At 53.8% G+C, this 65,481-nt stretch overlaps 2 protein-coding genes across 8 annotated transcripts; one reads left to right on the top strand and one right to left on the bottom strand.

The window, feature by feature from the left end:
* Positions 1–24,116: 24,116 nt before the first annotated feature.
* Positions 24,117–47,847, bottom strand: MAP7D1 (MAP7 domain containing 1). 7 transcript variants are annotated; one of them, XM_058678886.1, is made up of 18 exons: positions 47,665–47,847; positions 46,005–46,202; positions 33,227–33,583; positions 33,012–33,080; positions 32,305–32,468; positions 30,896–31,010; positions 29,428–29,538; positions 28,094–28,479; positions 27,858–28,000; positions 26,668–26,996; positions 26,256–26,445; positions 26,028–26,166; positions 25,828–25,932; positions 25,471–25,524; positions 25,249–25,291; positions 25,074–25,164; positions 24,769–24,962; positions 24,117–24,666 (listed from the first exon to the last, which is right to left on the bottom strand). In XM_058678886.1, exons 2-18 carry the CDS (start codon positions 46,048–46,050, stop codon positions 24,656–24,658), a joined length of 2,547 nt encoding a protein of 848 aa, XP_058534869.1. In that variant the 5' UTR covers positions 46,051–46,202; positions 47,665–47,847; the 3' UTR covers positions 24,117–24,655. The 7 variants fall into 7 exon arrangements, with proteins under 7 accessions (XP_058534869.1, XP_058534875.1, XP_036350250.2 ...); XM_058678892.1 differs by lacking the exon at positions 47,665–47,847 and adding an exon at positions 46,354–46,444; XM_036494357.2 differs by lacking the exon at positions 47,665–47,847 and having other exon boundaries at positions 28,094–28,260; positions 28,357–28,479; positions 46,005–46,337.
* A 4,667-nt stretch (positions 47,848–52,514) lies between these two features.
* TRAPPC3 (trafficking protein particle complex subunit 3) lies at positions 52,515–63,463 on the top strand. Its single transcript, XM_004591581.3, has 5 exons — positions 52,515–52,690; positions 60,731–60,828; positions 61,066–61,165; positions 61,895–62,077; positions 62,736–63,463. The coding sequence occupies exons 1-5, from the start codon at positions 52,649–52,651 to the stop codon at positions 62,853–62,855; spliced, it is 543 nt and encodes a 180-aa protein (XP_004591638.1). The 5' UTR covers positions 52,515–52,648; the 3' UTR covers positions 62,856–63,463.
* The last annotated feature ends 2,018 nt before the right edge of the window (positions 63,464–65,481 follow it).

Below are 65,481 nucleotides of genomic sequence, written 5' to 3'. Positions count from 1 at the left end.
TGGGAGACCCAGAAGAAGCTCCTATTTCCTGGCTTCAGACAGGCTCAGCTCCGGCCATTGTGGATGCTTGGGGAGTGAATCATTGTATGGAAGATCTTCCTCTCTGTTTCTCCTCCTCTCTCTGCATATCTGACATTCCAATAAAAAATGAATCCTTAAAAAATAATTTAATTGAAAAATGAATAAAATATACAAGGAATCCTGGCTTTGTCCTTCTACTTCATCCACAAGTTTGAATGAGCCAAGGAGTTCAATATAGTATGTTCCAACATACCTATTGAACCTGCTACCAGCTGCCTCAGGAATATTCATGTCTTCAGACTGCAAAGTGCTTGGAACAGAGAGCCTGGAGTGGAATAAGAGATATAAGATATTGGGGCAGGCTTCACCCCAACAGCACTGGAGACACCCTGAAAGTGAAGGTTAAAGTAGAAAGACTGAGAAGACTAGACTCTTCAGGACTTGTGCAGATCACAAGGAGGGTTTAGGGTTGTAGCACAGTGGCTTAAACTGCTGCTTGGGACACCCACATCCCATATCCAAGTTCCAGTTCAAGTCTCAGCTACTCTGCTTCCTATGCAGCTCCCTGCTAATGTGCCTGAAAAGGCAGAGGACAATGTCCCAGATGCTTGGGCTCACATCACCCATGTAGGAAACCAGCATGGAGTACCTAGCTCAAGGCTTCTGTAGGCATTTGGAGAGTGAGCCAACAGGCGGAAAATCAATCAATCAATCTCTCTCTCAATTCCCCTCTATCTCTGCGTGTGCGATTCTACCTTTCAAATAAGCATTTAAAAAATCCACTATGAGATTAGTAAAAAAGTTGCAAAGTGTTGATTCTGATAAGATCTCTTCCCCGGCCTCCCCGCCTCCCACCTGTCTCCACTGAGCCCTGCTCTAGAAGAGAGTGCTGTTCCCTAGTGCAACTCCAGTGCCATCAGATCAAATCTCAGATCCTCAGTGTGAAGGCCCCTGACTATATTTCTACTTTCACCTTGACTTTCACTTTTTTAAAAAAAAAGTTTTATTTATTTTTATCGGAAAGGCAGATATACAGAGTTTTAGAAGAAGAGACAGAGAGAAAGATCTTCCATCCGCTGGTTGACTCCCACAAGTGGCTGCAATGGCCAGAATTGAGCCTATCTAAAGCTAGGAACCAGGAGCCTCTTCTGGATCTCCCACGTGGGTGCAGTGTCCCAAGGCTTTGGACTGTCTTCAACTGCTTTCCCAGGCCACAGTCAGGGAACTAGAATGGAAGATAAGTAGCTGGGACACGAACCAGTGTTCATGTGGGATTCTGGCACATGCAAGGTGAGGACTTTAGCAACTAGGCAATGGTGCCAGACCCCACTTTCTAAAGCTCTTCAGTGGTGTCAGAATGAAGGACAAGGGGCTGGCACTGTGGCACAGTGCATAAAGATGCCATCTGTGGTGCCAGTATCCCATATGGGCACCAGCTTGATACCCGACTGCCCCACTTCTGATCCAGCTCCCTGCTAATATGCCTGGGAAGGTAGCAGAAGACAGACCAAGTGCTTGGACACTTGCACTCACCTGGAAGCTCCAGAAGAAACAGGAGGCTCCTGGCTCTGGACCCGCCAAGCTCTGCCTATTACTGCCATCTGAGTAGTGAGCCAGCAGATGGAAGATCTCCTGCTCTCACTTGTGACTCCTACACACCCAGTGCTCCTGTCACGTGTGCTCCTCCGGACCACACACTGGGTTTCCTGCCTCCTGTGTGCGTTCACACCCTTCCTCCCCAGAATCCCCATTTATCAAAAGCCTATCTCATCAATTCAAGAACTCACACTCAGCAATACCCCACCGCTTACTCTGAATTTGTCAGGTGCCACCTCACAGTGTGTGATCTTTGCCTGTCTCATCTATCTGTGAACCTGGGAGCAAACAGAGGCATAGAGTACTGCCCAGGCTGTTCAGTATCTGTCTACTCCTCCCACCAGGGAACAGCACTCTGACAACTCCTGGAGAGATTCTATCTCCTCCGATTCTATCTCCTCCACTCTGGCTCCCAGGGGAGCAGGTGACCCTGGCTGATCAGCACGTTGCAGTCCCTTGGCCATAGTAATTGGCATGTAGCCCTACCAGGCTTGTTGAGGGAATGAGCATCAGTCAGAGACCTTGGCAGGAGCACTGAGAAAAGGGTCCTCTTATTCTGCCGGGTTTGCTAAATAGGAAAAGCATAAGCCTGGTCTCGGTGTTGGTCATTGTTGCCACTGTCTGTTGCTGTGAATCTTCCTGAGAGATGGGGTAGAGTCCAATGATGTCATCTCTCCTTTTTTTTAAAGACTTATTCTATTTTTATTGGAAAGGCAGATTTACAGAGAGAAAGATTTTCCACCTCCTGGTTCACTCCCCAAGTGGTCGCAATGGCTGAAGCTAAGCTGATCTGAAGCCAGGAGCCAGGGGCTTTCTCCAGGTCTCCCATGCAGGTACAGGGTTCAAGGCTTTGAGTCTTTCTCCACTGCTTCCCCAGGCCACAAGCAGGGAGAAGGATGGGAAGTGGAGTAGCCGGGACACGGACTGCTGCCCATATCCGATCCCTGTGGTTGCAAGGCAAGGATTTAGCCACTGAGCTATTGCATGGGTCCCAGCATCTTTCTCTTTTTTTAAGATTTGTATTTATTTTTATTTGAATGGCAGCTTTTTACAGAGATAAAGAGAGAGATTTCTTGCATCCACTGGTTCACTCCCCAAATAGCCACAATAACCTTATCTGAGATGATTCAAAGTCGATAAACCAGGAGCTTCTTCCAAGTCTTCCATGAAGGTGCAGGATCCCAAGGCCTCGAGACATTCTCTAATGCTTTCTTAGGTCATGAGCAAGGAGCTGGATGGGAAGTGGAGCAAAACAGTATCCATATTGGGTCCCTGTACTTGCAAGGAAGGATTAGTTAATTGAGCTATTGTGCTGGACCTAGCCTCTTTCCTTCTTAAAAAAAGATTTATTGGGCCCAGCGGCGTGGCCTAGCGGCTAAAGTCCTTGCCTTGAACGTCCCAGGATCCCATATGGGCACCGGTTCTAATCCCGGCAGCTCCACTTCCCATCCAGCTCCCTGCTTGTGGCCTGGGAAAGCAGTCGAGGATGGCCCAATGCTTTGGGACACTGCACCGCGTGGGAGACCCGGAAGAGGTTCCAGGTTCCTGGCATCGGATCGGCGCGCACCGGCCTGTTGCGGCTCACTTGGGGAGTGAATCATCGGATGGAAGATCTTCCTCTCTGTCTCTCCTCCTCTCTGTATATCCGGCTTTTCAATAATAATAAAATCTTTAAAAAAGAGAGATTTATTTGAAAGGCCTCCTTGATTGCTGATGCCTTTGCAATGGACAGCATGCCCAAATGCATATGGGGACATGACAGCCAACCCATTTAGGCCTTCAGAGGACACTGAGTGCCATGTAAGAAGATAGAGACAGAACAGGTTGAACAACTCTCCTCGCCAGGATTTGGTAGCAAGCGTCTGGGTCAGTGGATGCACTGAGACTGAGGTGTACTCTGTCAGCCAATGGACCTTGGAAAAATTTTCTCAACCTTGGAACAGTGAAATCAATAGCGTCTCAGAACTATCAAAACAGTCAATACCTTTGGAACATTCTTCTCCACATTAGGGTTTCTAAGATGGTTTCAAGTGGACATCCCCTATCCCCAGGTACTGATGTGGTTTGGCAGTTGGGAGCAACCACCTTCTCCTCCCTCCCTCTGCTCCCCTTGCCTCCTGTCATATAAGAGAAAAGAGAAGAAAAGGAAAATTGGAAGCACTAGTCCCACCCAGCTTCCCCCATACCTAGGTCCTTCCCGCTCCCCATTCATTGGTCCTCATGGGCACACATTCTTGTCAACGATGTGAATAAAACATTCTTGTCAACTATATGAATAAAATAAAAAATAAAATTAAGGATCTGTTTATTTATTTGAAAGGCAGAGTAACAAGAGTTATTCCATCTATTGGTTCACTTCCCAAATGGTCACACAACCAGGTCAAGGCCAGGAGCCAGGAACTCCATCATGTGTCCTGTACGGGTGTTCCGGGAACAATCATCTGGACCATCATGTGGTGCTATTAGAGCAGCCAGGACTTGACACTGCACTTGATATGGGATTCTGGTGTCGCAAGTGTTGGTTTAACTCACTGTGCCACAAAGCTGCCCCACCTTTTTAAAAATATATGTACATATATATTTTATGGGTCCAGTGTGATGGCTCAGTGGCTAAAGTCCTTGCCTTATGTGCCCCAGGATCCCAAATGGGTGCCAGTTTGTATCCTGGCTGCTCCACTTCCCATTCAGCTCCCTGCTTGTGGCCTTGGGAAGGCAGTCCAGGATAGTCCAAAGCCATGGGACCCTGTACCTGTGTGAGTGACCCAGAAGATGCTCCTGGCTTCTCTTTGGATCAGCTCAGTTCCCGCCATTGTGGCTACTTGGGGCGGGGGACTTAAACCAACAGATGGAAGATCTTTTTTTCTGTATCTTTTTCTCTCTGTAAATATGTCTTTCTGGTAAAAGTAAATAAATAAATTATATATATATATATATATATATATATATATATATATATATATATCCTTAGGGTCTGGTCAGCAATAGCTATCCAAAGGTACAGTTTTGCCGGCTCCTCAGTTAATTCAGGGTGAAGAATATTTTTTTAATGGAAAGGGTCATTTGGATATTTATACTATCATTCATTTGTAGGCCATACAAAATGATCAACTTCAACATTAGCCTGCTGTGGATGGATTGAATTTTGAGTCCTACCTGTAGTTGCCTTAGCTAGACCAAATGCTTTAGGGGGCCTTACACACTCTGGGCTGGATATTGCCCACTGCTGAGGTGTTCATGGGGGCGGTGGTGAGGCTGTGGTTGTGCCACCTGCTGTACAGGTGCGGGACTGTTCACTGGGTGGCTTAGGTGGAGACACAACAGGAAGTCTCAGGCTTTGGTGTCAGATCTGGGCTCTCATTTCAGCCTTTACGACTTGCTTAGCTATGTGCTTTCAAGCAAGAAATGTATCCTCTCTGAATCTCAGTATTGTCATCTATGAACTGGGACTTCTACTTCCCAAGGTTCAGATATGGACTCGACTTTAGGAGAGCAGGTGTTGCAATGCCAGCCCTTGGGATGCCTGCTTCTCCTATCAGGTATCTGCTGGCAGTTCTGGCTGCTGTGTTTCAGATCTAGCTCCCTGGCAGTGTGCCCAAGAGGCAGTAGATGATGTCTCAAGTGCCTGGGTTCTTACCACTCATGAAGGAGATCTGGGTGGAGTTCCTGACTCCTGGCTTCAGCCTGGCCTGGCTGTGGCTACTGTGGGCATTTAGAGACTGAACCAACAATCGTAAGATCTCTCTCTCTCTCCCTGTCTTTCTCTCTGTCATCCTGCCTGGCAAATAAAGTGATGCTGGAACTGTGATTGCAGCTGGAGGGCTATGTTATTGTAGGATACAGGGGAAAATGGAGGAGAGAGAAGCAAGAGCGAGGAAAGAGAGGAATTGGGGAAATGGGGGGAATGTAGGGAACCCTATACTTACAAAACAGTATAATGGCAAACAGATTAATTAATTAATAAAAACGTTTGTGTGCACATATGTATGTATGCATACATATGCATGAGTGGTGTACAGATTTCACATATATATGTATATTATGTTTACATATGCACCTGTTTATGTGTGTGCACGTATATATTATTGTGCATGTATAGTGCATGTATGTACACACTTGTGTGTTCGTATGTGCATATGTGTATATGCATGTGTGCATGTGTGTGTGAAGATACTTTATCCTAAACAGTAGGGAGCCATCAGGGCAGTTACAAGTGCATGGCAGCACATGCCCAGAACCTGGTACTCACCTGACTCATAGTCCCTGAGTTACACTACCTCCAGGTAAGCCAGGAAAGGAAGTTCATTTGTTCATTCGTTCATTTGTTCATTTGTTCATTCATTCATTCTTTCTTTCTTTCTTAAACATTGATTTATTTTTATTGGAAAGGCAGTAAGATTTACAGAGAAAAGGAGAGACAGAAAGATCTTCCATCCACTGGTCTGCTCCTCAAGTGGCTGCAATGGTTAGAGCTGAGCCAATCTGAAGTCAGGAGCTAGGAGCCAGGAGCTTCTTCCAGGTACCTCACGCAGGTGCAGGGTCCGGGTTTTGGGTCATTCTCCACTGCTTTCCCAGGCCACAAACAGGGAGCTGGATGGGAAGTGGAGCTGCCAGGACACAAAGCAGTGTCATATGTGATCCTGGCACTTGCAAGGTGAGGATTTAGCTATTGAGCCATTGTGCCGCCCCCACCCCCAGGATATCTTGCTTGAAATCTTGCCAGAATCTCTCCGTTTCTAGCCTAAACTCTTGCTCTATTTAGTTCAGAGCCTCCACTGATTGCTATTTGCCTTGTGGTCTCCGTGCTGTGGGCATGTTTTCTCCTTCCTGCCTGGGAGTGGGAACAAAGATTGCCAAAGGCTTTGGGGTTGCCAGGCACCACGAGAAACTCCCAGCCAGGGATTTTGTTTACCTAGGCTGGGCTCCTGGAGACAAGGGGCTGGGTTGCTCCCAAGCGGGCACACAGCTCCCAGCTTGTAGGGCAGAAGTGGGCCCATCAGAGAAGCAAGCCTAAGGATGTGAGCAGGGGCCAGGTGTCTTTACTGCTACTTCGGCTTTCCTGGCAGAGAAGCAGCTGGGCATCATGCCCGCCCACCCCTCCTGGGACCTTGGCTGAGCCTGCTGAGCTGCTCTTTGCCGGGAGGAGATGGGAGTGGGCCTTAGGTAACACAAAGACCTCTGGGGCCAAGCCAAGCAGATCCCACCGGCACAGAGTCCATGGAAAAGCAGAGAAGCCCTGCCCCCACACCCAAAGTGCTGTACTGTATCCTCTCCTTCTCTCCCCTTCCTGCACCCTGGAATTACACACTGTGCTTCAGCTGGGTGAGGGTGTCATAAAAAAAACAAAAACAAAAAAAACTCAACTATGAGCTTCTAATTTAAGCACATTCAAAAGTGGCAACATCCATGACAGAGCTGTTACTTCCTTGGCACCATGTTTATTGCCTTTCTAGGACCTTGTATCACTTGCTATGCATTTGATTACTTGTAGTTTCTGTGTTTTACACTGAACAATATGCTCCACAGAGAGAGAGAGAGAGAGAGAGAGAGAGAAGCTGTGTCTGTCTGATTCATTATTGTGCCCTAGAGATGGTAGCCAATGCCAAAAAGATGTAATAAATGTTTATTGTGTTTCTGTTAAAAAAAAAAAGTGGCAACACTCAAAATGCATCACTTCCTAATTGTTTTACAGTCACTGTTGCCACTGTGATCCTTCACATCTGGGTGGTGGGGAACCCCCCGAAAGGTTGTGCTAGTACTCTCCCCTCCCAGCCCCACTTCCAGGGTTGTTGTTCCCATAGCTTGACATGGGCCATAGTGGAAGTATTTTCAGCGTGGAAATTGGCAATTGCCACAAATCAAGTCCCTCCAACCAAATCATTTGTCAACAATTAGCGGTGGGTAGAAATGCCCCAGATAGAACTGTGATTGAGTTTCCCATCAGCCCACCTGGCACAAGGTTTTGCTGGACAGATAATTCCATTCTGACAAATAAATAATGAAGTGGGAGGGCATTCTTTACCTCTGTTGCAGAATAAACACAATCTTGCAGCAAAAAGCATGTCCAGCCATGGTTGGAGGCTCAGCTCTCCCTCCCCCTCCTGGAGGCAAGCTTGCACACTCACCGTGCACCCCCTAGAATACTCCAGGAATACCTCTGCAGGGAACAAAAGCAGAAATTCCAGCAGCCCCTTAAAACAGCTCTCCCAGACTCTCTGGATTCCCAGTTAGAGAGAGCGGAGCTCTCTGGGGGCAGGGGCCTTGCACAAGCGGCTGACGAGAGGATCAGCCAGACACCCAGCAGTCATCTCTTCTCTAAGTCACAGGTCCGCTTTGGGGGTGGGAGATGGGGAGTCTGCAGGTGAGCCGCTCAGTCAGAGGCCATCCTGCCCCAGGAAGGCCCTGGGGATGTCTAGGGACACCAGGGGATCCCAGTAGCAGAGAGGGGGAGTGTACTACAGGCACCTGGCAGGGAGAGGCCCAAGATTAAACATCCTACAGTGCGCAGGTGCGCAGGACACACCCCCACATCCAAGGACTGGCCCCGCCCACTAGGTCCAGGGTACTGAGGTTGAAAAACTCCAGGATAGCCACTCACACGGAGGGGAGACAGCCAGACAGCAGGGGACTGGGAAAAGACAAAGAGAGGTCAGCTGGCCCTGCAGATACACCCCACTTGAGGTGGCCCTTCCACCTCAGATCACATCTCTTGCCCCGCTTCTCTTTTGTGCCGGTCTATTTGGTACTGTCCCTGTTTATCCTTGTTTTATCTCTTGGTTTCCGCCTCTCACTCTCAGTCATGCCATCCACTCTGGCAGGCTCCTCGTGTTCTGAGACATGAGACAAGCCCTTGGCATTCTCACTCCCTCACTCACATGGATCTCTCCCGCAGCCTCTGCCCCAGGAGGGGGGCGTGGCCAGGGTGTTGGCCAGGAGGAGGGTGCAAAGACAGGGGGCTTAATAGTGCCCCCACTATCCACACCAGGCAACTCTCCTCGGTGCTAGGAGCCCTACTGTCTCCCTGGAATAGGCCTGGAGCTTAGCCACTGTCCTCCCTTGTCCCTGTAGTTTGGGACCAGTCTGCCCCAGGGGCCTTGCCCTGCCAACTGACTTTTTCCTCCCCACCCCACCCAAGCTTCTGTAATTTCTCCTCCCACTGGATCCAGCAGCTGTTACAAAACAAGTGGGGGCTGGGTGGCTCCTCACCCACAGGCCTGTCCTGGGCAACTAGGAGACCAGGCTCCTGCCAAACCCTGTGCCCTCTGCCCAGCGACCAGGAGGCTGCTTCCTTTTCCCTGTTCCTGACAGTCAAAATGCATAGACCACAGGCAAACAAAACAAAACAAAACAAAACAAAAGCCAGTTTCTCTTAGATTAAACAACTGAAAATAAGTAGGGGTTAGGACACGGTTTCTCTTGGAATTCAGGGCTGGGAGTCCAGATTCAATTACGAGTGCCTGTCACCAGGACACAGCCCTTAGCCTTCTGTGCCCGGGGCTGGAGCTGCCTGACCTGTCCCTCCTCCCACACACTTTATCTGGCAGTTCCTGGTGGCCCGGAGCTGCTGTGTGCTAGGTCAGCAGAGCCCAGGGCCAGGATACTGCAAAAGGCCAGGGACTCTGCAACCAGCATGACAGACAGTTAAATCTGATGGCCATTGTTTTTATTATTTTATTTATTTATTTGCTAGTTTTTATTTGAAAGACAAATAGGCCAAGAGATATTTTTCATTCACTGGTTGGGCTAGGCCAAAGTCAAAGGCTCAGAACTCAATTGGGATCTCCCATGAAGGTAGCAGGGGCCAAGTACCTTAGCCATTAAATGCAGTCTCCAGGAAGCTGGGATCAGGAGCAGAGATGGGACCTGAAACCACAGCACATTGATAATGTGACACAGATGTCCTCAGTGTGGTCAACTGCTGCAGCAAATCTTTGTTCTATTTGGGGTGGCGATTTTTAAAAATGGAGTTTGAGAGATTTTTACAGCAATCACTCATTCAAATGAGGAACTAAGAGCTGGTGGTCCAGCAGGAAGGACGAGGAGGCTGGGCAGGGTGGGGTTGAGAGGGAACGATGGTTGTCGTCCTCTTCCTCCTCCCCCTTTTCCTAAAATCTATTTATTTATTTATTTGAAAGGCAGAGTTACAGAGAGAGAGAGAGATATCTTCCACCTGCTCGTTCACTCCCCAGGTGACAACATCTTTCACTGCGGCCAGGCAGAAGCCGGGAACCTGGAACTCTGTTTGGGTCTCCTCCAGGAATGAAGGGCTCTCTTCCACTGCTTTCCCAGGAACATTAGCAGAGAGCTGGATCAAAACTGGAGCAGCCGGGATGCAAAACAGCTCTCAGGTGGGATGGCAACGGCGGCTTCACACAAAGCACCACACACAACACCAGCCCCAGTACCTTCTTTTCTTCTTTCAATATAAGGACGGCACTATTATATTTTAGAACATACTTATGCTATAAACACATGGTTTTATATATATATATATATATATGCCTTATATATATTATATATATATATTATATATATATCTCCTCTTCTTTAGCAGGGTTTCTCTGTTTTGATAGTAAATCCAGCAGCCTTACAGGGGGGAGGGGGGGATGACCTCTGCAGGTTATTTCCCAGTAGCTTTAGGTGGGGAAATAGGGAATGCTTTCATTACTGCGGACTTCTGCAGGTCAAGGGTCCCCACTTTTATTATTTCTACTGTTACATGTGCTTTTTTTTAAGATTTATTTATCTTTATTACAAAGTCAGATATACAGAGAGGAGCGCAACGGCTGGTGCTGCGCTGATCCAAAGCCGGGACTCCCACACAGGTGCAGGGTCCCAAAGCTTTGGGCTGCCCTTGACTGCTTTCCCAGGCCACAAGCAGGGAGTTGGGGGGGTGCACCAACAGTACTTGCAAGTACTCAACTACTCCACTTGCAATCCAGCTCTCTGTTTATGGCCTGGGAAAGCAACAGAGGATGCCCATGGCCCTGGGTCCCTGCACCCACAAGGAGGTTGGGAAGAAGTTCCTGGCTCCCAAATCATCTGACTTCTAGCCATTCTGGCATAAACTAGCGGATGGAAGACCTCTCTCTGTGTCTCTCCTTCTCTGCCTTTCAAATAAAAATAAATAAAAAGTAAATTTATATAAAAGGGAAGTAAGGCAGGCAGGACACAAACTGACAACCCATATGGAATGCTGGTGTTGCAGGCAATGGCTTTAGCTGCAATGCACAATTCTGGCTCCTCTTTCATTTTCCCAAAATTTATCTGTTCATTTGAAAGCCAAGGTGACAGAAACAGGGAGACAGAAAAAAATAGATTTTGTCTGTTGGTGCACCTCCCCAAATGTCCACAACAGTCAGGGCTGGACCAGGCCAAACCAGGCAGCTGGAACTCCATCCGGGTTTCCTGTGTGTGGGTAGCAGGACTTGGACCATCATTTGCAACAACCTGACAACAACCAGGGCCAGGAACATTGAAATCAGGAGCCAGGAACTCCATCCAGGTCTGCCACAGAAGTGGGAGGGACTCAAGGACCCACGCCATCAGCTGCTGCCTCCCAGGACACACACCATCAGGAAGATAGATCAGAAATGACTCTGACACTGGATGTGGATGTCCCAAGTGATGGCCCAATACCTGTCCCTTATCTACTCCTTAAAATGGTTTTGTGAGGGGTGGACTTGGTGGCATAGCATGCTAATCCTCTATCTGCTAGCACCAGCATCCTATATGGTACTGGTTTGTGTCCCGGCTGCTCCACTTCCAATCTAGCTCTCTGCTTGTGGCCTTGGAAAGAGAGAGTCAGAGGCAGTCCTAGGCCCAAGTTCCTAGGGCCTCTGCATGTATGTAGGCAACTGGGAAGAAGCTCCTGGCTCCCAGCTTCAGATTGGCTTAGCTTTAGCTATTACAGCCATTTGGGCAATGAACCAACAGATTTGGAAGACCTCTGTCCTCCTTCTTTCATGTAAGAATAAACAATAATTTTTAAAGATGATAGTTTGAGCAATTACTATAGGAATGAAAATCCCTTAGGTAACAATGAAACTTCTCTTCCTCTCCCCTCATCTCTCCTGCCCCCAAGCCCTTCCCAGATGTGTGTTTGCTCATAGACATATTTTACTGTCTGTTTGCCTCCAGTGTTACCCACCTGCCTGCACACCGTGACCTGGCTCACTTGCAATGATGCCCCCTGCCCTCCCCACCACGCCACCTAAAACCTTTGTGGCTTTTCAGACCCCAAGACAAAGAGCAAGCTTCCTGGCTTCTCCTGGGGACCAATCCTGTCCTGCCTCCAGGTCTCATGCATCCAGGGTCATGCCCCTGCCTGCCTCCCACTGAGCCCGTTCTGCCCCTCCCCTCTCCCACCTGTTCTGGTTGCCTTGGCACGGCTCATGTTTCTCTTACTAGTGGCACAGACCGTCTGCACAGAGCAGAAGACTGAAAAAAACATCGCTGCTAGTGTGACTAATGTTCTGCAGGAACACGTAATAGAATGAAAATACAACACAGGTTGAGCTAGGGTGCGTTCAGAACTCCAAGGTCAAAGAACAGCGATCTGCATTGTCAGCAGTCAGGCAGGGGAGAGAGTCTCAGGCAGAAACAACAGCCTGTAGCTCATCCTCCCCCTTCAAGTGTAGGATCCCATGTGGGCCGCGGTTTGTGTCCTCACTGCTCCACTTTTTTTCAGCTCCCTGCTTATGGATGAAAAAGCAGTAGAGGATGGGCCAAAGCCTTGGGTCCCTGCACCTGCCTGGAGATCTGGAAGAAGCTCCTGGCTTCAGATTGAATCCACTCAGCTCCAGCTGTTGGGGCCACTTGGGGAGTGAATCAGCAGATGGAAGATCTTTCTGTTTCTCCTTTTCGCTGTAGATCTGCCTTTCCAAGAAAAATAAATAAATCTTAAACAAGAAAGAAAGAACCGCCTGGGCAAAGGTCCTGAGACTTGGAGAGGAAGTGCAAGTCCAAAGAGGTGGGAACTATAGCAAGAGGAGGCTCTGCTTTTTGCTGCATTGAGAGCAAAGAGAAGGTTTGGGAGGGCTTTGACTAGGCGGGACCTGGAGCATACTTGTGACTACATTTGAGGAGAAAAACCTCGCCAGCTTCCCTCGGTGGCAGTCTGGGCTAGGACAAGGGTGCTAAGGGTACAGGGGACGGCATCGAAGATACTTCAGAGTTGACACAGGCTGACTCAGGGGACTGGTGGTGACTCTAGGTGACATTCTCCAGAAGGGAGTTTCCAGTTCAGTTCTGGGCTTGTTGAATGGGTGGGGCCGGTGAGATGCCCAGGCTGGGGCTTGCAGGTTGTCAGCTTCAGGAAAGGGGCCCGGATTGCAGATTCTTAAAAACCAGCAGCATAAAGATGCCACTCAAAATGCTGGGTGTCCCCACTGACACTCGGACTTTTTTCCAAATCCCCCATGTCTGTTACTGTAATTAGTGGTTCCTGGCCCCACGAAGCATGTTCCATTTAACAGATGTGGGATGAGGCTGCACAGGTATGTGCCAGAGCCAGGATTCCAGCACCACCAGGTGGAAAGAGAAAGAGAGAGAGAGAGAGAGAGAGGAGAGAGACAGGAAGAGAAGGTGAGCGAGGGAGAGAGAGAGAGAGATCTATCTCCCATCCTCTGGTCACTCTGCAGATGGTCAGGCTGGGCTGGGTGGAGCCAGGACCTGCATCTGGATCTTGCATGTATGTGACAAGGCTCAAGAACTTGGGCAGATACAGGAAGAAGGAAAAGAAAATGTGGAAACAGGGCCTGGCGCGGTGGCCTAGCGGCTAAAGTCCTCACCTTGGATACGCCAGGATCCCATATGGCGCCGGTTCTAATCCCGGCAGCTCCACTTCTCATCCAACTCCCTGCTTGTGGCCCGGGAAAACAGTCAAGGAGTCCTGCACCTGTATGGGAGACCCAGAAGAAATTCCTGGCTCCCGGCTTCGGATCAGCGCAGTACCGGCCGTCACTTAGGGAGTGAATCATCGGACGGAAGATCTTCCTCTCTGATTCTCCTCCTCTCTCTACATCTGACTTTGCAATAAAAATAAATAAATCTTAAAAAAAAAAAAGAAAGAAAATGTGGAAACAATGGTCTCAGCCACTTCGCCCTACTACTCAAGTCTTCCTACCCTACTCAACGATGTGAACATCATCAAACATAAGGACCCAGCATGGTGGCCTAGCAGGTGAAAGTCCTCGCCTTGAATGCACCGGGATCCCGTATGGGCGCCGGTTCTAATCCCGGCAACACCACTTTCCATTCAGCGCCCCCTGCTTATGACCTGGGAAAGCAGTCAAGGATGACCCTGCACCCACGAGGGAGATCCAGAAGAGGCTCTGGGTCCCTGACTTCAGATTGGCACATTTCTGGCCATTGCGGCCACTTGGGGAGTGAATCAAAGGATGGAAGATCTTCCTCTCTGTCTTTCATCCTCTGTACATTTACCTTTCCAATTAAAATAAACAAATCTTTCTGAAAAACACAGGGGAAAAGTTTCATAATATTAGATATAGCTGGGTTCTGGATGTGACACCCAAAGCACAGATAGGAAAAGGAAAACATAAGTAAATTGGACTGTATCAAAATTAAGAAGTTTGGGCTTCTGTCTAGCTCAGCCCTTGCTGCCGTGGTCACTTGGGGAGTGAGCCAGAGGATAGAAAACCTCTCTCTCAGACTCTTGCTCTCTCTGTAACTCTATCTTTTGAATAGATAAATAAACAAATATTTGAAAATAAAATGAATGAAAAGAACAAATTAAAACTTTCGTGCAGGAAAGGCATTTTTCAATAGCATGGAAAGGAAACCTGCAGATGGTAGAAGTACTTGTGAGTCATTTATCTGGTAAGGATATATAGTTTGTCTACATAAAGAACTCCTAAAATCCAGCAACAGCAAAATAAAAGATCCAGTTAAAATACGGGCAAATAATTTGAATAGGTATTTCTACAAAGAAGATATACAAATGACCCTAAATACAGAAGCTGGCGCTGGGGGCTAGTTCTGTCAAGTTAAACACAGAACCACCCGGAGACTACATAATCCGGGAGGGGTGTGGCCTGGGAGGGAAACAGTGGGCTCCTCTCTTGGGTTACCACCCCCCATGGGAGGGCACGAAAGCTAGGGCAGGGGTTGGGGTGGCTAGACAGAGACACCCAACAACATCCGTGAGGGCTGGGTAGTTGAGCTGGTTAGATGGGACATGGTTCTCATGCCCATTGACATGGATGAGAGCAGAAGGGGATGTGGGATAGACTGGACACACACACTGGCAAACCAGGGCAGGGGGCGGGTCTGGTGGGGTTATTGTGGGTCGCTCCAACTGGACGGCAGCCCCTGCTGGCTTGGACTAGGGCTTAGTATGTGCTGGGTAGAGCCAGTCTGGACTGCGGATACCCATTGATTCCAGTGGAAGGCGGGGCTGAAGACAGAACCAGCCCAGCAACTGCAACTGCCAGCTGATCGGGGCGATGGACTGTGACGGGCCCGGTTCTTGCCGGTACATACAGGAGTTTGGTCCGAGAACATCTTGGAGAAAGGCTCTATGGGGATTTCCCCAGTCGAGCTTTCGGACTCAGAACGCTAACCATTAGTTGACGGAGGACAGAGCAAGTCGATCAACCACCTCAGCTATGAGTTGGCAATGTAAGTGCTGGGCAAATGGAGACTCTATGATGGATTATGTCAATCAGTGGATTCTCCAGAGACCGCATTGTGCTTGGAGTGGTGAGAATGGCAGCAATTCAGATCCTTTGAAATGTCAAAAACACTCTGCCAGCTCTACCTTCAGACCAGAGATGGTCTCCCCAACGAACTGATGAACTTATCTGGACAATATGGTGCTGGACTTTATGCCTGGTAGATGCTTCCAATGAAAGAATCTCAGCTGAATTTGAACTGTTGTAACGCAACAGGGTGGAGGAGTCCACCATGGGGGGGGCTGGGGGGTTTGGGGAGCGGTGGGGGGAATCTCACTGCCTATTAAACTGTGTCACATAATGCAATAAAAAAAATGACCCTAAATATATGAAAAGACCCAACATCACGAATCACTATGGAAATACAAATAAAAACCACACACACTGATTTGAATGACTTTCACCATGAAAAAAAAATTCTCTTCCTACGTTTCCTCCCACACATTTAAAAAAAAAAAAAACCACCACAAGGACATGGAGTACTTGGAAGCTTTGAATATTACAATGTAGAATGATACAGCTTCAGGGCCAGTGTCATGATGTAGTAGGTTAAGCTTCGGTCTGTAGTGCTGGCATTCCATATGGACTCTGGCTTAAGGGCTGACTGCTCTGCTTCCAATCTAGCTTCCTTCTTCCCGAGAAAGAAGCGGGAGACGGCCTGCATTCTTGGGCCCCTGTACCCGCATGGAAGACCTCAGTGAAGCGCCAGGATCTTGCCTTCAGACTAGCACAGCTGCAGCTGCTGTGGCCATTTGGGGCATGAACCAGTGGATAGAAGTTCTCTCTCTCTGTAAAACTGCCTTCCAAATTGAAAAAAAATAAATAAATCTTTCTAAAAAAAATAATAGAAGTTCTGTGAGAAACAATATGCCAATTTCTTTAAAATTTTTTTTGATATGCTAATTTCTCAAATCATATATATATATATATATATATATATATATATGTAAAATCCAGGAATTTCATTTTACTGTGTGTGTCCAAATAACTGAAAAATGGGACTCCAACAGGGACTTGCAGATCCACATTTTTTTTTTAATAAGATGTATTTTTTTTTAAAGATTTATTTTTATTACAAAGTCAGATACACAGAGAGGAGGCGAGACAGAGAGGAAGATCTTCCATCCGATGATTCACTCCCCAAGTGAGCCGCAAAGGGCCGGTGTGCGCCAATCCGATGCCAGGAACCTGGAACCTCTTCCGGTCTCCCACGCGGGTGCAGGGTCCCAATGCATTGGGCCGTCCTCGACTGCTTTCCCAGGCCACAAGCAGGGAGCTGGATGGGAAGTGGAGCTGCTGGGATTAGAACCGGTGCCCATATGGGATCCCGGCGCTTTCAAGGTGAGGACTTTAGCCGCTAGGCCACGCCACCGGGCCCATTGCAGATCCACTTCCATAGCACCATTAACCATAAGATGGAAACCACTAAAATGGTTATCAACAAATGAATGGGTTAGAGCCTGGCACGGTAGCGTAGCAGTTAAGGTCCTTGCCTTGAACGCACTGGAACCCATGAGTGCCGGTTCTAATCCCATATGAGTGCCGGTTCCCATCCAGCTCTCTGCCTTTGGCCTGGGAATGCACTCGAGAATGGCCCAAGACTTTGGGACCCTGTACCCCCGTGGGAGACCTGGAGGAGGCTCCTGGATTCGGATTGGCTCAGCTCCAGCTATTGCGGCCCCTAGGGGAGTGAATCATCGGATGGAAGGTCTTCCTCCCTGTATATCTGCCTTTCCAATGAAAAATCTAAAAAAATAAATAAATGGGTTAACACACTACGGTGTATCTCCCAGTTGTAGTCAACTGCCTAGATTGCCTTGTTTTGATTTGTTTTTGTTTCGTTATTTATTTTTATTGGAAAGGTGGATCTACACAGAGAAGGAGAGACAGAAAGAACTTCCATCTACTGGTTCACTCCCAAGTGGCCACAGGGCTGGAGCTGAGCCTATCCAAAATTAGGAACCAGGAGCTTCTTCCAGGTCTCCCATGTGGGTGCAGGGTCCCAAGGCTTTGGGTCATCCTCAACTGCTTTCCCAGGCCACAAGCAGGGAGCTGGATGGGAAGTAGAGCAGCCAGGTTATGAACTGGTGCCCACATGGGATTCCAGCAAATGCAAAGCAAGAACTTTAGCCACTAGGCTACTGTTCCGGGTCATGTTTTGTTTTTAAGATTTATTTCTTTTTATTGGAAAGACAGATTTACAGAGAGGAGAGACAAAGATCCTCTTTCTGCTGGCTCACTCCCAGCCAGAGGTGAGTTAATCTGAAGCCAGGAGCCAGAAGGCTCTTGCAAGTCTCCCATGTGGGTGCAAGGTCCCAAGGCTTTGGGCCGTCCTCAACTGCTTTCCCAGGCCACAGGCAGGGGAAAAAAAAAAAAAAAACTGGACGGGAAGTGGAGCAGCTGGAATATGAAGCAGTGCCCATATTGGATCCCAGAACTTGGAGGTCGAGGATTAGCAAGTTAAGTCATCATGCTGACCCCCACTTCTATCATTGGACACTTTAAACACAGAATCCCAGCTACCTTTGGGTTTGTTAATATTTTTGTGTGCATAGTTTTTTCTAAATTTTTTTTTCTGAAAAGCAGAGTTACAAAGAAGAGAGACAGAGATTTTCTTCCACTGATTCACTCCCCAAATGGCCACAATAATTGGAGCTGAACCTGTCTGAAGCCAGGAAGCCAGGAGTTTCTTATGGGTCTCCCATGTGGATGAAAAGACCCAAGGACTTGAACCATCCTCCACTGTTTTCCCAGGTCATAAGCAAGAAGCTCAGTGGGAAGTGGGGCAGCAGGGAGTAGAATTGGCACCCATATGGGATGCTGGCACTGCAGATGGAGGATTTGCATGCTATCCCTCTGCGTTGGCCACTGTATGCAAACATTTTAAGCAGGCACAAGCAGTCACATTGAGGAGGAGACTTGATGTAGCCTAAGTTTTCCTTCTTTACTTTTATAATCATTGCATTATCATCACTATTTACTTGGAAACACCTGTTTAATCCTATGAAAGTGTTGTGTCATGGAGTTGGACATAGCAATCGAGGTCAAAGCAAGCCTGAATGATTCTAAACTACTAAGAAATTAGCTTTGATGAATGTGTATAGCTAAGTCTGTGCCAAGAGGCAAATCCACTTGGAAGTGGATTTTTTTTTTAAAGATTCATCTATTTACTTGAAAAAGTTACCGAGAGAGGAGGAGAGACAGAGAAAAAGAGAGCTAGTCTAAATGCTGGTTCACTCCCCATATGGCCATACCAGCTCCATGGCTGGGCCAGGTTGAAGTCAGGAGCCAAGAGCTTCTTTCGGGCCATCTTCTGTGGCTTTACTAGGCACATCAACATATAGCCAGATCAAAAGTGGAGCAGCCTGGACTTGAACCAGCATCCATGTGGGACACCAGTGCTGCTGGTGGCAGGACAGTGCCAGCCCCTATGAGTGGGATTTCTTCAAAGCAACTTCTATGTAGAACACAAAGTTTATTAAAAGGTAAGCGGCAGCCATTTTGGCCTCGTGGGCTCGTGGTCCTACCTTGGAGTAACTCAATTGGTTTCTTAGCTCTGATTCCTGGCTCCAGCTTACTGTTAGTTCTCACCTTGGAAGACAGTGGTGATGGTCGAAGTAATTCAGTTCCTCCCACCCGACAGGCAGACCTGGATGGAGTTCCTGGTTCCTGGCTTCAGACCCCCAGCCACTGTGGGTATCTGGGCAGTGAAACAGCAGGTGGGAGTTCCCTCTTGGAATATTGCTGTGTCTTTGCTGCTCAATTAAAAAAAAAAAAAAAAGGTGGAGGGGATAGGTAGAGGATAGAGGCAGTACAGTAGCTTAACAGGCTAATCTGCATGCAGTACCACTCTCCCATGCAGGTGCCAGTTCATGTCCCAGTAATCCACTTCCAATCTAGCTCCCTGCTTATAGGCTCAGAAAGCAGCAGAGCATGGCTTGGTACCACGTGGGAGACCCAGAGGAAGCTCTGGGCTCCTGGTTTCAAATGGGCTCAGCTCCAGTTATTGAGGCCATTTGGGAAATGAAACAGTGGATGGGAAGATCTCTCTTTTGGTCTCTCTTTCTCTGTAACTCTGCCTTTCAAATAAAAATAAATAAATCTTCAGAAAAAAAAAAAGAGGGAGGCATTCAAGCCCACTGTTAGGCAGCTGGTTAGTTCACAGCTCCTGGCTGCAGGCCTGCCCGCTTCCCACGCTGCTGTGGTCACTTGGAGAGTGACTCAGAGGTTAGGAGTGCTCTCTCTGTCTCTCAAATAAAACATTTTTTTTTGAAGCTTCCATATATGAGGATACTTCAAAAACTGGATGGAAAATGGAATTGAAAGTCTTTTTGATGCAAGAATATTTTTGAAATTCATGCACAGTGTTTTCATAATGTTCACTTTCTATCAGCTTTTCAAAGACCTCTTGAACGCATGGGTTTCTTTGATTTATTTTTTTGCTCCAAAAGTAAACTTGATATTTTAATTCCATTTTCCACGAACTTTTTAAAGCCCCCAGTGTATCTCCTTCCACATCTAAATGGAACACCCTGACGGCTTCCGGCTGATCAGTTTCATCATGTTCTGGACAGGATGTCTGGCTGGAATGTCACCACCCACCTGCAATGAGCACAATTCTTCTATTCTGTATTAGCTCAAGGCATGCATCGCCCACGTCACAAGCCCTCCTTTGCAGGTGAGCACACTTAAGTTGGCAGAGGCCGGGGGGCTGGTAAGAGGGATTGATCACACAGTTGCAGGGTGAGGCAGTGAGCGGCCAGCCAAGTCCAGTGAACTCCCCAGGTCCTGCCTGGTCCCGGGAACCCAGCCCCTAGACAGTGGCCGGGAAGGCTCCGGCCTCGCCCAGCTTGCTGATGTGATCCTGTGACCACCAGGGGGAGCCAGACGCTCGCCTGTGGGGACGCTGGGCCCTGGCCCGGAGATGGAGGGACAGAAACCCCCGTGGCTGGGGAGTCCCGGTAGAGAAAGGGTGTGTTGGAGTGGCAGCACGCCTGGGGCGGCCATAGGCATCCAGAGCTGCAGTGCGGGGGACGAGGAAGGGCATTGTCGCCGCCTGGCCCTGCCCTGACCAAGCGCAGAGCCCCTGCCTCCCCTTGCAACGGTCCTCATGCTCTATTCAAGTCAGGCCCTGAACTGGGCGGACATTCTTGCGGGGCAAGCAGGAAATAGGCTGGGGAGTCGGGGCTGCAAGCAGCGGGGAACGAGGAGAGTTCCCGGAAGAGCCCTGCCGTGCTGGTGGATGGGGTGGGATAGGGGGTAGGGGATCAGGGCTGGGGAGCCCTTGCTTCAGGCTCCGTGCAAGCTGGAGGAATTCCTCCTCTGCCTGTGTCCAGCCCATTTTCCCACCTCCTCTGTCCATCGCTGGGTTTCCTCTACTCAATGGGCCAAGTGCCCAGCTCTCCCCACCGGCCTGGAGCTCCTGCCTGGAATCCCCACGTTACCCCATGACCCATTCTACGGTCTGATTATGTCAGTCCCGGGGTGAGCACCGGCGGGAGCTCCCCAGTGTCTTGGCCACAAAGGCCTGCAGGAGAGTGGCTGCCTTCAGGGCCTCACTCCCTTGGTTCTAGCCCTCACTGGCCTTATTCCAGGACCTCTGCACTGGCTGTTGCCTCTGTGCAGGCCGTAGTCGCTGCCTTGTTAGCTTGGTTCCCACTCTGCTTGATTTTCCAGGACTGGGCCAGATCCTTCTCTGTGGACGTGATGTGGTGTAATGGTGCACTTGTTTGTGCAGTTTCCAGCACACGCAGTTTCTTGCATGAGCAGGTGCATCCTTGTCACACCCTTGCCTCCATCTCCCAAGTCAAGGCCTCTGTGGCTCTACTTGGCTCTTAGCAATCACTTCTTATTTACTTACTTGACATGGCAGAAAGGGGCAGAGACAGAGCCAGCTCCTGTCTGCTGATTCACTGCCCAAATGTTCACAATAGTTGAGGCGAGGCTGGGCCCAAGCCAGGAACTGGGAACTCATTCCAAGTGTCCCATAGGGACCTAGGTACCTGAGCCATCACTTACCACATGTTCACTGCATACATTAGCCGGAAGCTGGAATCAGGAGCAGTCAGGACTTGAATCTAGGCACTCCCATATAGGATGCAAGGGGTCCCAAGTGGGGTCGTCACTGCTGTACCAAATGGCTACCCCAACAATCACTCCTTGATTTGTCTGCTAGCTTATAACCAAGTCCTGCCCGTCAGTTTCCCAGATTGGTCTAACAGACATGACTGCCTGATGGGGGTCACCCTTCCCACCCCTTAGTAGCCTTTGGTGGTTTCTCTTGGCTCTAGGACTGCCTGCCCAGTTCCATAGCCTCTATGGATTTTGTTTTTCTTAAAGATTGATTTGAAAGGCAGGCTTACACACACAGAGATAATAGGGGAGAGTTTCCACCCCCTGCTTCACTCCCTAAATAGCCATACAGGCTGGAGCTAGGCCAAACTTAAGGACCCCAGCACTCCACCTGGGTCTCCACGTGGCTTATAGCCCAAGGACTTGAACCGCTTTGTACTGCTTTCCCAGATATGTTAACAGGGAGCCAAATCGGCATCAGAGAAGACAAGCCTTGAACTGGCAGTCTGAGATGCTCTTGTCACACGTGGCAGCTTGAGCAGCTGTGCCACCACACCAGCCCTCCCAAGGCCGTCTCTGGGCTCCACCGATCCTGAGCGCCTGGCACTGTGGTGAGTGTTCTCAAATGCCCACATAGCTGCTTCTCCCCGCAGAGCTGCCCACGTGGCTTTTCCTTTGTTGTCTCCTCTCTCCCAACTACCCAGTCGACACAGGCTCACCCTGAGACGGTGGGCTCACACCTCTTGGTCAGCTGTCCCTGGTGTCTTGCCCTGCCCTCCCCCAGGCTCCCTGCTATTTGTTCTCCTCACTCCCCACGCTCTGCCTTTGGGCCACTTCCACATTTTCCGTTCTTAGGTTTGTTCACATGGTTTTGTGATTAATATACATCCTGCCCACTAGGAAGTCCTAGAAACTTGGGCCTGCTTTCTGTTTAACTACCATATTGCGCCTGGCACTTGTCCTATGCTCCATGGGGACTGGCGCATTGGCTACATGAACGTGGGACCGATTATCTCCCAGGAGTGTTCAGATGGGACTGCCCTCTGCCTCAAGTGTAGGGGCTGCTGGCTGAGCTGGAGGTGCCCAGCAAGGCAAGGACCTGGGCCGGCTGAGCCCCTTCCCCAGCAGGCCTGCGACCAGAAGCCCTCTGCAGCTCCTCTGCCAGCCTTTCATTTGGCACTCTTCAGGCCAAGTTGCCACCATAGAGGATGCCTCCCGAGTGGGTCCCCTGGGTGCCTCTCCTTCCCTCCACCTTTATGGTACACTACAATAACAGTGCATTTCTAGGCTTTGGAGGGTCTGTGTTTCTATATGAGTTAGAAGCTTTCAGCCACATCACAGAACATCCCACTCCTGTTGGCTTGAATAGTGAGAGTGGCTCAGAGATGGGGCTGGATTCCACACTGTTCCCAGAGCCCCAGTTTGCCCCTTGCCGCCCTGACGTTGGCTTTGTCCTCAGGCTGGTTGGTGTAACCGATGTAGCCGCTTTCAGGCATCCAGCAAAGCAGACAGGGCACTCTCCCCCTCATGAGAATCAGCTACCAGGGAGCGACAGATGATAGAGCACAGAACTTGGCTTAAGACATGTATGACCTCACTGTTTCCAAGGGTAAGAAAGCCGGCAGCGGCCAAGCTGTTGACGGGGACCGGAGTCTTGTGAAGGCTGCACTGGGGCTGGAGGATTCGCTGCCCAGTATGTTCGTGTGATGGCTGGCAGGTGGCTTCCCGGCCTGGTGCCTAGGCCTCTGTCCGGTATCTCATGACATGGCAGCTGCCTTCCTCCAGGGAGTGTCCAGCAAGCAACCCACCAGGACAAGTGTATCCTACTCTGATGAGAGGTACCGCTGCCCCACCCACCCCACACCTGCTGTGTCCTTCTGGTTGCTCAGCCCAACCCTGATGAGGTGTAGGCAGGGACCACACACAGTGTGGGTTACTAGGAGGGGCTGTCACATTATGCCTCTTTTCAAAAGCAAGGAAGCCTTCCCCAGAAGCCCTTGGTTCCCCTTTCTGTCTGTGGGCTAGAGCCAATCACATACGCACACCTCCACCACTCACTCACGAGGGGCTTGGGGCCATTATGATCATGATGCAACTGCTGGGCTAGAAGCCACCTTCACAGGAGCACAGTGGCGTCCAGGAGGCAAATGGCTGCTGGAACCAACTGGGGTCCCATGTGAAATGAGGGGCGAGGAGTGGGCATGGAAGTTAGGCTGGCAGCTCTCACCTCCCCCCCTTCTGCCTCTCCGCTTCTTCCCACACCCCCAGGGTACAGTCTACTACCTGGCACAGGTTGAACCAATTTATGAAGGAACTGGGGGCTGGTGGCATGGTGCAATGCTTTAAGCTGCCACCTGTCACATGAGTATTCCATATGGATGCTGGTTGGAGCCTCATCTGTTCAACCTCTGATCCAGTTCCCTGCAAGTGCATCAGGAAAAACAGCAGAAGATAGTCCAAGTTCTGGGGCCCCTGTACCCACATGGGAGACCTGGATGAAGCTCCTGGCTTCAGACTGGCCCAACTCTGGTTGGTGCAGCCATCTGGGGAGTGAACCAGCAGGCAGAAGAGCTCTCTCTCTGTCTCCCTTTCTCTCTCTGTAACTCTACTTTTAAATTAATACAATAAATCTTTAAAACAATAAATGAGGGAGTTGGGAGACCACAGGGCTGGGGTGTCGGGGTTTTAGGGGAGCATAGGGTGTAGGCCCCGGTGGCCCCCAGCTCTGAGGACTGGCAGACTTATTCTCACTTTATTTCAGGAGACGTTTGATTGGATGCAGTAACACTGATTCCGCGAGGCAGAAGGCAGGGGTACCCCTGAAGCTCAAGGTGCCCCCACCCCTAGCCTGGGGTCCCCCCTCAGTTACAGTTAAATAGAGGAAGATCTCCCCAGGGAGCCTGGGGAAGGGTCTGCCTCCTGCGCCGTCCCCTCCACAATAGAGGGGTCTGAGCCCGAGCTATGTACAGTATTCACATCCGCTGTACCCCACGGAACCCAGGCAAATACTACAGGTGGCCCTTCCCTGAGGGACCAGGCCAAAGAGGCTGTGAGTGTGCGTGTGTGCGGGGCAGGGGAGGTGTCCGCGCGTGGGAGCACACAAATGCACTAAGGGCAGGCCTGCTCCAGCCAGAGATGTCCGTCTATAAGGTGCAGGTTACAAACAACAGCGAGGACCGCCAGGGGCCCAGGCTGCTCCCCATTTCTTCTCTCTCTCTCTCTCTTTCCTCCAGACATCTTGGCAGGTGCTGCGGAGGGGCCTTCCCAGCTGTGCCTTAGAGGACTTCTGAGGAAAAGGGGTTGCAGGAGGCGGAGTGGTCAGTCAAAGCAGCCCAGGCTCCCAGGCCCAGAAGGCATGGAGCAGAGAGGGCAGGGCAGGGGTCCCTACCTGTGACCTGCGGGGGCTGCACCACAGCTTTCTTGAGGAAGGCTTCTGCCTCGGCGAAGGGCAGCAGCGTCTCTGGGGCCCGTCCAAGACTCTTGTCCCCAGAGGGTCCCTTGGGGGAGAAGCCATTCTCCTGGGGTGCTGGCAGGGGCTGCAGGCCATTCACCAGGGACCCTGGCAGCTCCTTGCTGGGCAGGCTGTGGGAGCAGGGACCGAGGCTCAGCACCTGGCTTCCTAGGCCAGCCCAGGCCCCCACCAGCAGCAGCCTGAGCCCGCCTCCCCACTCCCTGGCCTTGAGGGGCTGGTACCTCCACTGAGGCTCTTGTGGGGGCAGCTCTTCTTTCTGCACTGTCTCCTTCAGCAGCCCTGAGGGCCGAGCCTCCACTGCCTTCCCAGGCTCTGCACAGGGAAGGCATGGCCACTGGTCAGGGGCTGGGAGGCAGCAGGTAGCTGGGGGAGAGGGAGGAGGGAGTGGGGCTTTACCTGGGCTGGAATTGTTGACTTTTTCCTCCTTCCCATCCTGCTTCTGGGATGAAGAGAAGAGCAGTCAGGCCAAAGGCCTTCCTCGCCTCACTTGGCTGTTCAGACCAGGTGCCAAGTGGTACCATGCCCCTTGGCTCTGGCTTGGGTGCCCATCCATAGCCTTCTTCCTGCACCCTCAACCCTGACCCCAACATCCAACACTGCCCTCTGGGGAATCCTGACCTTGGTTTCGGCAGCTTCTGATTTCCGGGTCCTCTTCATGATCTCTTCCAGGCGCTGTTTGGAGACCCCAGGTCATTAAGTCCAAGCCCTAATGGAATCCTCCATCTCCCACCAGCCAGCCCCGGTCTTTGGGGCTCAAGGGCGCTTCCCAGATCACAGCAACTCTTTCTAGGCCATAAACCAGAACTTGGCCTGGTTGCCCTAGAAGTGGAGCAGCTCCTCCTTGTCCTAAACTTCTACAAGGCCAAGGCCGGGGCTTGGAGTCTCCAGACTGGCCAGCAGCCCTTCCAGCGGGCCCCGCGCACCACCCAGGTGGGAAGTGCCCCCCATCCCACCCGCTCCCGCCGCCCCGCCCACCTTCCTGCGCTCCTGCCGTTCCTGCTCCTCCCGCTGGAAGTGCTTTTCCCGCTCCAGACGCTGCCTCTCCGCTTCTTCCCGCATCCGAGCTTCGGCCTCCTCTTTCTGCCAAAGATCTCCGTGAGCCTGGGCCCCACCGCACCCCCAGCCCTTCCTCGGACGAGGCCCCGCACCCAGCCGCCCCGCCCGCCGCCGAGCACCTGCTTCTGCAGCCGCTCCTGCTCCTCCTGCTCGGCCTGCGCCTTCTCGCGGGCTTCCTGCTCTTCTAGCCTACGGGCTTCGGCTTCCCGCTCGGCCCGGGCCTCCGCCTCCCGCGCCAGCTGCTCCTCTCGCATTCGCCTAGGGCGAATTCCCTCGCTCAGGGTCTCGCCAGCGGAGCCCTCGTCCCAGCCCTCCCGCAGGCCCTCCGCCCGAGGGGGCGCACTCACTTGTCCCTTTCTGCCTGCAGCCGCCGCGCCTGCTCCTCGCGCTCGCGCTGCTCCCGGGCCTGGCGCCGCTTCTCTGCCAGGAGCCGAGTGGCCTCCTCTCGGTCAGTGGTGCCGGCCATGGGTTTGCTCGGGGTAGCTGGTGGCGCGGGGGCTGGGGTGGAAATCGAGGTCGAGATTGGAGCAGCAGTGTCTGGAGGGAATCCAGGACCAGGAGTTAACTCACCTCCACAGGGACACCTGTGGGCCCCTGGGGCCTCAACTGACCCAGAGTGGCCTGCACTCCCGGCCTGGACCCAGGGCTGGCCGGCAGGGGCCATCTGCCTTTCCTGCTCCCCAGTCCCACAATGCCCAGGCATCTGTGGGCACTGCCCCTCTCCCCACCCAGCCAGAGGGGGCTTCTCCACACACCCACCTGCAGGGGTCTCAGTGGTGGGCTGCTCCTTCGGGGGCGGGGCAGGGGTGGGCGGGGGCGTGGCCAAGGGCACAGGGGAGGCTGGGGCAGCAGGCTCCTTGTCCTCACTGGCCCTGCGCTTGCTCTGGTTCTTGTCCTCGGGCCCTGCTGCACTGGGGGTCTCCTTCACCTCCTCCTTCCTCCGAACCCGGCCCTTGGGGGAAGCGGTGGTGCCCCGGGGGGAAGGAGGTTTTGGAGGCAGAGCATGGCCTGGCCCTGGGCTGGGGCAGGGGGAGGCAGGCCTGTGCCAGGGCGTGGAAGGAGAGGCTGGCCGGGCCTTGGATTTGGGGCTGCAAGAGAAGCAAAGAGGGTTAGGTGGAGAAGGTGCTGCCAGCGAGTGCACACTCCCTTTTGGAGCACAGCCTAACTCAGGGGAGCATCCCCCAGCGAGGTCTGGGCCCCACCTCCCACCCTCCATAGCCCCTGTGCATTGAGAGATTTCTAAGTCCCTCTGATGTCTTCCTGGTAGCCTGCAAGCTTCATGAGGGCAGAAAATGGGCCTGGCTGAGGTGCCAATATGTCTCCAGAACTTGTCAACACTATCAGGTAGTGAGCCATCCATGGGGGGTATTCCAGTGATCCAAACAGAAGGGGGCCTGTCACCAGGCCTCTGTGTGAACACTGGCTCCTGTCTCCACTGCTTCGCTTCTAATCCAGCTCCCTGCTAATGCGCCTGGGAAGGCAGCAGAGTTTGGTCCAAGTACTTGGGCTCCTGCTACTCATGGGGGAGACAGGGATGGAATTCCAGGTGGGTTCGTGGCCTTCGCTGGGGTGCAGCCATTTGGGGCGTGAACCAGTGGATAAAGACCCTTTGTCACTCTGCCTTTCACTTGAGTAAATAAATCTTTTTTTTTTTTTTAAAGATTTATTTCACTTTTATTACAAAGTCAGATATACTGAGAGAAGGAGAGAGAGAGAGGAAGTGGAGCTGCCGGGATTAGAACCAGCGGCCATATGGGATCAAGGCGAGGACCTTAGCCACTAGGCCACGCTGCCAAAGAACAAAAGCAAGAAGGGAGAGGAGGAAGGGGCTTAGAGAAATAACAGAAAAACCTGCTCTGGAGGAACTAGTGCTCTAGGGGTGGGGCGCGCACCACGTGCAGGTGACCGTCATTGAGTGAATGAATGGCCGCACCGCCCACAGCGCCCACCTGAGCTCGGAGGCGCCGGCCGAGAGGCGCGGGCGCGGGGAGGCGGGTAGCGACTGGCGCTTCTTGAGGCTACGCTCCCGGGCCAGGGCGCTCTTTTCTTTTTCATTTTCCCGTTCCTTGTCCTTCTTCTCCTTTTTCTGCACCTGGTGGGGAGGGGCGGGGGGCGGGAATACTGGTCAGCGGCCCCCGCACTCTGCCCGAAGCCGCCTGCCCCCCGCCTGCCTGCAGCCACTCACCGGCGAGGCCTCGGGCCGGCGGCGAACCGCGGCAGGGCTGCCCCCGGCGCTGAGCTTGCGCCTGTCTCCGCGCTCCCCCGCAGGGGCGCAGCGGTGCACGCTTCGCGGCGCGCTGCAAGGCGGCGTCAGGGGGCTGGCTGAGGCCGAGCGCGGGCACAGGGGCACGGCTGCGGAGGGATGAGTGGGGTCGGGGTGCGGCCGCGGGGCAACGCTGGCCCCTGCCCGGACCCTCGTCAGAGGTCTCCCAGGGCCGCTGCCCCTACCCTGGTCCCGGCCGTTGCGGGGCAGTGTGACCGCACTGCGACTTCGAGCCAGGAAGGAGAGGGTGGGCGTCATGAGACGATCCACGATGCTGCTCTCCCATGCGCTCAGCTGGAGGCTGCGATCTGGGGAAGAAATACCAGGCGGAGCCGGTCAGTGCTCATAGAGGCACGGGTGGACCTTCACTGCAGACCCAGGCCACCAGACATTTGCTGGGCACCCATCCACCATCATCTGAGGGTCCCCTACATGGCTCTCCCCAAGGGAAAGGTTTCTGAACTGGGAACACACACGAAGGAGCCCCCCAGGACTGGGGCTTCCCAGTGGCCTTCTCAGTTCCAGAGGGTTGGTGGGGGTGTGTGGCGAGCTCCCCTGAGTTTGGCACTGTGAGGGTCCCTGTGCTCCCCTGAGCCCGTAGCGAGAGTCCTGTGCCAGGGAGAGGCTGTGAGCCTGCCTGGGTGCCCTAGGCTATCCAGCTCTTCCCCTCAGCTGCTGGGTTATTTTTAAGCCTCAGTCAGGTGGGGTTGGTACAGCAGCTGATTTGGTTGCTAGGCAACAGAGCAACCAAATAAAAGCTAGAGAAACTTATAAATAACTCCTATCATGGCTCCTTCACTGTGAGTATCTGGGCATGGTGGGAAAGCAGGACTGTGCCACCCTGGCTGGCCACAGCTCTGGCTCTGAAGGTTGTTCAAGGCTGCACACAGGGCCCCCTCCCCCCATCCCCAGGCCCCAGACTGGTCTGACACGCGGTGGGTAAGGCCACCTGCCTACACTTGGCCAGGCTAGCTGGCTGGTGTGGTTGGAGATAAGGCTGCCTGCCCCCGTCCCCACCTCCAGCCACTGCTCCTAACTTGTACTGGAGGCCCCTGCCAGGCTTTCTGCCCTCTTGGGCATTGTCTTTTGTCTCTGCTTGCCTCTCCTGTGGGGCACAATGCCGGCTCCCCCAGGGGCACAGAGCCCCAGTGGGTTAAGTGGGGATGGTGGGGTGGCATTCTGGCAGAGCTCTAGAGGTTGTTTGGTGGGGGACTACGAGGGGGGCTCTGGAGGGGGAAGGCTGGGCCTTCTCTTACTTCTACTGGGGGAGTTCCAGAGCGTGGCAGAGGACTTTGAGAGCCGCTTGTTGATTATAGAGTCCACGTGTTTGGGCAGGTTTACTGCCGACACGGAGCACCTGCTCCCACCTGGAGGGGAAAAGACACGGCGTTAGGGCCGGGCCAGACAGGAGCCAGGGGGGCACTGAGGCCTTCCATGCAGGGTGCTCCGAGGGCAGGGCAGGAGAGGGACAAGTGGGCAGGTGGGGATGGAGGCCGGGGAGGCCACCTTGGCCTGGGAAAGGGAAGGTGGGGAGCAGGTGACCCAAGGCAACCTGGGCTGGGGGAGCCGACGGAGAAGGAATAGAGGGAGGAGATGGTATGAAACTAGAAAAACTACAATCTTCCTGGCCAGGCTGAAGGCAGCCAGTTCCCTAGAGCTGGGTACTGCAACCCCTCCCCACAACAGCTAGGGTTGGCGCTTGCTCACAGTGCCCGGCTGAGGCGCTATGGATACGACACCCACATACTGGGACAAATGCAAAGAGGTTCCTAAACAGCAACCCACATGGTCACAGTCACTTGCACAAACCCACATAGTCGCCCGGACACACCAAGACAAGGACATGCAGACAGGCAGAGCGCGGTGGGTATGCACACATGCGCACGCATATGTAGACATGCATGGACAGAAACAAAGACACTGATGGACGACCACGCGTCAGACCCAGACCCAGATACACATGGGCACAAGCACCTGGAGGCAGTCCAGTGGCGACACCTGTGGGGGCTGACCATGCTGGTTGCTTACCAGGTGCCAGGCACACATTACCTCACTTTGATCCTCCAGACATCTACCTACAAGCTTGGCGGGGGGAGGGGGATGGACAGGCTCATCACCCCCATTATACAGATGAAGAAAGCGAGACATTGAGAAGTTAATGGTCACCCTGCAAGTGCCAGGGCTGGACCCCGAGTCTGTGACTCGGGAGCACCCCCCTCCGGAGATCTCCAAGGTCACAGATATACACCAAGGCAGACATCAAGCCACATGGAGGCAGCTCCACACGCACAGACTTCAAGAGAAGCAGCTAGAAACACGGAACCTCGCCGCTGCAGGGGTGTCCAACATGGTGACCATCCATGCCAGCCGGGATCAGACTAGAACCCACGACAGCTCGCCATGAGGAAGACTCAGACACAAGCATCTACCTTCCGAGACAGAGGGTGACAATGTCTGTGGGGCGTTAACGTCTCTTTTTATGATTACCAACTTAACAACTGACAGGAACACACAAGGCTACTCCTAAAATGACAGGTTTGAAGAACAGGCCAACTGGAGCAGGTGTGTCTGAATCGGTCGCTTGTTCACACACCGTCTCAGAAGCCATGGTCCCATGGAGCAAGCCACGCCTGCCACAGGGAGCTGCCGGCTCCTCCTGTGAGGGGCTGCTCTCTGCCCAGCCTCTCCTGCCCGCTCGCTCAGCAGCCCCTCCGGCCCACTCACTGGTTTTATGTCCTGGAGAGCCGTGGTGCAGGGCCCCTGCCCAGGACCAGCGCTGCTGTCGGATCTCGGCCCACGTCTTCTTCACTGACCGCTGGATGGCTGCTTCGTAACGTTCCTGGAGGGGGCGGCCAGGGGAGAGAGGTCTGCATTCAGAATCACTCATGGCGACCTGGGAGAGAGGCCTTTCTGCTTCCAGGGACAGCACCTCCTGGTTCCCCCCCAGGAAGCTTTCCCTGACTCATGCAGGTAACCAAGGTTACGGAAGCCCTGCGATGACTAAGGACCATGTGTGCTAGATCCCTTTCGACTTGCTCTTGAGGTGTTTCTGGCTGTTCTTGAGTCATTTCCTGGGTGTAAAAGCTGCAGCTGAGACCTGGGGTCCTTGCCCTACCTGGGGGCTGCTGGGCAAGATGAGCTCCCCTTGGCACTGGGATCCTGACCTCAAGGGCTAGGTGTCCCCTGCAGCCTGTGACTCCTCGGCAGGGCTGGGCCATGACTCCCATCATTTCCTCACCAGGGTCTGAGCCAGAGCCCTACCTGTGTGTCAGGCCTGGGCTCATGCAGACACTTCGTCTGTACACAGTGGGCCCTCCGTATTTATGCATCTACACCTGCGGTCAACCAACTGCCGACAAAGTGTCGGGAAAAAAAGCGACTGCCTCTGCTGAACCCACAGACGCTCCTCCCTTCCCTACTTCCTAAACAACACAGTACAGTACCGGGACGAGTTACATGGCATTAATTAGGTGTTTTAACTGAATGATTTAAAGTATCCAATCTGTGAACGTTTGGCCAAATGGGTTAAGTCACTGCTTGGGATGCCTTAACATCCCATATTAGAGTTCTGGTTTAAGTTCCAGCTGCTCTACTTCAGACCCAGCTTCCTACTAACATGCATCCTACCAGGCAGTAGATGATGGTTCAAGCACTTAGCTCCCTGCCTGCCATGTGGAAGACCTACACTGGCCCAGCCCTAGTTACTATGGGCATTAAGGGAGTGAATTAGCAGAAGGGAGATCCGCCTGCCCATATATATCTTCCTTTTAAATAAAATGAAATAAAAATTAAACCACATGTGAATGGATGTGCACAGCTTCTATAAAAATACTACATTCTTTGATACAAGGGACTTGACCATCCACCATTTTGGCATGTGGGGGTCCTAGAGTCAATCCCCCGTAGATGCTAAGGGACAAGTATACTATGGCCACATGGCCACGTGGGCCTGCATACAGATGTGGGCAGTGGTTCATATGGACACAAACACTGCAGCTGTAAGGATGCCCAGACGCTGTGACACAGGGACACAACTGTGGGCCGAGGGCCATGCAGACATGATGCCACAGAGGCATGGGGGCAGCGTTCTAGGCTTATGAGCACCCAGTTGCAAGAAAGTGGTAGACCCCCACCTTATTCTTTTCAAGCTTCTGCCGCTGCCGTTCCTCCAGGGCGGCCCTGCGCTGCTCTGCTCTGAGCCGCTGCTCCTCCAGCCGCCGCCGGCGCTCCTGCAGCTGCTTCTCCCGCAGCGCCTTTGCTTTCTCCTCCTTCTCCAGCCAAACCGCCTTCTTGGCCGCTGTGAGAGAAGGAGCCCAGTGCTGGGTGAGGGCTTCTGCAGGCTGCTCACAGCCAAGTGCATCTCCTCCAAGCAGCCTGCCTACTGCTGCCCCAGCCCTGAAGTGGAGCCCCCCAACCCCTGCCATGCTCAGACATCTGCTCCCGTGGGAGCCATCCTGAACACAGTCCTCCTCGCGGGAGGCCTGCTTCTCCCGGGTTAGCCCTCAGGTGTCAGGACTGAAAGAGAAGCAAGTTTTTCAGTACAAGATAGCCATCCTACATGGGGTCCTCCAGCAGAGCTGCCCACACACTGTGGTGGTGGGGGTGGAGATGTGGAGTGTGCTGGGGCTTTCTGGGTGTGTCTCAGCTATTCCACTGGCCCTGCAGCTTTTACAAAGGATTTCAGCTCCCTGAGCCGTTGTATCTTTGATGGGCTGCGAGGACTGAGACGCCGTGTGCGCTGCTCTTAATGCGGCATACATAATGAAATGGTCCAGAAGCATCAGTGTTATTAATAGGATGGCGGTGGCTCCAGTGATCACCATGCCACCTGCTCACTCACCAAGGTACTTGGCCCGCTCTTCTCGCCGCTCCTTGGCCAGCTTATGTCTCTCTCCCGCCTTCTTGACATCTTAGCAGAGAACAAGCACAAACCCATCAGAATCTTCCCTGGAGTGGAGTGGGGGGTGCTCCCTCCAGCCCTCATCCCTTTCCCCATCTCCTACAGAGCCAGGAGGGGGATGTCCCCAAGTGCAGCTCTGTGGACTTCCAACACACCTGGCTTGGCGGGGGGGCTGTCGGAGGCCAGCGCTGCCACTGCCGTTGGGGATGGCTGACTGCTCCTTCGAGCAGGTCTGGCGTCCCGTGGGCCTGTGGTTGGTGGGGAGGGCCCCCTATTCTTTGCTTCTGGAGAAGGGGATTCTTCCTGTTGGGGTGCTGGCAGAGGCTCCACCTGTCCTGAGGGGTTCTCTGGCTCCGGCGAGAGCTGCTTAGGGCTGGTGACATTCTTCATGGCAGGAGGGGTGTCTGGAGGAGTGTCCGGGACCAGGACTGACATTGGGGGTGGTGGTGGCGGGGGGGATGGGTCACCCTCTGGAGAAGGCCTGGGCTCCGGGGGCCTCCTGGCTCCCATAGCTGTAAGAGTGACACAAGACAGGAAGAAAGTCAGTGTGTACCAGGGCTGCCTTCTCATCCAACTGCCTCGTTCATTCAGACATGTGTGTTCTGTGTATGTGCTGGGTCTGTTCCCATATATACTAACGAGACAGGGGTGGGAAAGCAGGTGCTACCCCTGCCTGTGTGGTCCTCACCCTCCAGCAGGGCAGACAGGCAAAGCACCTGGCAGTTACAGTAGAGCAAGGACTGTGTCGGGGGGTTGGGGGAGGGACAGCCTAGCGGGGATGGTTGATCTACATTGGGGGGCTTCCTGAAGGAGAGTCACAGCTGAGCAGAGAGCTGAGGATGAGCTGCTGCATTGGGTAAAGTGAGGCGGGGTAGGTCCTGACTAGGAGAAGGGCATGTGCCATGGGATGGAGAGGTGCAAGGGCGTACTGAGAAAACAAATGGAGTAAACTTTAGCCCTTATTAGTGTACCAAATGGTGATGCCTGGGTTCCATGCCTGCCTCCCTCGCCTTTCTACTCCACCTCTGGGTCCCAGGACCTGACTCACAGAGGGTACCAGTGCTAGACATGGGGGACTAACCCACAGGAAGGACACAAATGTGGGCACAAGTGGGATGCCTATGTTAAAATCCCCAGTGGGATGGGCAATCAATTGCACCCACTTTATAACTTCTTTTCCCCTAGTTACTCTCAGATTTCTTTCTTGAAGACATGAACATTCCAGGAACCCTATAAAAGACAGCTAGGAACCAAGTAAATCAGCCACGTGACCTAGCAAATGAGCACATACGAGGGCGTGAGTCTACCAAGGGCCGGCAGCAAGATGGGCTTTCAGCATCAGCCACCTTAACTTTTCTGAGTTTAGCACCCAAAGACAGGAAAGGGGGCTTTCTTTCCCAGCAAGTATTCTTGGGCAAGATATTCAACCTCTCTAAGCCTCAGTTTTCCTATCTGTAAAACAGAGGCACTAGGCATAAGCTAGTATTGGTGGCAGTGAAATGCCTGGTATAATTCATATGCCAGCCAACACTCTTTTCTGCGGGTCTCAGGGTGCCTCCAGGTCTTACCAAGAGCAGCCTCAGCACTCAGGTGTCAGACATCTGCTGATGCCATCTGCTGTTACTTACTGGGGACCAAGGAACCTGCAGGGACACAGCCACCCACCTGGGTGTGGGAAACAAGGCCAGGCTGAGCAAGGAGGCCCCCTGGGGAAGCACTTCTTTCTCCTGGATGCTGCCACCAAGCTCTGGGAACCCTGGTTCTCTTGGACTCTGGCATGCAGCCCCTCCCTACAGATAAAAACACATGGGCAGGGAGGGGCACCCCAGGAGTGGCCTTTGGCATGCTTGGTGCCTTTTCCAGGGAGGTGGGAGTCCTCTGGCTACGAAATGAGAGTATCTGAATTCCGCTTTCTCACTGTGTGTCCTCTGTGCTACAGCTCCTCCTGTACGTTGTGTAGACGTTATCCACTCCACAGTGGTACTGGCTGCTCTATTTCCACGCTGGCTCCCTGTTCATAGTCTGGTAAAGCAGTGGAGGATGCTCAAGCTCTCAGGCCCTTGAACCCATGTGGGAAACCTAAAAGAAGCGCCTGTCTCCTGGCTTCAGATCAGCTCAATTCCAGCCACTGTGGGGAATGAACTAGCAGACAGAAGGTCTTTCTTTCTCTGTCTCTCCTCTCTGTATTCTGCCCTTCCAATAAAAATAAAATAAACCTTTAAAAAGAATTAGTTTGTTTATTTGAAAAACAGCATGACAAAGAGAGAGGAAGAGACAAAGATCTTACATCCTCTGTTTTACTCCCCAAATGCTTACATCAGCTGGGGCTGGGCCAGGCCTAAGCCAGGAGCCAGGATCTCCATCCTGGTGTCTCACATGGGTGGCAGGGCCCCAAACACTTGGGTCATCATCTGCTGCTTTCCTAGGCTCCCACTAGGGAGGTGGGCCAGAAGCAAAGCATTTGGGACTCAAACTGACACTCCACTGTGGGACTCAGGTGTCACATATGGCGGCTTAACCCACTATACCACAAATGCCTGCCTCCCCACATATTAGCTTTAGTGCTTAATGACAATACTTAGGATGAAGTTACTAGAAATATCTCTTCCAAACAGGTGGATAAAACCAAGTACAAAAGGGTTAAGTGATTAGAGGTTATTTGGCTGATAAATGAAGGAGCCTGAATGTAACCCCCATTGCTGGTCCAGAGCCCCACCTGTAACAGGAGATAGGTGATGACACAATCAGTGCTCATGCTACCCCCCTTCCTTTCTTCCTTCCTTCCTTTCCTGCTTCCTGGGCTCCAAAGGCCTAGTTGGAGGCCCGGCTCCCAGTGACCTGGCCAACTCTGCCAGCCTCTAGGCACCATGACAAGCCAGCCAGCTCTCCCTATACCAGCTGGACAAGGTGGCCCAGTCCTGGCCAGTTGGGAATTCCTTTGCCAGCTCCAGTGAGCAGCACATCTAGTGGCAGCCATTCAGCAGGTGCTTACTCCTCCCTCACTCATGGAGAGATGTGTTTCGTGCCCTCGCAGCTCTCATCTGACTGGTACAGCATCTTCTCTCCATTATAACAGCCAAGGCAGCCAGAACTCACCTGCTAAGTGCTTGGCCCCAGGTCACAGGACCAACACATGGAATAGTTAGGATCTGCACCCAGAACTGTCTGGGGCCAAGACCCGGATGTGTAAGTACCAAGCTCACAGGCTGAGGGTGAGGCCTGCTTATTGTCATTCTTTAAGTACCTGTGAGTGCTGCAAGTGTTGCAAGGAAAACTAGTAGGCAGATGTTTGTCCTCACCTAGGCAAATCACACCCACTAGGCAAGACAATGAATCCCCAACCAGATCCCTACTGGCGCTGGGAAGGGAGGCTGGAAGCAGGGTGTGGCAGAAGTGAGGCCGGGGAGGGCTCTGCACCCGGACATCAGACACAGCAGGGCCGGACAGGCCCAAGCGGGGATCTCAGCTCTGTGTGGGACCCTGGACCAGCCCTGAACCTGATGGAGCGCCAGTTCCCCACAGCTGCTGGTACAGACAGTGAGGAGGTCCATCACTTCTGGCTCCTGGAAGGGACTCGGGCAGCAGCATGTGCTTCCAAAGAATCACCTCCCCGCTTTCTAAGAGTACCCACTCCATGGGGCCTCTCAGGCTAGCCCATGACCGCCACGCTGCTAAACCCAGCAGCCAGTTAGTGGCCTGCTTTCATGACCCATTGGTGGCATCTGACACAGCTGGCCACTGGAGGCTGTGAAACCCCTTTCAGCACCCTCCTGGCTTTCCTTCTGACTTCTCCACCACCCCTCCTTAATTTCCCAGCGAATCACACCAGAGAGCCCCAGGGCTCAGCCGAGGCACTCCTGTCTGCCCGCACGCACGCCCTGGGTGATCTCACCCAGATTCGCAACTTTAAACACCACCACCAGTGTGCTGACGACAACCAAATCTGTACCTCTGGCCCTGACCTCTCCCTGGAGGGCCAGTTTCGCTCATGCAACTCCCAAACAGAGGTCCTGACCTGCTCCTCCAATGTCTCCCATCTCAGCTGATGCCGAGCCTACCCCTCCAGTTTTCTTATGAGTGGGGGTCATTTGAGACCCTTTCCTCTGCTTTGAAACTCACAGTTAAACTCTTGGCAGATCATTTTGGCTTTGTGTTTAAAATTCAGGCCTATCCCGAATCAAACAATTCTCACCATCTCCACCTCTAGCCCCTTGATCCCTGATGCCATCATCCCTTACAAAAGCCTCCTTGCTCCCTTGCATTCTTGGTTCCTCTGTGGTCTTTTCTCAGCATGGCTGCCAGTGATTCTGTGAAAAATGTTGAGTTGGGGGCGGGTATGTGGTCCAGCGTCAAGATATCTATGTTCTGCGTCAGAATGCCTGAATCGGATGCCCTGTTCCACTTCCCAACTCTGGCTTCCTGCTCATGTAGGCCCCAGGACACAGCAGCGATGATGCTAGTGAGACCCTGCTTCCCTGTTTTGGCAGGGCCCAGTCCAGGCTACTGCAGGCATTTGGGGAGTGAACCAGCAGATGGAAGATCTTTCTGTATCTCCTCTCTGTAAAGATCTTTCTCTCTCTTTTCCAGGGCATGACGCAATGGCTCAATTGGCTAATTCTCTACCTTCATGCACCAGGATCCCATAGGATTGGCACTTCATGTCCTGGCTATTCCAATTCCCATCCAGCTCCCTGCTTGTGGCCTGAGAAATCAGTATAAGATGGTCCAAAGCTTTGGGACACTGCACCTACATGGGGACCTGAAAAAAGCTCCTGGCTTCAGATCGGTTTAGCTCCAGCCATTGCGGCCATTTGGGGAGTGAACCAAAGTGGATGGAAGATCTTTCTGTCTTACCTTCTCTCTGTAGATCTACCTTTCCTATAAAAATAAATAAATCTTAAAAACAAAAAGAAGGGGCCAGGGCCCGGCACAGTAGCCTAGTGGCTAAAGTCCTCGCCTTGCACTTCCTAGGATCCCATATGGGAACCACTTATAATTCCAGTGGCCCCACTGCCCATCCTGCTCCAGACTTGTGGCCTGGGAAAGCAGTTGGGAATGGCCCAAAGCCTTGGGACTCTGCACCCATGTGGGAGACCTAGAAGAAGCTCCTGGCTTTGGATTGGCACAGCTCTGGCCATTGCGGGCATCTGGGGAGTGAATAGGCAGACAGAAGATCTTCTTATATCTCCTCCTCTCTGTGTATCTTCCTTTCCAATAAAAAGAAAGAAAAACAGAAAAGAAAAATGAAACCTACAATGTGCAATTAAAGTCTCCTCATCCCTTTGCAACAGTATTTTTTTCTTCCCAACTCTATTTTTCTCCATAGGCATTAGCACTGCTTTAACACTGTCTCCTGCGGCTAGACTGTAAAATCTCCACAAGGACCAACTTTGCTTGGCTATTCTAGCTCTGGGGCCCATGCAGCCCGGCCTGGCACCCAGGTGCTCTGTAGCTACCTGTGCACTGAAGAAATGGGTGGACTCCAACCTGGCAGATGGCACCTCTCTTCACTGGATGACTGCAAAATCCTCCTCAATTACAGCTCTTCCCGCCCTGCTTGCCCTTAAGCAGCCAGGGCCGACTTTCTTAAACACAGGTGTGATCATGGCCTTGCCATTCCTCTGAAGGTAAAGAAAATGCTTGAGGGCCCGGCACGGTGGCCTAGCGGCTAAAGTCCTAGCCCTGAACACACCAGGATCCCATATGGGTGCCGGTTCTAATCCCGGCAGCTCCACTTCCCATCCAGCTCCCTGCTTGTGGCCTGGGAAGGGAGTTGAGGACGGCCCAAAGCCTTGGGATCCTGTACCCATGTGGGAGACCTGGAGGACATTCCTGGCTCCTGGCTTCTGATTGGCGCAGCATCAGCCATTGCGGTCACTTGGGGGGCGGGGAATCATCAGATGGAAGTGGTGCCCGTATGGGATCCTAGTCTCTCCTCCTCTATGTTCAGCAATCATTCCCTTGGGGAGGCCTTCCCGGGCCACTCATATTAGGATAAATTCCTTCATTCTGCACAGTTGTGGCTCCGGGGGCCTTTGCAGCATGGTCACAGTCTCCATTTAAAACTTCCCTTGTGGTCAGCTCCTCCTGGACAGGGAGGCAGCCCTGTGAGGCTGGGCTGTGCTGGATTTATCCCCCAGGGGCCGCAAGGTCCCAAGGACAGGGAGGCAATCATAAAAGGCGGCGGCAGGAGGGCTAGGGGCTACGCTGAGGACACCGTGGCCCACAGAAGGCACATCTAGAAGGGTATTTTTGCTCTGATAAAGAAAAGATCCCCGTGGTAAATTATGGCAAAGGGATAAAACACTTGAAGGGAAGCAAAACGACTTCATCCCCACGGAGCCTGGGCAGTGGCCTGGACTAAACCACTCAGGTAGAAATTAATCAAAATAATAATGAGTGTTGACCCCAGAAACTCAACAAGAAAACAAAACAAAAAAGCAACTTCTCAAGAGACCAACAAGATGCCTGGTGCTCTCTTGTGACCTGGCAGGCTCTTGGCCCTGACCACAGGTATTTTCTCAGAACGACGCCAGCTCCGATGTAATGGCATCACGACGGCGTTATTGGGGACAGACTGTATTAAACCCAACTCAATTCATTCTGTGGTTAATTATCTAGATGGTATGGCTAATCCATTTCTGATTACTCTCACCTTCAGTCACCAAATGTGAGTCCTCCGCTACTTAATCTAATCATACTTCGGTTGGTGCCAGATTGCAGGCTTGTTGCCACTGCCGGTTTTATTTTGCTACGCTGCTATCAACCAGAAGTGTTTGCTAAGAACTGGATAAGAAACAGACAGTTTGTATTTCTTTCTTGGCACGAGGAGCATGGGCAAAGCAAAGGCACAGGAGCTGCTTACACAATGGAGCCAGAGGATCCCATCTCCTCCACAGAGGCTGCCACGGGGGTCTGCAGGCAGAAGCGCCCAGTCCCTGGATGAGGGGAGTGGGCATCTCGGGGCTCAGGCTATTGACTTCCCAGTCCCCACCCCTCTGGGAGCGGGCAGTGTCCTTTCCTCCTGCCCCTCCTTTCTCCTGTCCCAGCAACTCCTGCCAGGCCAAATATTCCTAACAACACTGATAAACCCAGCCTTGCTTTCTTGTCTGCTTGCCCCCTGCCCCACCCTGGCCCGGCCTGCCCCTATGAGTGTAAGGGTTTACAGAGAAGAGAGGGAGGTCCTTGCAATGTGTGTGCAGCCCCAAAGCCTTCCACAGGACCTGTCTGGCACTGAGCTGGAAACCTGTGTCTGCATGGATGGGGGGATGGAAGGAGGAATGGGGAAACTGTGGAAAGCTACTAAGCCCCCCATACAGTCAGGCCCCCAAGCTTCCCAAAGCCAAGTCTCTGTAACCTCTACATATAGGGACCACACCACAGCCCAGAGTGTCCTCTGTCAGCTTCCAAGCCCAGGAAGTGAAACAAGCTAACCCAATGAAGCCCTGCCATATACTAGGCACTTTCTCTTGTCTAATTCTCAGGACAGCCAAAGGCAGAGTCCTGGGGAAGGTCCTTATGTCACAGGTGAGAAAACCTCTTACTCAAGCAAGTGGATTATTCATGTTCGTGTCAGAACTGGGATTTGAACCCAGGGTTGCCCGATGACAAAACCCTTCTGTCACATCATCCCTGGCAGACGGTCACACCACCCTACCCTGGGGCTCTGGCCTGTTCCCTAAAGCAGGAAGTGATTGGGTGCCTCCCCCGTGGGGAGGCTTCCCCCACAAATGTAAAGGGTACAGGTGGGGCAGGCAGGCAGGTAGGCGGTGAGCTCAGAGCACAGGAATGCAGGGAAGGCAACTGCCCAGGCTGGTCACCAGGTGATAGGGGGCTAGGGGTAGTGCCCACCTCTAGCCTGGTGTAAGGCAGTAGCAAGATGAGAGCTGGGTGGGAAGGGAGTGTACAGGGCACTGCCCCAGTAGGAGCAAGGGAAGGCAGGGACATGATGCAGGAGGCAGGCAGCACTGCTGGCAAGAGGCCCCCTCCCCTCCCGGGCTCTCATAGGAGCTTGAGGCGGCAATACTAGCCCAGGTGGACACAGCCAGGAAGGGAGGCAGAGGAGAGGGTGGCCATCAAGACAGATGGACACACAGCAGTCCCAGACACCAAACAATGCAAATGGAGCTGCACAATGCGAGGCTAGCCACATTCTTCTCTGCCTCCTTCTCTCACACATACACGGGAAACAAAGCTGTACACAGGCACTCGTACATATCCACACACCACAGAGCCAGGAACCTCCTCCGAGACACACACACACACACACACACACACACACAATGTCCCCGTATATTTATACAGCCGCAGCAAGATCACTTTTGCCCTGCCCCTTCCAGGCACTTCTCGGCCTGGGCCCAGAGAAAGGCCAGTTAACAAGACCAAAGGCTATCGCACATGTTAGGCCCAGCTAAACATGTTCAAGTCACTGGGTCCCTTAATCTCGGCCACAGTCCTAAGAGGTAGATATTCCTACCCCATCTTACAAATGAGGGAATGGATTGAAAGCAGTTCATACGCTTGCTGAAGCCATGCAGCTGCTGAGGGGCTGAAGTGGGTTTGCTACCTGGGGGAGGGTGTTGGGGGACAGCCTCCTGGGGTACAGAATGAGTGGTGGGCAGGAAGGAAGGACCACTGTATCGGGCTGGCGTTGGGGTAGGCCGAGTCCATGGCACTGGCACTCCTTGTGCCTGAGAGTGCACTAGGACTGGGATGACCTGCGCCTGTGGTTGCACAGTGGGGCACTGGGACCAGGCCGTGTGCTTCCATGGGTTCTAAAGCCGGGAACTGAACTAAGACTGCAGATCTGAAGGACTCCTCAGCCTGCCCGCAGCCATTGTTCCCAGCCTCCAATCAGGAGCACCCACTTCCTGTTATTTTAGGCGGCAGGAAATGACCCCATCCCGCAGCCCAAGCTCCACCAGTCCCTTCCTCAGCCCAGCAGTAGCAGCCGCTGCCTAGGTTGGGGCTTACATGCTGGGAATGGAGGCCTTGCTTCGGGCCATGGCCTGGCGATGACCCACAGGCTGGGAAAGTCACCACCACCTGGGCCGGGGACCTTCTTCTGGTCCAACTTGGCAGCATTCGCAGCAGCCCGGGGAGGAGGGGAATGGGTAGGGAAGAGGTACTGCTGCCTGCCAGAGAAAAGATCCTGGGATCCCAAGCAAGACCATTCATGTGCCAGTCAGACCCTGTGGCTGGCTGGCCTGGTCATGATAATTTAACACACACTTCAGTAATGTTATTTTGCTTGGTGACATTATTTATTTGAGAGACAGAGAGCTTTCTACTCCCCAGAGCCCTGCAGGTGGCTAGGGGTGGGCTAAGGTGAAGCCAAGAGCTAGAGCTCAATCAAGGACTCCCACCTGGTAGCAGAGACAGTATGATCTGATCCATTGTCACCTGCCACCTCTCAGGGTGTTCACTGGCAGAAAGCTGGACTCAGGTATGCCGACAGCATCACAAACTTCACAGCCAACTGGACCTGAATGGAAATCCCACCTCTGCCAGGGCCTAGTGGTCTAACTACCTCTATGGGCCTCTCGGGGATTCTGCTAGTCCGTACCCAGGAAATGTAAAGAACAAGTGGGGAACAAATGCGTTGATACACTTGATGAACTAAGCACTGTGTGGGGAGCTGACAGATGAACACCAACTAAGCTTTACCAGGGGGGCTGTCCCAGGCAAGGGTGGGCAAGGAGGGTAGCCATATCTTGTGCCTACCCCATGCAGGCTCCCTGTTCCCCTCTGGGCAGAGCTGCAGCTGAGAGGTGATGGAGGAAACACTGAAGGCTGTGCCCTGGGGTGCCAGGCAGAGCCACCAGCAGTCAACAAAGCTGCATTATCTGGGCTTGGCTCCTTGGCTCTCTCCCTGGCCCCAAAGCCCAGTGGGAACCCAAGGACGTGCCTGCTGCCTGACTGGCTGCCCCGATGGGCCCTGAGAGCTGCCCTCACCACCCTCAAATGCCACCATTCTGACTGCATCTTGCTGTCAGCCCCTTCCCCCTTCCCTTGCAGTAGCAGGTGCTCATCCTAGGAGGGTGGTGGGGCTGGGGGCTAAGTTGGCATACTCCTCATTTGCATGTGTGACTGCCCATTAGGGGCTCATTAGAGGTCTCATTACTGGGCCCACCAGCCCAAGCAGGGCCAGGGAGCTGCAGTGGGGAGGCGCCAGCCAGCGTGGCTGTTGTATGTTGTTACAGCCTAATTGTGGCAGTCTCACCAGTTTCTGCTCATCCTTCAGGTCTACCCCAAAAGCCTCCTCCGTTAAGTCTTCCATAAGCACAGCTACCGCCCAACTGCCTCTTCTTCCTCCCCTGCACTGGGTAAGGAGGGGGTCTCAGGCACATTCCTGCCACTCTGGCTCATGGTTGGGCACCAGCACAGCCATGCTGGGTGGCTGCCACTCAAGTCTTGGGCGCCACTTTAGGACCCGAAGCCCTCTTATCCTTAGCCTCTCCCTGGCTCAAGTCTGTCTAGGACTCCCGTCCCACTTGCCCTCCACCCTGATTTTAGCTCCTGATGTTCTAATGAATCATGTCTCTGGCCAGGCTCTGAAGAAGTTAGAAATTACAGCACAAAGAGCGGGCTTACAGGGAATAGGAGCTGTGTGTTGTGCTCGGGCCTGGGCCTGTGGCTGGAGGAGCGCAGGGCCCCTGCGGGTCCTTTTCTAGCATTCCTCTGCTTTGACAGATGGGGAAGCTGAAGGCTCAGGGAGGGCGAGCTGAGAAGTAGAGACTTAGAGTGCATCCAGAGCCAAGGTTCTGCAATAAACTGACTCCCTGGGCGCCCCACGCCCCCGTGCTGGCATGGGCCCCCGTGAGCATAACCACAATCATGCTAATCGCACTTTATTGTGGGTGTCTGGTGTCTGTGTGCCAGGTTCCTTGACATGTCTCACGTCTAACCCTCCCATTAACCCCACGAGCTTGATAACACTATTCCCATTTGTTTGGGCCAGAAACAATGGCTGCAGGCTAGTGACCAGTAAATGGCGAGTGGGGTCTTCTGACCCTGGAGCAGGTGCCATCCTTGTCCACGTGCCACATGCCTCCTATCCATGCTCAGCAAGCACAAGCACAAGGGGGACCTCCGAGGGGACAGGAGCCATGTCTCAGGCACTTGAGCCTCAGACCTAGGCCTCAATCATTCCCAGGACACATGCTAGGAGCACAGCATTTACTCCCCAGGAAGCCCTTGCCTCACAGGGGATTCCCATCACCTTCACCTATGTGGGTGGTGCTCCTGTAACTCCATCTAGACCCTGGTGTGTAGAAGACCCTGTCCCACCCAGCACCCTAGATGCCTCAAAAACACCCTGATGGTGTTCAAAAACACCCTGATGGTGTTCAGCATAGGCTCTCATTACCAACTACCCAGGGGCTCAGGTGCCCGACGTCCAGGTAACTACCCCATTCAGTCTACCATGTGCACCCCAACTTTGGGGACCCTCGGGTGCCGAGGTACAGGGGTGATGGAGGGTCCAGGATAGAGGTCATCCTTTGGGCTCAGCACAGCCCAAGCAGGCCCGGGCCCATGTCCAGTGCACTTTACACACAGCTCCCGAAACCCAGCAAGTCGGATGAAGGCAGCCCACGCTCCGTGTCCTCCCAGCTCCCACACCCACACCATTTCCCTCCAAGCACCCACGCCTGCACTGGGAGGGGCCCCACCTCTCCTGGGCTCTCCGCACCCACAGACACTGTTTTCATCCTGGGCTCATGCTCCAGGGGGCAGGGAGGTGACAGGCTCCCAGACTCCGTGGGGTTCCCCCTGAGTTAGTAAGACTAGAACTTGGGTCCTAAATAAGCAGGCTCTGCCTCTCCCCTTCCCGGAAGAAAGAGAAGAGAGCCTCCTCCTCCGCCACCAGGCCCAACCAGAAAGCTGTCCCCACCCCCCATCAGCTGCTTTCAGCTCTGAATGGGATTTGCAGAAGTCCTGGGCAATGGGGGTGGTGGGTGGGTGGACTCGGTGAGCGGTAGGGAAGGAAGGTCTGGGGCCTGGAGACACTGAGACAGTGTGTGTGTGTGTGTGTGTGTATGTGTGTGTTGCATGTAACGGCCGCTGGGGAAGGATGTAGCAGGTCCCCGGGGTGCCGGCTTCACCTCCTTCAGGGAGAGACTCAGGCCCAGAGGTTGGGGAGGAGGACGGGAAGAATAAGCAGATTTCCTTCTGCCCCGCTTCTTCCCAGATCGGGTTGGGTGGGCTCTGGAGCCAGCCCGGGTGCAGGGGGAGGTGGCCCACTCCCCAGCTCCCGCCCTCGCCCCAAACAATGCCGCTTCCCCCTCCCCCTCGCCTTTATCCGGCCGGTTACTTGGCAGCCGCCTGGCGAGACCTCCTCCTCCCCCTCCCCGCCCCGCCAGCCTGCAGCAGCAACAGGCCCTTTGCGCGGCAGCTGGACGGATGGGGTGGGGGCGAGGTCTGGGCCAGGGCCTTGGGCGTGGGGGCACTAGGGCCCAGGCTTCGGAATGCAAGGCGCCAGGCCTGAGAATCTGTACCCCAATGCGCGAGCGCGTGTGTTGTGCGCGCGCGCGCGCGCACACACACACACACACACATTCAGGCCAGGGTCACACATCCCCACGGGGGATGGGGAAGGGACGGAGCCCCCCTGCTCAGCCCAAGAAGCTCTTCAGGGCCCGGGGTGAGCCGGGAAAGCCGACAAAGCACCGGGCTGGGTCAGAAGGGGTCGTCCCGACAACTCCTGAGTGGATCCCTGTGGATCCCGGGTGCCCGGTGCACCGTGGTGGGGGAGGGGGCAGCTGTCAGAAGATGAGTAGGTGGCCCCGAGCAGCAGCCGCCTTTTATTTTTAAACTTCCCAGCTCCCGGAGGACGGCGGGGAAGGGGTCCCGGCTCGGCGACGGCCTCCCCTCGGCCTCCGCGCGCGGTCCTCGACCTCCCCGCCTCGGGCCTCTGCGTGGCTCCCACCATACCTGAGGGGGTGCCGGGACCCGGCTCCGCACGCGGGCCGCTTTCCATGGCTGCGGCGTCACACAAGGGCTTTTCAAAGAGGGGTTCTCAGCGGCGACGGCGACGGCGGCCAGGGGCCAGGACAGGGCTCCCGCGGCGCATCACGCCCGGCCCAAAGGGCGACGAGTCGGAGACGGCGGCGCTCCGGAAAAGATGAGAGGCTGTGGGCGAGACGGGGCTCGCAGTTGCCGTCCGCCCAGTGTTCGTGGGCTCCCGACCGCGATCCTACTGCTTGCCCCGCGCCGGCCCAGTCCCAGCCGCGGCCCAACCCTATTGTACCGCCCGGGCTGGGCCTGGCCTCTCGGCGCGTACCAAGTGCGGACGCGGGGAGGGCCGCCCCCGCAGCGCCCTAGGCCCGGCCCCGCGCGCCCCGCGCCGTGCGCGCCCCGCCCCGGCCAGGCTCGGAGCGCCGCACGCAGAACCCGTGAGGCCCCGCTCGGGGGACGGCGGCCGAGGAGGGCGCCAGGCCACGGGGCGACGCGGGGCGGCGGCCTCCCCCTGCGGCCGCGTTGGTTCGCGCCGCCGCGCGAGCAGGCTATGTAGGGAGCGCTCGGGTGACTCACCCCGCCGCGGTGACCGCCTGGTGGGGGAGCGCCTGGGATACCCCAAGGTTCGCCCAGCGGCCTGGGAACTCAGGCGTCGGGGAGGCGGCAATCTCAGTTTTCTCCCACATCCACCTTAAGCAGAATCGGCTTGGGGAGGGCATGAGATGGAGATAGGGTGGGGTGGGGATGTGGGGGAGATGGAGAGGCCAGTGGGAGACCCCTCCCAGAGCTGCGCTGGCTCTGTCCCGGCGGAGGCTGGGAGAGGCCGAGGCCTGGGAGTCTTACTGCCTCTCTTCCTCCAGCATCCCGGGGCCACTGCCTCCCAGGCTCGCCAGGGGTAATTACAGCTCTGCGAGGATGCCTTACCCAGGTCTCTAATCTGTTGGGTCCCTCCCAGCACCAAACTGGGTGGTCCTGGGCCTGAACTTCCCCCACCTCCAGCAACCGAGCCCAGGCCCTCTCTCCCCAAAAGGAGTTTTAGCCTCTGAAGTCTTTCGACTCTGCTCCTTGAAGCAGCCCCTGGTCCTTAGGGAGCCTGGAGCAGCTTCCCTCTTGTCCTCTTGTTGGTACCCGCGGAGGTGGGGGCCTTGAGCCAACCCCGGTCCGGCTGGGGCCGAAGGGGGAGCTTGCTGGGAAGGTGGGTCGATGAAGTTGCTGCAGCTGCAGGGACCGCCCCAGCGAGAAGGGAGGAAGGACAGCTGGGCTCTGGTACCCGGGCCCAGCCCGCTGTCCTGACCCCCAGAGGGTCAGGTCTCTGCTGGGCCATTGTTGGGAGATTACCCCTGGGAGATGCTGCTGCCCCTGCCCCCTCGCCCCTCCTTTCCCATCGCAGCCTCCTTCCTTTGAGCAGCTCCAGGAGAAGGGTGGGAAACAAAAAAATGGGAATCCCACCGCGGGCAGCGGGGGGGGGGGGGGACGACGACGTCCTGCGGGGAGGCGGTGCGGGATGTGAGGCGCCTGGAGGCTTGACAGCTCCTGAAGGGAGGCCCCTTCTGACAACTGCTAGAGGAGCATGGACAGATAGCTGTGATGCAGCTATGGTCTTAGTGACCTCACTTCTGAAGCCCAGTTTGGTCACCTGTACAATCAGGAAAATAGCAGTGGCGACAAGTTGAAGACAATGTGGCACGTAGGTGGACAAAGTCCTTATCACAGAGCTGGCAGACAGTAAACAATACAGATGAAGAAGATGATGACGATGGTGTTGGTTTTGTTCACGAAGGGGCTTCAAAGGCAAAAAATAAGGGCTGGGGAGCAGTCCCCACCTGTGTGGGTAGCCACCCACCTGCAGGGGGTGGTGCTCCGTGGGTGATGGCTCTATGACTGTCCTTTATGAGGTCAGAGACCTTGAGCTTGCAGCCTCGGAGCTGGACTGGCCCGTCCGGATCCAGTGGCAGCTGGACTGAGTCAGGAGTTCAGCCCAAAGTGCTGCTTTTCCCGCCACCTCTGCTCATTGCAGGGATCCCAGCAAGCAGATGGGACTCGAAGTCTCCCACTCTGGCAAGAGCTGGGAATAGCCAAGGAGAAGATGGGCATTGTGGCACAGTGGTGCCACCTGGGACAAACCCCATGTTTCTGAATGCCCAGTGTATGTCCTACCTATTCCATGGCTGCTGTGGGATATATATGCCACTGCGCCAGGCATATATATATGTATATATATATGCCTGGCGCAGTGGCCTAGCAGCTAAAGTCCATGCTTTACATGTGCCAGGATCCCATATGGGCAGCGGTTCGTGTCTCGCAGCTCCACTTCCCATCCAACTCCCTGCTTGTGGCCTGGGAAAGCAGTAAGGACAGCCCAAGGCATTGGGACCCTGCACCTGTGTGGGAGACCTGGAAGGAGCTCTGGGCTCCTGGCTTCAGATTGGCGCACCTCCACCCATTGCAGCCGCTTGGGGAATGAATCAACGGACAGAAGATCTTCCTTTCTGTCTCTCCTCTTCTCTGTATATCTGACTTTGCAATAAAAATAAATAAATCTGGGTCCCGGCGGTGTGGCCTAGTGGCTAAGGTCCTTGCCTTGAATGCACCGGGATCCCATATGGTCACCGGTTCTAATCCCGGCAGCTCCACTTCCTTTCTGTCTCTCCTCTCCGTATATCTGACTTTGTAATAAAAATAAAATAAATCTTTAAAAAAATAAATCTTAAATATATATATGTATACATACATACACACATGTATGGAGATAGATATGTGTTTGAAAGGCAGAGTTACAGAAAGAGGTAGAGACAGAGATCTTCATCTGCTGTTCCCTCCTCATGTGGCTGTAGCAGGGCTTGCCCACATTGAAGCCAGAAGCTAGGAACTCCATCCCAGTCTCCCACGTGGGTGTGGGCGCCCAAGCACCTGGGCCACCCTCAGCTGCTTCCCCAGGTGTGTTAGCAGGATCAGGAGTAGAGCTCCTGGGACTGGAACCTGCTGTGCCAGCCCCTCTGCTTCTGATCCAGCTTCCTGCTAATGCCTGTTTTGGGAGGCAGCAGATGATAGACTGAGTTCTTATGGTCTTTGAGTCCTTGCCACTCACATACAAGTCTTGGTTGGAATTCTAGGTTCCTGGTTTTGGCGTGGCCCGGCCCGGGTTGCTGTGAGCATCTGGTGGGCGAACCAGCAGATGGACGAACAGTCTCCCTCCCTCTCTGTTACTCTGCCTTTCACACAAATAAGGACATCTAGGGGGTGGGGGTGGGGGGCAGAGAAGAAAATGACTCCAAGTGTGAAGAGCCATCCTTAGGGTGGGGGATTCCGGCCCCTGCCCCCACACACTGAATGCTGGATGTGGGGGGCCAGCGAGGCATCTGAGGGTTGTGGGACCTGTGGAGTAGTTTTCCTGGCCGGTGGCAGCGGTGGCAGCAGCCGAGGAACCTGGGAGGCGGCAGGTGTCCTGTGCTGGTCGCAGCCTGGGGAGGCAGAGGAAGTGCCTCCCCACTGTGGCCCTCCTGCTGAACAGCATCTCTGGCAGATCTCTGGCCTTTGTGGCTGACCAGTTTGACAGAGGGTGCTTCTTCTTTTTTTTAAAGATTTTATTATTATTGGAAAGCCGGATATACAGAGAGGAGAGACACAGAGGAAGATCTTCCATCCGATGTTTCACTCCCCAAGTGAGCCGCAAAGGGCTGGTGCGCGCCAATCCGATGATGCCGGGAACCAGGAACCTCTTCCAGGTCTCCCACACGGGTGCAGGGTCCCAAAGCTTTGGGCTGTCCTCGACTGCTTTCCCAGGCCACAAGCAGAGAGTTGGATGGGAAGTGGAGCTGCTGGGATTAGAACCGGCGTCCATATGGGATCCCGGGGCGTTCAAGGCGAGGACTTTAGCCACTAGGCTACGCCGCCGGGCCCGACAGAGGGTGCTTCTGTGAGTCTGTGCCTAGTTGACACGTGCCTAGGACTCCCCGTGGCCCCCTCTGTATTAGGATAGCAGAGCAAGAGTAAGTGGGGCCCTTGCAAAGGCAGGGGTTGAGGCCCCAACGGCTTCCCTCCTCCACACAGAAACAGACTTGAGTGAGCTGTTGGTCTCAGCACAAAGCTGGGCTTTTGGTACGTGGGGTGTGGGGGAGATCCCTGATGGGGCTCAGAGGCAGTGCTCCTTACAGACCCACAGGGGAAGGGGCAGTAGGAACAAGAGCGCTGGCCACCTTCTAGGTTCTTCGTGGAAGGGTCCAGGAGGAGCCTGCCGGAGGGGAGAGAAACCACAGGGATGTGTGGCCCAGAGATAGGAATCTGAGGCAGGCCCTAGACACTGCCTCCACACCCAAGGCAGTCGGAAGTGGGAGGGGCCCCATCAGGGCGGGCAGCAGGAAGGGACACCAGATTCTCACTTCCACACCCCACCCGCGAGGCTAGAGGGGAGTGGTCCTCCCAGGGAGCTCCAGTCCCCCAGGGCTCACGTCCTCAAGCCTGAGGGGTCAGCTGCTGTTTTGCTCCCTCCAGCCCCTGATAGCGGGAGGAGGAGGGAGGGATTGGAGGACCCAGGATGGGAACTGAGCTTGGGGACTGAACAGGGTCAAGGCTTCAGGTTCCTGGGAGGGTGGGGGCGGGGATTGTTGTCTTGAGGCCCTAGCTCTGCGTTCTTTTATTTTGGGGGGTTTGGGGGGGGAGCAGGAGGTGACCAGAGTAGGGAGGAGGTTGTATGATGTCCCTCAGTGTGCTGGTCTCTAACGTGGCAGGGGAGGAGCTGAGATTTGGAGTGATGGGCGGCAACACTGGGACCCCTTGCAGGGCTCGTACAAGAGAGCTTTGAAGCTCCCCCAAGCAAGGAGGAGACCCTGCCGAAAAGCCCGGGTGGACCCCACTCCACCCTTAATTTGGGACGGATGACGCGGCAAGTCCCTGAGTGACAGCGACGCCCAGAGGAGGACTCCTTAGGCAGAGGGGATCTCCGAGGCTGTGGCCCAGCGGGGCCAGGCTCCGCCTCCCGCCCCTCCGGAGCCGCCCCGCCTGACAGCCGCTGGGTGGGGTCGGCGGCTGGCCGTGACTGTGAGTCAGCTTTCTGTGGGCAGCCAAGGGCAGCCGGCGGGGAGGAGGCCAGACGGATGGACAGGCCGGCCCACTGCGGCGTTCACCTCAGCTGTCCTCTCTCCTGGGACTGGAGGAGGCGCCTGTCAAGCTGTGCTGGCCTCCTGGAGTGGGGACCAGAGGCAAGCTGACCCCTCCTTTCCTCCTGCTGCCAAGGCCACCTCCAGTGCCTGCCCTTGGCCTCTCCTCCAGGGAGCTACCCAGGAGGGAGAGGCAGGGGTCACTGCCTCCAGGGATGGCCAGGGATGCCTGTTCCCACCCAGAGAGGAGTACCGCAAGGATTGATACTGGCACGGGGAAGGAGGCCCCATGAAGAGGGCACCCCTGGACGCTGACTCCCAAGCCCAAGATTCCCCCCTGCCCCAGTCTGCTGCAGCCTGGCTGGTTCCTGTCTAGATGAGCCCTAGAGGTCAGCAGGCACCTGCCACAAAGTCAGGCTGCCCAGCCAAGTGAAGAGGGGGTGCTCAGAGACGCCCCTTGCCCAGTCCCCTCAGAGCTGAGTGGCTGAGGAAGGGTGGTTGGAGCTGTGGTCACGGACTGTGGCACTTCCTTTTAGAGCTGGGTGAGGGTTCAGCCAGCACATTGCCCTGGCATTTCTGAGGCCTGTTTGCTGGGTTGCAATCACAGGGCGGCTGGAAAGAAACACAGCCATCAACTCTGTGCCTGTTATGCACCCAGGGCTCTGCGTGCATCTCTCATCAATCATCATGATGGGACCAAAGCCAGCCACTTGCCCAAGAAGGTAATGCTGGGATTAGAACTCAGGACAGACGCAGGCATTGCCTGGTGAGCTTTTGCTTCCCGGAACCAGGCTGTGCCCCAGTTCTAGCAGAGGGAGGGAGAGAAAGGGACTTGAACTTGATCCAAAAAGACAGGGTATTCATCAGGAGCCCACACACAACTTGGGATGCAAGCGCTGGCTGAGTTTTGGGAGAACAGGTGGCAGGCACTTTGAAGAGACAGCCACTAGCAAAATTCTCAGCACATAGTAGGTGGACATTAAGTACTTTAAGGAAGACCGATCTGTCGCTGCTAGTTTTCTGTAACATCCTAGGAGTCTGGGTTGCAACAAGAGAGGAAGAAGCTAATTGGAAAGGGACTTTTCCGAGACCAACGCGGGGCGGGACAGGAATCTGCGAAGCATCTCAATCTGGACTGGGAGGGCGAAGGACGGGGCGTAGACAGCCTAGGAATGACACGAGACTCCTACAAGCTGCGCACGCCACCTAGCGGCCAGAGGTCAATCCAGCGCGAGGAAAGCTTTTGGGCGCCGTCCCGCACGAAGCACTCCGGGAGTTGTAGTAGCTGGGCTGAGCTAACAGACTGTTGGGTGTTGTAGTCCGACGTTTGTGGGGCGGGAGTAACTCTAGAGGGCTGGACCACGAGTCCCGAGAGGCCCCGCGACAGGCTGCGCAGGCGTAGTGAGTCAGTACCGGTTTGTCCCGAAGGCGTAGGGCCCGTGGCTGGGTCCAACGGTAGCTGCCGGGGTCTCCTAGAAGGTTTGCGGTGTAGTGTGGCGTGGTGAGGCGAGGGCGGCCGGCATCATGTCGAGGCAGGCGAACCGTGGCACCGAGAGCAAGAAGATGGTAGGTAACCTGGGGCGCGTGACCTCGGCGGGTGGGGCGGGATTAGGGGGCGTCCTGAGAACAGGACCCCCGGGGCAAGAACAGAAAGAGCGATTTGGGACGATGCTGAGAGCTGGCCTTGCGGGGGGAGACTGAGACCCCTGCCCCGAGGCCCGAGGGCAGCTCAGCGCTCACTTCCTGCTCTGTGGCCATGGCTGGCTAAGCGGGGCCGCGCACCTGGCGGTCAGCTGAGCTCCTTTGATCTGCCCAGCAGCCTGCTGAGCGGGGTCACCGGCCTAGCTTGGGAAAGAGTTTAGGACGTGAACCCGGGCCCGTCTTACTTCCGACTCCTAGGCGGTGTGACAGGTGCAGAGAAGGTACCTGTGGGCCTGAGCGAGCAGGGGAGGGTGCCCTTCATGCGCGGGGGAGTAGGGCACAGGCCTCTGCCTGTCTTGGGACTAGGGGGGCACGGAGGATGGGGGACTGGAAGGAGGGAGATGACGTTTGGGCAGGATCTCTGAACTGGGGGGGCCTCCTGGATGTTGCTTTTCCTTCCCCCACAGTCCCCCCTGCCATCTGTTTACAAATGTAGTTACAAAAGCGCAGTTGCAGGCTGGGCACCCTCAGGTGGAGAATTTCTGTTAGGGCAAAAGCATGGGCGATGGATTGGTTTAGGTGTGTGCCCCTGCACCACCCGCCTCGCAGAGTGTGCAAAGCGACATTTATTTAGGCGTGAAGACTTCTGGCTGTGGCAGGAGGGGGTTTTGAGGGATTTTGATAGGAGATTGAGGCGTGGAAGGGAAGAGGTGAAGACACAGGTTGGAATTCTGATGTATTTCATTCGACATCATTTGCCTGTCTGTAGACTAGGGACAGCGGTCTATGCCTGGGCCCAGTGAGATCGTGCCGAAGATGAAGGGCTCGCTCAGGCTTTTCCCTCCTACAGTGGAAACAGTGAGGTCTTCCTACTTAGTTTCTGTGTCTTATTCTGTTTTTGTGCACCTTAAAATCCAAAAGCAATACCAACATCTTTGTCTCAAGTGCTTCTTTGAAAGAGCTACAGGGAGAGGGAGAGACAGGTCTTGCTTCTGTGGGTTCACTCCCAGTGTGATTGCAACAGTCAGGGTGGAGCTAGATTGAAGCCAGGAACCAGAATTTTCTTCTGGGTCTTCCACATGGCTGGCAGGGGCCCTAACGCGTGGATCATCCCACCGCTGCTTTCCCCAGGCCATTAGCAGGAAACTGGATCGGGAATTGGAGCAGCTGGGGCTTGAACCAGTGTCCAGATGGGATGCTGTTGTTGCTTGCAGTGGCTTAACCCACTACACCGCCACAATGACCCCAGTGTAGAAATTAATGTAATGGGAGTCAGCAGGCCGCACCCTCCATCTTTTCCCCCTCTTGGTATGGCATTCTCCCTGGGGATCCTTGGAACTGTTCTCGTCCCGGCTTGGGAGTTCCTTCCTCCAGAACTCGCCTAGCCCACCCCTCACTTCCTTCAGTTTCTCAAGCCTCATCTCCTCGGAGAGTCTTCCCTGACGCCCTGGCTTGTTCCTGGTTGCTGTTGTGGTTATTGTAGTTCCTTTTTTTAAAGATTTATTTATTTTTTATTGCAAAGCCAGATATACAGAGAGGAGGAGAGACAGAGAGGAAGATCTTCTGTCCGTTGATTCACTCCCCAAGCGGTCGCAATGGCTGGAGCTGCGCCAATCCAAAGCCAGGAGCCCAGAGCTCCTTCCAGGTGTCTCACACGGGTGCAGGGTCCCAATGCCTTGGGCTGTCCTTACTGCTTTCCCAGGCCACAAACAGGGAGCTGGATGGGAAGTGGGGCTGTCAGGATTAGAACCGGTGCCCATATGGGATCCCAGTGTGTGCAAGGCGAGGACTTTAGTCATTAGGCCATGCCGCCGGGCCCTGTTGTTGTTGTTTTAATTTTTTACCTGAGAGACTGATTTTATAGACATAGAAGGTCTTCTGTCCTCTGGTTCTGCCGCCGCATAGTCACAGTGGCTGGAGCAAGGAGCTTCTTCTGGGTCTCCCACGTGGATGCTGGGGCCAAGGACTTGAGCCACCCTCTGCTGCTTTCCCAGGCCATAAAAAGGGAACAGAATCAGAAGTGGAGCAACCAGGGCCTGCATGGTTAAAAACAAAACAAAACAAAACAAAACAAAACAAAACAAAAAGAGTGAGGGGATACATCTAACTCCTCACAAATCCAAGAATTCTTCACGTTAAAGATATATGTGTGTTGGGCCTGGCGGCGTGGCCCAGCGGCTGGAGTCCTCGCCTTGAAAGCCCCGGGATCCCATATGGGCACTGGTTCTGGTCCCGGCAGCTCCACTTCCCGTCCAGCTCCCTGCTTGTGGCCTGGGAGGGCAGTCGAGGACGGCCCAATGCATTGGGACACTGCACCGGAGTGGGAGACCCAGAGGAGGCTCCGGGTTCCCGGCTTCGGATCGGCGTGTACTGGCCGTTGCGGCTCACTTGGGGAGTGAATCATCGGAGGGAAGACCTTCCTCTCTGTCTCTCCTCCTCTCTGTATATCTGGCTGTAATAAAATGAATAAATCTTTAAAAAAAAAGATATATGTGTGTGTGTGCAGTCAAACACTTAAAATGAAATTGCACAGGGCTGGTGTTGTGGTACAGTGCGTTAAGTGCCAGCTTGAGTCCTGGTTGAGCAGCCTTTTTGTTTTTTCCATTTTTTTCCCATTTTTTCTTTATTCTTGACAATCTTTACATAGCTAATTAGGGCACAAAAGTTCAAGGGCTACAGGAAAGTGGGTAAGACCATTATTTCCACATTGCTTTTTTCCTGTATCTGGGGTAAAGGAGGAGATAAAGGGAGAAGCCCCACCCAGTCTCCCATCCATCCCAGGTCCCTGATGTGGGGCATGCTGCAAGGGTCTTGCTCAAGTGGTTTTGATAGTTCAACAATTATGAATTGCTGCCAATCTCGCCATTCCAAGCACGATAAGTTGGCTGCAGAATCCACTGATTGACATAGTCCGCCTTAGAGTCTCTGTTTGCCCAGTTTTTCACTGCCAACATATGGCTGGGGTAGTTGATTGATTTGTTCTGTCCTCTGTTGTGGTGCCAGGTGTCCTCTGCAGGTTCCGATAGACTGTCATATCCTCCGTGTGCACCTGGTTATACTCTCCACTGCTCCGTCTGAGCCTCTGAGGAGGCTCGGCTCTGGCACTTGCATTCCATGGCAGACCATGGGTTCTGAATCTGGCAGTTTGATTGGGGAAATCCCAAAAGAAACTTTGTCTGAGGTGATCCCAGACCACATTCTTGTGTGTACTTGCAAGTACAGGGCCCGGTACAGTCCATCACCCCAATCAGCTGGTGGTTGCAGTTGCTGGGTCAGTTCTATTTCCATCCCTGTCTTCCACTGGAACCAATGGGTGTTGCAGTCCAGCCTGATTCTGCCCAACACACACTCGGCCCTCACATAAACCAGTGAGAGTTGTAGCCTAGTCAGAGCAACTCCCAATAACCCCCACCAGGCCCACCTCTGGTTCCCATGCTTGCCAGTATGTACAGCCGACTAGCCCAGTCTGTCCCACATCCTGTTCATCTCTCTTACATGTCTTTGGGCATTGAAGTCTAGTTTAACCTAACCAGCTCCACTATCCAGCCCACACCCATGCTGTTGGTTGCTGTTCTGTCCAGCCACACCCCTGTCCTGGTTTTTGTGCTCTCCAGTAGGAGTGGTAATCCAAGAAGAAGGAGCCCACTATTTCCCTCCTAGGCCGCTCCCACTTCCAGATTTTGCACTCTCCAGGTGGTTCTGGAATTAAGCTTGACAGAATTAGCCCCCATTGCCAGCCCCTGCCATGTGGTGCTGCGGCAAAGCCCAGCCAACCCTCATCTACTCTGATTTTTGCTTGCACCAGTCAGAACAGTCAGCCCAAGCTGGTTTTTCCCTGATCTAGTTCACATGAGGCCCACAGGAGTTGTAGCTCTGTCTGGCCTGGTCTGTCCCCATCCCAACCCACACTCTTCAGTGGGAGTAGCTGTCCAGTAGGGTAGCCCACCTTCCCCCTGCTGGCTCCGCCCCCTCCCTCCCTAGGTCTCATGTGTGCTGTTGGGCATTGCAGCCACATCTGGTACGGGTCACCTCACCTTGGCATTCCATGATGTGCACTGGTTTTTGTCGCGAACGAACTTGGCTTGACCCACACTCTATGCTGGTGCTCGGATTCGCCAGTGTGTGATGTGAACTGGTTCAGCCTGGTCTGTCCCCACTTGTGCCAAATGTATGCCAGTGGGTACCTTTCCATGGCCTGTTCTGGGCTGTTTCCTATAATGCTTCTTGTACTTACTTGCAGGGACTGTGTCCTGCCAGAGGAGTTGCCCAGGCTCCTCCATCAGAACCTCTGCCAGTGCCAGATTTCACGTATGCCAGTGGGTTCATGAGCCAGCCCTACTCAGTCCACCTCCTGTTCTAGCAGAAACATTGGTTTTTCCTTCAAACCAAATTGGTTCTTACTGCTGGATGTTTCAGCCCAGCCAAGGCTCATCCATACCCACACACAGCTCACACATGGCTTGGTAGGGGCTGAGGCCTAACCTAGTCCGTCCCACATCTACTCTGGTCCTCCAGAACACCAGATGGTGTTGCAATCTAGCCCGGCTTGGTGCATCCGGTCCCAGCCCATACTTGTGCCAATGGAGACTACAGCCATACCCAGATCAGAACGCAGCCCCCATTCCAGCCCCTGTGCTCCTCGGTGGGAATGGGTTGATCTGCTCCTAACCTAGCTCCCTGCTAATGCATTTGGAAAAACAGCAAAGATGGTGTAAGTATGTGGGTCCCTGCCACCCAAATGAGAGACCCAGATGCAGTGGCAAGCTCCTGCTTCCAAGCCCCAGCTGGTGCAGCCATTTGGGGAATGAAACAGTAGACAGAAGATCTATCTGTCTCTCCTCTTTCTTCCACATAAATAAAATAAATATTTAAAAAACAAACAAGGGCCCAGCACGGTGGCCTAATGGCTAAAGTCCTCGCCTTGAACGCCCCGGGATCCCATATGGGCGCTGGTTCTAATCCCAGCAGCTCCGCTTCCCATCTAGCTCCCTGCTTGTGGCCTGGGAAAGCAGTCGAAGATGGCCCAAAGCTTTGGGATCCTGCACCCACGTGGGAGACCCGGAAGAGGTTCCTGGTTCCTGGCTTTGAATCGGCGCAGCACTGGCCTTTGTGGTCACTTGGGGAGCAAATCATCAGACAGAAGATCTTCTTCTCTGTCTCTCCTCCTCTCTGTATATCTGACTTTGTAATAAAAATAAATAAATCTTTAAAAAAAAATAAAACAAAAAAACCCTAAGGGGCTGGCATGGGAGTGCACCAGACTAATTCTCCACCCTGTAATGCTGGCATCTCCTATGGGCGCTGGTTCGTGTCCCAGCTGCTCCACTTTTTTAAAGATTTATTTATTTTTATTGCAAGGCAGATGTACAGAGAGGAGATTTAAGAAGATTTTCTGTCCACTGATTCACTCCGCAAGTGGCCGCAATGGCCAGAGCTGCACCGATCTGAAGCCAGGAGCCAGGAGCTTCTGGGTCTCCCACGCGGGTGCAGGGTCCCAAGTTTTTGGGCCGTCCTTGGCTGCTTTCCCAGGCCACAAACAGGGAGCAGGATGGGCAGTGGGGCCACCAAGACATGAACCAGTACCCACATGGGATCCCGGTGTATGCAAAGCTAGGATGTTAGCCACTAACATCCTACTGCAGCGGGCCTTAAATAAAAAAAAAAAATTTTAAATAACAATAAAGATATATTCATTCGTTTGGAATGAGTGACAGAGAGAGATCTTCCATTTGCTGGTTCACTCCATATGGCCGTAACACCTGGAGCTGAGCTGATCTGAAACCAGGAGCCAGGAGCTTCTTCTGGGTATCCCACGTGGAAGCAGGGGTCCAAGAACCTGGGCTGCCCTCCACTACTCTCCCAGGCCACTAACAGGGAGCTGGATTGAAAATGGAGCAGCCAAGACTTGAACCTGCTGGCACTACCCTATGGCGTCTGCCCCTCTAATGGTTGCTTTTTCTCCATAGCACTTACCACAGCCTGGCCAGCTAAGGATTTTACTTACTTGAATAAGAGGTCCTTTAAGTTAGGTATTGATACCACTCATTGTTCTAGATTGATTTGTTTCCTAATTGAAGGTGGAGACAGACTTAGAGATTGAGGGCGAGCGTGATCAGCTCGGGGCAAGGGTCCCCTTGTCAGTGTGCAGGAATGTGGGTTCTGTGAGCTGGACAGGTTTGCCCAGGAGTTTGTTTATTGTTAGTCAGCTGTGGGCAGCTTCCCGTTCACAGAGCATGGTGGCATCATGGCTTGCCTGTTCTTGGCATCATGGTGGACCGAGGCCCTCGGAATCTGCAGCCAAGAGCTCATTAATAGTGGCAGGAGAGTGCTGCTAACTTAAGGCAGCGGGGTCAGCGTGCCAGGCTGGTAACTGCTGGACTGTCTCCATGCGTTCATGCCCAAGCCACTCTGGTGCCAAGCTTTTGATTTCACTCAAAAATCATTCCCTTCCCTAATGGTTTCTGTAATTGCCAGGTTTGGTGAATGGTTTCTTAGTGACGCCGTGATCTGACTGTTTCCTCCTCAGCCGTAAAGTAACCTTTTCTTTGACTCTGGGCAACTCAGGTGTTTTTTTATTTATTTGTTTTATTTTTAGTTTCAGTTTTTTTTCTGTTTTTATTTTTTTAAGGAGACTTGTTAGTATTGCAGTTTTAGGAAACACCAGATAAAATGAACACTGGCTTGATTATTTTACCCCCTAATTGCTTCTGATAATAATAAACTGTTTTGGGGGACGGATGTTATGGTGGAACAGATTAAGCTGCCCCCTGCGATAGCAGAATCCCATATGGGTACTGGTTCTAGTCCTGGCTGCTCCACTTCTCGTTCTGCTCCCTGCTAAAGTGCCTGGGTCAACAGCATTAGAAGATCCAGGTGAGAGGCCTGGATGAAGGTCCTGGTTTCGTCCCGGCCCAGCCCCAGCCGATGTGGTCATTTGGGGAGCAGAGCAGCAGGGGCTTGAATCATTGCAGGCAGCAGCTTTACAAGCTATGCCACTATGCCAGCTCCACATTTTAGCTCAGGAAACAGAACTGATGTTTCTTTCCACACTGTGACTTTAGGCAGTTTGTCATAGTGCGATGGACTTTGCCTAGAAGCCTTGCCATCCCATGGCCCAGGCTGCTCTGGGGTGCCGTGGGAGGTCAGTGGGACTTTAGGCCTGGGGAAGCCATTGGCCACGGTGTCTACCACACAGACGCTAGTTTGTTAGTATCTGGCTCAGGTCTTGCCGCCACAGAAAATGGTGAATGACACGGCTTTCTCAACAGAGGCCACCTCAAGCTTAGGCCTGTCGGCCGTGGCAGAGACCTGGGGTGCCGGGATGGCGGGAGCCTTTCCTGGTGTGCTGGAAGAGGGACCACTCATGCAGGAGTCTTGTTGGCAGTATGTTTTTATTTTTATTTACTTATTTTTTAAAAGATTTATTTGTTTTTATTGGAAAGTTCGGTATTCAGAGAGGAGGAGAGAGAAAGGAAGATCTGTCCAATGATTTACTTCCCAAGCAGCTACAATGACCGGGGCTGCGCCAATCCGAAGCCAGGAGTCAGGAGCTTCTTCCTGGTTTCCCACGTAGGAACCAGTAGCTTCTTCCTGGTCTCCCACATGCCCTTGGGTGCAGGGTCCCAAGGCCTTGGGCTGTCCTCTGCTGTTTTCTCAGGTCACAAGCAGGGAGCTGGATGGGAAGTGGGGCCACCAGGACATGAACTGCTGCCCATATGGGATCCTGGCACCTCAAGGCGAGGACTTTAGCCACTAGGCCACTGCGCCAGGCTTGGCAGTGTGTTTCTACAGTGCGTCTTGCTACTGCTGTGCCACATGGGCCTTGGGTGCCGCTGTCTGTGCGCTGTGGCGGCCGAAGGGCTCTTCTGGCGGACACAGGTGGCCTGCCTTGGATGCCTGGCGGTTGTGTCCCAGCTGGTCGGGGTCTCCTTGTGTTTTGTTCTGATGCCTTTGAATCTCTTTTAGAGCTCGGAGCTCTTCACCCTGACCTATGGAGCTCTGGTCACCCAGCTATGCAAGGACTATGAAAATGATGAAGATGTGAATAAACAGCTGGACAAAATGTGAGTGAGCTCACTGGTAGGAGGGGCAGAAATGGGGCTCCCCAGGACACTGGGTCTACACAGAGCTTGGGCTAGAGTCCTGTCCCTCAAAGCCACTGTGTCAGTTACATTTCTTCTGAGTTCACTTGCTGGGTATTTTGAGATTGTCCTCACTTTGCCCTAACTTCCTGAACAGCCTGTGTTCAAATGTAAGACATTTAGCCCTCCTAATAGTCTTCTCTCTGCTTTCCTTCCCAGGGGCTATAATATTGGAGTCCGACTGATAGAAGACTTTTTGGCACGGTCAAACGTTGGGAGGTGTCATGATTTTCGGGAAACTGCAGATGTCATTGCCAAGGTCATTATCCCAGGCCGCCTCGCGGTGCTAAGGGATTGCCATTGGGAGATACTACTTACCACTCAGGCTCCCTTAGAGAGGCCCTTAATCTCCCAAAAGACTGGTTAGGCAGTGGTTTGGGCCAAAACAAACTTTCCTAGTGGTTTGGGAATAGCACAGATAATGAAAAAGGAAAGGGGGTTGGGATCATGGGTGTGGATTGAAGCCCTGGTGAAATCAAAGCCAGACCTTCACAGTGAGGGGTGGCAGAAGAGCTGGGAGCTAAGGATACAGACTTTGAATTCAGCCAAAGCTGAATCCCAGTTCTGGCCCCAGTTCTTACAAGGTCTGCTAAATTACTTTAACTTTGCCACTTCAGTGGTGTGCGCCCCCTTCCACTGAGATGTGTCGGCACATGGGAGTTGGTGCTTGTAGGATCCTTTGAGGGAGAGGAACGTGAGATTGGGCACAAATGCTTCTCCTTTTTGCCTTGAATGTTTGCAGAGAGTGCAGTTGTGTTTCTAGGCCACTTGTTTCTCCTTTGCCAGTGTAGTGTCCCGCCCCGCAGTGCTGCTCTGTGTCCCCTGACAGGTGGTATCAGTGCAGTGTCCCGCCCCACAGTGCTGCTCCGTGCCCCCTGACAGGTGGTACCAGTGTAGTGTCCCGCCCCACAGTGCTGCTCCGTGCCCCCTGACAGGTGGTACCAGTGTAGTGTCCCGCCCCGCAGTGCTGCTCCGTGTCCCCTGACAGGTGGCGTTCAAGATGTACCTGGGCATCACTCCGAGCATCACTAATTGGAGCCCAGCTGGCGACGAGTTCTCCCTCATCTTGGAAAATAACCCCTTGGTGGACTTTGTGGAGCTTCCTGATAACCACTCATCCTTAATCTATTCTAACCTTTTGTGTGGGGTCTTGCGAGGAGCTCTAGAGATGGTGAGTATTGGTAGCTCTTTACCTTCCGGGATACCTGAAAATGTAGTTCAAGTTTGATAAATATTTGAATGGCCCAGAGAGAAAAAATGGGCCTTGGAGGTGGAGTGGGCATTGGTGGGCAGCAGGTTGAACCACCATTTGGGGCACCTGCATTGCATGTTAGAGTGCCAGTTGGAGTCCCAGCTACTCCACTTCTGATGCTGCTTCCTGCCAGTGCATCTGAGAAGGCAATACACAATGGCCCAAGAACTTGGGTTCTTGCCACCCCAGTGGGAGACCAACCTTTGTTTGTTTTTGAAAAAAAGGCCGCTGCCCCTGCCCCCAGCACTCTGCTGTGTGGGAATGTGCTGCTGCTGAAATAAGATCCAGGCCAGACCAGATGGCGATGCCTGGTTGTGGTCCCCCTGCACCCCAGGACTGGGAGGGTGCCTGCAGCCTCTGCTGGCAGAACACCCATTCCCAGAGTCAGTGGTAGCTTCCATCTGAGGCTCTCCCTCTGGGTGGAGGCGCTGTCTCCTGCAGTGGGGTATCACAGATGGCAGGCCTGACCTTGTGAGAACCAACTCCCCCAGCTCCGGGTGTCCGTTTTAGCTCCATCCCAGTGGTTGCCCAGAGGCTGTGGCTAGGCAGCTGCCCTTCATTTTTCCACTCTTCTCAGGTCCAGATGGCTGTGGAGGCCAAATTTGTCCAGGATACCCTGAAAGGAGACGGTGTGACAGAAATCCGAATGAGGTTCATCAGGCGGATTGAGGACAATCTCCCAGCTGGCGAAGAGTGACTGGTGTTCCAGAACTCGAGGGTGGCCAGCAGGGGCCCCCGAGCTCCCTCCACCCGCAGAACTCAATGACTATCTCACGTGGATGTTATATATTCCTCTGACTTTGTTTCCATTCTCCGTGCTGACAGAGCCCAGGGTGATAGTCTGATTACCCCGCAGGTGTGCGCATTCAGGAGGGAAACCCTTTGCTTCTGTTCACCCAAGACTGGTTGGACATAGTCCTTTCTACTAGAAAGGAATCAAGCTGTGTAACATTCCTGTGGACAGTGTCCCAAGCAAAGCCAAGTTCACTTAAGAGGCAAGCGTGGCACATCTCTTCCTGGGCCTTTGGAAAGCCAGTGGCAAGTGGCTTCGGGGGGCCCTGGGATTGTAGGGAAACGGGGAGGAGGTACCAGGAGGGGTTGGGTGGGATTCCTAGCTGCAGAGTGACACGGTGCAGTGCTTGCCAGGAATGGGAGCCAGTCGTGGCCCGAAACACCGACTTCTGGGAAGCCACCAGAGCTCATTCCTCCCTGCTGCTTGGAGGGAACATCTCCTCTTTTTACAGAGGGTCCATCCTTTTTTCTTACAGATTCTTCAATAAAGACACATTCTTGAGTGAAATCCCAGTCATGTCCCATTTCCCTTCTCAGCAGTGGGAGCTCTGACCAGAAGACCTTTGCAAGCCCTGGTGCTAGACTGTCCTTCACCTAGTGCCTCCCCTCCCTCAACAATCCTGTCACTGTGCGAAGGGCTGCAGGTCACCCCGGCTCACAGGCTAGTGTGTGGACCAGCGCGAGTTCACAGTGGCCACACTGAAGCCCCTGCTGTAGAAGCTGCTCTCTGACGCCTTGAGAGCACTGTGGGGGTACAGCAGGGCAGGCCTACAGCTTCCTCTCCCTGCCTTGCAGAGTATGCAAGGTTATGTCCTAACCATGTGTTAGTGTTGGGTCTTGGCCAAGGTTGGCGGGCAGGCCTGGGATGAAGGATGCCAGTTACTTGCAGAGTGCTTTAAGTGCAACTTGGATGTGTGTGCCAGGCTCCGGGATGCCACTACAACAGAGCTGCACACTCAGAAGTTGATGTCTGTAGCCATTTGGGCTGGCCGGAAGGAAGGGTGGTCATGTTTATGTCCCCAAGTGTAGGGACACTCATCTTCCCTCGGAATCCGTCCTCTGAGCCTCTGCCTGCGCTATGCAGGCTTGAGTCCCGTGGCCAACACTGCTTTGGTCAGCTGTATGTTTGCCCCCTCCTCTTGCAGTGTTGAGCCGGCTCCAGCCAAGCCAGAGCTGGAGTGAGCGAGCAAGCAGTTGGGCGGGGGGATGAGGGTCGGGCCCAGACACAGAGAGCTCTGTGTGGTGTCTGGACTCTGCCCAGCAGCCCTCCCCAGGGGGCCCTCAGCCTTCCTCTCCTCCCTGTGCCACAGCCTACTTTGTAGTAGCCTATTGTAGGGTGTGAAGTTTTCGGTATTTCCTGCCCAGAGTTAAATGTGGACATCTTACAAGGTTGGCAAACTGTGGAGACGAGGTTTCCTTGATGACTCCACACGCAGGGTCCTGTGATTGAGTGATGTACACCCCAGCGAGGAGGGGGAAGAAGAGGTTGGGAGCATGACCCTGTCATCTTCCCAAATGAACCAAACAGACAAGACCTCAGCAACCCAACCCAACTTTCTGTCTCCCTCCCACAAAAGTTGACTGGTTCACAGCTCCCCCAGGCAGACCGGAGCCCCCTCCCTGATACACTGCAGGATTCCCTGGGAATATGGGGCAGGCTTGCCTGGCTGTGTGGAGAGATTTACAAAAGGTTTCCAGAAGCCTGGCTGGTGATTGAAGATGCCAGTGCTGGTGACCTTAGCTAAGCCTGGGACTGGGTGAGAATGCCAGGGAAAGGCCTTGCTCTGCGGCCTTTGGCCACCAGGGGTCTCCAGATTGCCACCTTACTATCCCAGAGTGACCACTGGCCACTTGGTTTTCAGAATTTTCTGGAAGATGCACCTGACAGAGCAATTCTCAGGCTTGTCTGAGCTTGGAAGTGCTCCCCCTTCATGAACCCTGGGTATGTGTGTACATGTGCGTGTGCACACACACGCACAACCAGAAAGCCAAGCTCACATGGGGATCAGGCTGAATGCTTATATATTTGCCCCAGGGCACTGAAAAGTGTGCTGGCAGAGGCTGTCTGCCCCTCACAGGCCTCAAACACATGCTGGCCTCATGACCTGCACAAACTGCATACTCTCGTGGGCCACCCTGGCCTCCCTCAGTGGGCTCAGAGTGCCAGTCCTGTTCCCCTGCTGTGAGAGGCCCGCTTCCTGCCCCCAGTCACCCCCCAACCAGTGCAATTTCCATATTCAAGTTATACCTCCTGGGAGGTTGGCCTCCCCTCTAGGAGCTCTGGGCATCTAGGTCCTAAAAGTGGGTGGTAACAGAGACCCTGGGAGCAGAAGTTACATTAAGTCAAATTAAAATAGTCTGCTAACAAGTAGTTCATTGTGGCTGAGATAGGGGAGTGGGGATGCAGGAAAGGCGTCCTCCTCCATCCTCCTGGAGTTTAAATGCTACCATGTGCTGTTCCCTGGGAGCCAGAGGGCCAGTGGGAGGGGAGGAGAGCAGAGAGTTCGGGCGGCGGGCTAGGGGCCGTGTGC

This window comes from Ochotona princeps, chromosome 2, assembly GCF_030435755.1.
Source record: "Ochotona princeps isolate mOchPri1 chromosome 2, mOchPri1.hap1, whole genome shotgun sequence".
Classification (NCBI taxonomy): Eukaryota; Metazoa; Chordata; class Mammalia; order Lagomorpha; family Ochotonidae; genus Ochotona; species Ochotona princeps.
Note: the sequence above shows the minus strand (reverse complement) of the source record. Positions and strands in the feature narration are given on the sequence as shown.

Bases quoted from the DNA above. Each gene is read 5' to 3' on its own strand.
- MAP7D1 (XM_058678886.1), bottom strand. From the start codon at position 46,050: ATGGAAAGCGGCCCGCGTGCGGAGCCGGGTCCCGGCACCCCCTCAG. The intron at 33,584-46,004 runs GTATGGTGGGAG...TCACTCTTACAG, and splicing joins GGGTCCCGGCACCCCCTCAG to CTATGGGAGCCAGGAGGCCC. The intron at 28,480-29,427 runs GTAAGAGAAGGC...TTTCTTCCCCAG, and splicing joins CTGGAACTCCCCCAGTAGAA to ATCGCAGCCTCCAGCTGAGC.
- TRAPPC3 (XM_004591581.3), top strand. From the start codon at position 52,649: ATGTCGAGGCAGGCGAACCGTGGCACCGAGAGCAAGAAGATG. The intron at 52,691-60,730 runs GTAGGTAACCTG...AATCTCTTTTAG, and splicing joins GCACCGAGAGCAAGAAGATG to AGCTCGGAGCTCTTCACCCT. The intron at 62,078-62,735 runs GTGAGTATTGGT...CACTCTTCTCAG, and splicing joins TGCGAGGAGCTCTAGAGATG to GTCCAGATGGCTGTGGAGGC.